The sequence below is a fragment of the Sphaeramia orbicularis genome, chromosome 11 (genome assembly GCF_902148855.1).
Source record: "Sphaeramia orbicularis chromosome 11, fSphaOr1.1, whole genome shotgun sequence".
Taxonomy (NCBI): Eukaryota; Metazoa; Chordata; class Actinopteri; order Kurtiformes; family Apogonidae; genus Sphaeramia; species Sphaeramia orbicularis.
The window spans coordinates 36,640,439-36,712,527 of NC_043967.1; the positions used below are offsets into that span (position 1 = coordinate 36,640,439).

The following is a 72,089-nucleotide window of genomic DNA, read 5'->3' on the forward strand; positions in this document are numbered from 1 at the left end:
ATATGTAGATCCACTGTGATCTGTAAGTTGTGTGTGTCAATGAGAGGCCAAGGCAAAATATTATCAATAAACAATAAAAATCCAATAACTGGGAGTAATAATCAGATCTGATGCATTTATATGCACTTCAGAAAAGCCCTGGTTTACATCAGTCATTACTGGATTTCTTACAGAGAACTTATGTAATGATGGTAGATTCAGAAATCCAGTTTTTGTCTTTCACTCATGTTGTGACTACATAACTTCTGTTTTCAATGGTTTTTTTCCCAACATGCACATATAGAATAGAATAGAATAGAATAGAATAGAATGCTTTTATTGTCATTATACACATGTACAATGAAATTAAGGATAGGAAATATGGAAAAGAATTTACAAAAAATGGATAGTGATCAGATTTTTAGAATTCGTGTTAATGGGCTCATTGAAGTGAAACTAAATTAATATGGAACCAGTACTAAATAATGTTCTGGTCAGAATTTATTGAAGAAAACCAAACCAATGTGTAATGATGTGTATGATATATGTACTCCTAATCTACTCTCATCTCATCTAACTTTAAGTTTAACCAGATCTGGCTTTAGGACAACAGTGGGTTTCCACTTGTTAATGTCTACAGAACTGTTTGACTCCTGCCTGGATCAAGGTTATTATCGTTAACGAAAACTGACGAAATGACCAAAACTAGAATTGAAAAAACATTTTCGTTAACTGAAATAAATAAAAACTATAATAAAAAAAAAAAAACTGAAACTGTATTGTGTGCTTACAAAACTAACTAAAACATATAGAAATTATGGATAAAATTCCCTTCGTTTTCATTTTTGTCAATGTCAGATTGATGTGAAATCGATTTATTTCACTCTAGCAATTTTAGCTAGTAGCACCATACGACACTTCCCCGTCCATCACTTCTCATTATTTGTCATTTAGAGTTGGCCTCTCATCCCCACTCTACCTGACAACATAGAGACTAAAGTTAGGAGAAAGCAGATTTATTTGAATACGACGGCGAAGAAAATAAAAGATATGAAAAAACTAAAGCTAACACTAAAACTAAGCATTTAGAAAAAAATGAAAACTAATAAAAACTAGCAAACCTGCTCTAAAAACGAATTAAAACTAACTGAATTAGAGAAAAAAAAAGTCAAAACTAAATAAAACTAAACTATAATGAAAAATCCAAAACTATTAGAACCTTAGCCTGGATACACTGGCTCATATTTAGTTGACTGTTTTCCCTTTCTTCTCCACAGATGAATCAGTTGATGCTCAAACCGTCCTCAGGGAAATGACACAGGCGTGTTACTCCTCCTACAACTTCCACTCTGTGACCATTCAGATGGAGAGGCAGGCCGACCTAAAGCCTGGATGTACCCTCTGTGAGGACCCCCAGATGTAGAAGCCTTCCTGTTTACCTGCTTGAGTTCTTCTAGTGAACCCAGTGGAATAAGACCGGACTGTTTTCCCTTCAGTAACCTGTGAGAAGAACTGTTTTTAGATGCTTTGCACTACTTATTGTTCTCTTGTTGATGCCTTTATGTATGTTTTATTGTTACATTAGTGCCAAAGTCGTGCGCCTTAAGTGCCTTGATGTTATTATTCGCAAAGAATTTTTATCGGAAGTGTGCTTGAATGAAACCCAGACAAGCTGAGGATTGCAATTTTCAAAGAGAGATCTGGAGAAAAACAGTTATGGATTAAAAAAAAAAAAACAAAAAAAAAAAACTAATGTAAACTCATCTAAAATGGTTTTCAAAAATTTGCTTTGCTTTTTAGGTGTATTCATGATGTAGAAATCTGTGCAATGTTAGTAGCTGTAAAAATCTTCTGTTTATGCTATATGTTATATGATTATTGAATAGTTTACTTGATCATTTAATTTATATCGAGAGTGCTGAAATACCCCTCACATGAGCATTAACTTGCATTATCAGCCTCACACACACTAGATAATCAGTCTGGTGTATGTAAATAAAGACCAGTGTCATTTCTGAACTACAGTACTGTATGAGGACAGCTTTAGGAGTGTTTTAACCCTTTCATGCATGAATTATGAGAACCTTAGTCGAGATTTTTTTTCTTAAGTGTTTTTATTCCTCTTTAGGCATGACAAAAACAATGCGATTGAAAAATTTTTTATGAACCTATTTTTCATGGTGTTACAAAAATGTCCACTCAGCTGGACACCATGCATTTTAATTTTTGAAGCAAAGAAACATGTATTTAACCCTTTCATGCATGAATTATGAGAACCTTAATCAAGATTTTTTTTCCTGAGTGTTTTTATTCCTCTTTAGGCATGAAAAAAAAAATGTGATTGAATTTTTTTTTTAAATCAACCTGTTTTTCATGGAGTTACAAAAATGTCCACTCAGCTACACCATGAATTTTATTCTTGAAGCAAAGAAACATGTATTTAAAACCCAATATCATAAAGTGATATGAAAACAGTGAAATGAAACCATGTTTAATGCAGCTAATCTGATGTTTTCTCACATTTTAACTTATTCTAATACTAGTTATTACTCACTTCATGGAGATAATATGCAAAAAAAAAATATATTAACAATTGATTTCCACTCAAGAACCAACCAAGAACAGCAAAGTTAAAATAATGGTATGAATTGTAGTTCATGAGATGATGCATAAGTGTCCACTGTGTTGGTCGATATGGAACTAAAACAACAAAACTCATGAATATACAAGAGAACAGCTGGAGAAGAACTGTCCACTGTAGTGACCACTATGTATGAAAGGGTTAAAACCCATCATCAGAAAGTGATAAACTGTGTGAAAACTATGAAATAAAACCATTTTTCATGTACCTAATCTGATGTTTTCTCACATTGTAACATACTCTAATACTAGTTATTACTCACTTTATGAAGATAATGTGCAAAAAAAAAAAAAAAAAAAAACTTTTAGAGTAAGAAAACTGTTAATTACTGTCTAATAACAATTACCAACTGATTTACACTAAAACATAGCTGTCAAACACGAGGCTCGGGGGCCAAATCCGGCCTGCCAAAGGGTCCAGTCTGGCCCTTACGATGAATTTGTCAAATGCAAAAATAGATATTAAGAAATTAACAATCATTTTTGTTCAGGTTCCACATGCAGACCAATTCAATCTCCAGTGGGTCAGACCAGTAAATTTCTATCATAATAATCTATAAATACTCACAACTCCAAATTTTTCTCTTTGTAAATATAAATATTTTCATGTATTTACACTAAAACAGTATAATTTCAAAAAAAATGTGAATAACCTGAACAAACCTGAACAACTGGAAATGTCTTAAGTAAGAACAATTTTAACAACATGCTGCCCAATTCTAAATGTTTTGTGTATTTGTAGATCCACTGTGATCTGTAAGTTATAATGTGCATGTGTAAATGATAAACTGAGGCAGAATATTGTTAAAATTGCACTTATTTTTTCAGTTTGTTCATGTTATTCACATTGTTTGAAAGGATAGTTTGTAGATGTGAACATTTTCATTGTTTAATTTTATTTTTTTCGCTGTAAAATAGAAAAGTTTGGAGATGATATTTGTATATTATTATGTTATTATTTTACTGGTTCGGCCCACTGCAGATGAAATGTAGCTGAATGTGGCCCCTGAACTAAAATGAGTTTGACACCCCTGCACTAAAACATGTTACTGCAGATCAGGTTTTATCAAGAACAGCAAAGTTGCAGTAATTGTATGAATTACAGTGTATAGGATGATGCACATGCCTCCACTGTGTTGGCTGATATGCAAATAAAACAACAAAACCCGTGAATGTACAAGAGAACAGCTGTAGAATAATTGTCAACTGTTGTGACCACTATGCGTGAAAGGGTTAATAATACATGACCCAAACACCTGTCCCCTGCCTTTTACAAGGTACAGACTAAGATAAATGAAATAAAAATATTCTTTTTCAATTCTCTGCCTTCAAAGTGCAAAAGCATCCTTTGTGAACAACAGCTCTTCTGTTGCCGGGCAACAAACCTACAAATAGATCTGTTGTCTTACGGGGCACATTGATCCCTGTTAACGGTGTCCGCACCTCCTTGACCCTGAGCTGGTTTACGTGATCGTTGGCGTACCCGAGTGGCCGTTTTGAGGTGACGAGGCCGAAGAAATGTCACCGAAGCTCAAGTATTTACAGTTTGAGTTCAACCTTCTCTGAACTGTAGTGAGGTCCACCGGTGTCCTGAGCCACAGAGGCAAAGACAAAGGACACTTCAATAACTTCAGTCCTGCTGTTGTCCACTAAATATCTCCACTTTAAGCAGGGCTCTCAAACTCATGTTCTTTCAGGGGCCACATTCAGTCTGATTTGATCTCAAATGGGCCGGACCAGTAAAAATAATAACAGAATAACCTATAAATAATGACAACTCAAAATTTTCGTCTTTGTTTTAGTGTAAAAAAACGCCATTAAATGATGAAAATACTTACTTTTATAAACTATCCAAATAAAAAAGATGTGAATAACCTGAAAAAAACTGACATTTCTTAAGAAAAATAAGTGCAATTTTAACAATATTACGCTTTCAACTTATCATTTATACATGTGCATTATGGATTGGATCTATAAAGACACTAAACATTAACAGGCAGAAAATAGTTAAAATTGTGCTTAATTTTCTTTAGACATTTCAGGTTGTTCATATTTGTTCAGGTTATTCACATTTTATTGTTACAGGATAGTTTGTAAATGTAAATATTTTTGTGATTTCATGTTATTTTTTGCACTAAAACAGATAAAAATTTGAAGTTGTCATTATTTAACTATAGGCATAGTGTAATTTTTTTTTTTTTCACATCAAACCATGAAGAAAATATGGAATCATTCTTTGTCGGTTATTCTGCTGTTAGTAGTTGACTGTAGATCATATTGGTCTGTATGTGGAACCTGAACTAAAATGAATTCAACAGCCTTGACTGTGGAATTTTAACACTTTGTAAATTCATCCCATGGGCCGCATTGGAACCTTTGATGGGCCACATTTGGCCCCAGGGCCGCATGTTTGAGACCCCTGACTTAAAGCATATGTTTACAATGTCAGGTTGGATTATAAAGTGTTTATTATTTTTTTTATTATTTACGTAACCCCCTAGTATCCCATCCAGCAAGGCCCTCACTAAGCACCAAGTGTGCCTTTTTGGCACACTTGTGGAATAATGTCAAAAAAAATTTCATACAGTTTGTTTTTAATTCTTTTACACTTTTTTTCTATTTGATCAACTTGAGCCGTAAATAAAAACACCAAATACTCAATAACTGTCACATTTTTTAACCCTTTAAATGCCATGTTTGTAATGTAAACAAACCATTTTTTTGCGGGGGGGTGCAAAAAACACACAAAAAATATTTTTTTCAATATACTACATAAAAAGTGGATCAAATATTTGATTTTTGCATCCTGGCAACTCCAACATCAATTCATTTGCATTATTATTTTTGGCGCTAGGTCAGATGTTCAAAAATACTAGCATCTGTCACCAAGTGTGCCAAAAATGCACACCTATAAATCAAACTATTAAATTTTGTGTATTGATTCATTTTTCTGCTCTAATTTGATTTTAGTTTTGTAAATCCAGGTCAGCCCTAATCATACATATCAAATGGAAGAAATAGTGCGTTTTAGGCACACTTGGCAGACAGATGCGAGTCTTGTAATTTTCTTTTGTTTACAATGTGCACATTTTAGTTGGTGGTCAGAAGTTTAAAGATCATGCAAAAATGAACAACTTTTGAATTCTAACCTTATTTAAATTGTGAAAAATAATATGAGGTTTTTTAAAATTAAGTACAAAGTGAACCTAAAAGGCGCACCCAGATACCGGAGGGTTAACATTTAAATTTTGACTCTTATAGCATGAATCATAACTGAAACTGTAGAAGTTATCCATCTCGTTCCCTGATTTTCTCATTTTCATTTTCATCGCATTCAACCCTTGTATAAACATCCTCTAAATGTAAATATGTACAATAACAAAGAGCCATATATTGTACATTTTTATCAGTTCTGACTTTTTGTTTTGAGCCACCTAATACTTCTACTTCACTACATTTCAGAGATTAATACTGTACCTGTTGCTCCACTACATTTATTACATGTGACTTAAGTTACTCAAATCAGATCAAAATTAAAGTTACTCAGATCAAAATGTTTATGCCTCTAAGTTTTTCTTGTTTTCTGAGTACATATACTGTATGTCCCAATCCAAAGACCGCATACTGCGAACCTGTATTTCAAGATTCAAGAATGGTTATTGTCAATATGTATTGTGCACATAACGGAAATTTTCTTAGAGGTAGTTAGTAAGAAGGTAGCTAGATGGAAATAAAGAGAAGATATAAAAACACATTTAAAAATATGTACATCAGTATAAAAACACTAAAGAATTAGTGGATCAGACTATGTACAATATATGTAGAAAGAAATGTAAAATACAGTTCAGTGCAGTAGCAGTGCAAAACAGTATGTGCTGTTAAGATGCAATTTTATGTACAATAAGATAGTAATGTGCAAATGAATCACAGTCCTATAGAAGTTGTAAAGTGAAAAAAAAAAAACACACAAAAAAAGAGACAGCAAGCAGAAACCATACCTGTGCACTGCCATCTTAGAGAATTTGAACATTTCTCTGACAGTTTTGTTCCATTTTTAGTTTCTATTTGCATATTCATATTACTAATATACAAAAAAAATCTGAATATCAATCAACAAATTGAAATGGATTATTGTACATTAAGTATACACAATTAAATATTGATGTCAAAACATAATGCATGCATAAATACAATGCAGTAATACACATTATAAAATAAGTCTGTCTGTGCTATTACTTTTCTATATTACAAAGTTTTACTTGTATTTGACTGTGGATGCAGGACTTTTTATGTATAACAGATTATTTTTACACAGATCTATTGTTACTTTTACTCAAGTAGATCTGAATACTTCCCCTAACACTGAATTTTTATTTGTTAGCAGGTCATTATTGTAAATGAGAATCAGTTCTCAACTAACTTACCTGGTTATACAAAGGTTAAATAAATAAATAATTTTTAATATATTTTTTAAATAAAATACTCTTCTGGATGAGTATAGTAGAAATACTGTGCCGTGTGTTTATAGAGAAAGCATAAAGTTTTAGTACTATTGTTTATACTTAAAACAAATACATTTATATGGTATATTAACCCTTTAATGCATGAATTATGAGAACCTTTATCAAGATATTTTTTTTCCTGAGTGATTTTATTTGTCTTTAAGCATGAAAAAAAAAGCAATGTGATTATAAATTTTCTTATGAATGTATTTTTTATGGAGTTCCAAAAATGTCCACTCAGCTGGACACTATACATTTAATTTTTGAAGCAAAAAAAACCAACAACATGTATTTACTGATACATTGTGTGAAACCTATGAAATAAAAAAAAATTTCATGCAGCTAATCTGATGTTTTCTCACATTTTAACATATTCCAATACTAGTCACTACTCCATGGAGATAATATGCAAAAAAACCCAAAAACTTTTGTTTAAAATAATAATAATAATAATAATAATAATAATAATAATAATAATAATAATAATAATAATAATAATGACAAGCAATTGATTTACTCTCAAACATATTACTGCAGATCAGGTTTATCAAGAACAGCAAAATTACAGTAATGGTATGAATTACAGTGTATATGATGGTGCATAAGCGTCCACTGTGTTGGAACTAAAACAACAACAAAAAAAAAAACAAAACTCATGAATATACAAGAGAACAGCTGGAGAATAGCTGTCCACTGTGGTGACCACTATGCATGAAAGGGTTAAGGAACTAAGCAAAACTTTATTAATATTTCATTTAGTAAATCATCAAGTGTTGCACACAAATAAAATAAGCATATAACAGCATAAACAAACATACCAGGCAAAGATTACACTACATATAACCCACCCCCAATATGATTACACTCATATATCCCTCAATAATATCTTGTATTTTGTGCTGCTAATCCCTGCCTTTGTCCAGAGCCTTAGGAAGTGAAATTTGCTGTGAGCAGCTGAAGTCGACTTTCCATCCTCGTGCCCTCAGAGCAGACCATTATATTCCCCTCTCTCTCCTTCTGAACTTAGCCCTGAAGGGACCAGATCAGTGTGTATTTAATTAAAGCATGAGTAATGCACTAGGTGGCTAGATAATCCGTTTTAGTCCTGATACCCCCTTAGCCAATAATTACTACATAGTTTATGTTTCCTCACAAGGGATGCTCTGTCTCTCTTTCTCTCTCTGTCAGATTTTTGTTACTGTTTGCTCTGGTTTTATCCTTTCTGCTTCTCTTCTTTCCTCTGTGCTTCTCAGAATAGTTGTCCCTATAGGCCAAGCTTAGGTGCTCTGTTAAACATTTATTTCTAGACTGACTCTAAACATTTTAGCATAATGTTGTTTTTATGATGATGATTTTTGCTGCTGGTATCTCATGTATTTATGATTATACAGGACAATCTTTGTACAACTTTGATGGATTTTGTCTAATTTTGCTCTAGTTGTATTATTTTTTTATTTTTTATTTTATTGTCATTATAATTGGGCCTGTCTTTGATTTTATTGCCATTTTGTTTATTCATATTCATGTATTTCCTTTATTTCCTTTGCCATAAGGGTTTTGTTGAATATATTGTTGTTATTCAGTTGCATTCTTTTGCTACAATACAATTTATCCTTCCTTTAAAAACATACAGTGTTTTATTTATTTTTCTATCTCCCACTTTCTGTATAAAAAACCCCCTTAATTGTAGAATATTTTGTCTTATATGGTATGGTAACTTCTTCTTTTGTACAGACAAGGTTAATTTGTGGAATGCATCTAGTGGGACATCACAATAAAAGTAGGTAATGTATCAATTTCATAACAGGAAATATGTGATGTGACCTAAAATTAGTTTTGGGTAAAAACACCTGTATATATCGGTTGATATCGGAATCAGAAACTAAGTGTTTGGACAATATCGGCATATCGGATATCAGCAAAAAGTCAATATCGAACATCCCTAGTATTATTGTCATTTTAAATTTTATTATTTCAATCTGACCTGACATTTTATCAACATTTTACTCACGATTAGATTAGATTACATTACATTAGTTTAGGTTAGATTAGATTAGATTAGGTTGGATTACATTAGATTAGGCTACATTATATTATATTAGGTTAAATTAGATTAGGTTAGGTTGGATTACATTATATTAGGCTACATTAGATTATATTAGGTTAAATTAGATTAGGTTAGGTTGGATTACATTAGATTAGGCTACATTAGATTATATTAGATTAGATTAGATTAGATTAGGTTAGATTAGATTAGATTAGACTATATTAGGTTATATTATGTTAGATTATATTAGATTAGATTAGGTTAGATTATATTATATTATATTATATTAGATTAGATTAGATTAGATTAGACTACATTAGATTATATTAGGTTAGATTATGTTAGATTAGATTATGTTAGATTAGATTAGATTAGATTACACTTTACTGATCCCATAACAGAACAGAATACAGTTCCAGAAAAAGTGTGCATGCATTAAGATAATAATAGTAATCCAAACTATATCCATATTTGCAACAGAGTGGAGCTGTAAAATGTCTGACAGTACAGATGAGGCACATACAGGACACACTGGAGGAGCTGCTTAGAGTCTCCACAGTTTGATGTAGTGGGTGAGACGTGCTGTCCATGATGGATGTCAGCTTGGCTACCATCCTCCTCTCCCCCACCTGCTCCACAGTGTCCAGCAGGCAGCCCAGGACAGAGCTGGCCCTCCTAACCTGCTGCCTGTTCCCCAGCAGACCACAGCCTAGTGGACAGCAGAGGCTACCACAGAGCCATAAAAAGTCCATAGTAGAAGCCTGTGTACTCCAAAGGACCTCCGTCTCTTCTAAAGGTGAAGATGACGTTGGCCCTTTGTGTACAAGATATCTGTATTATGTGTCCAGTCCAGTTTATTGTTGTATTTTATCAGCAGAAATCAGGTATTTTCCTGTATTTAATTCCTTGATCATGAAGATGTTCATAAAAGCTCAGATTAAAGTTGAGGGTTATTATATCAGAAACAGAGAAAACTGAAGAAAAAGTGACTTTTTCAGTCAAATTTATCAGCAGTTACATTTTCAGTGATTTCATAACCTTCAAAGACTTAAAAAGCCACCGACGACCCAAAGTATCCACTGATCTAAAATGTTTAATAGGTTTTCAACCACGAATTCAGTCAATACGTCAATAATTCGGGTAAAATGCAGTTCCTCAGCAGCATCACAAGTGTCTTTTCTGGATATTCAGAGTAGTGAATATGGAAACATGCATCTTCTACATTGATTCACCAGTAAAACCCATGGAGTTTGACAAATGACAGTGGATGAAGGTGCCAGAAAAGTAATTTTTCTTCAGTTTTCTCTGCTTTGATTTAACCCATAAGGACCCAGTGTTACTTTTGTGTCAGTTCCCAAATGAATTTTCTTTATATTTAACTTTCCTTAAGTGATTTATCACCATTTATTGTATTTTTACCTCCGCCAAGGAGGTTATGTTTTTGCCAGGGTTTGTTTGTTTGTTTGTCTGTCCGTTAGTGTGCAACATAACTCAAAAAGTTATGGACAGATTTGGATGAAATTTTCAGGGTTTGTTGGAAATGGGATAAGGAAGAAATGATTAAATTTTGGTGGTGATCGGGGGTGGGGGGGCCCACGGGGGGGGGGGGGGGGGGGCACTGATCAGCCTTGGCGGAGGTCTGCGCTCTCCGAGTGCTTCTAGTTATCTTCTGTATTTGGTGCTTTTTCAGTAACAATGAGGTGTTTTCCTACATTTAATTTAAGGATCATGTAGATGTTTATCTACAGAATCTCTACAAATCTCTCAGATTAAAGTTGAGGGTTACTATATCAGAAACAGAGAAAACTGAAGAAAAAGTGACTTTTCTGTCAAATCTATCATTAACTGAACATAAACCAAGTGTCTCCATCCACTGTCACTGATCCAACTCCATGGATTTTACTGGCGAATCAATGTTGTCGAAGATGACGGTGTTTCCATGGTAACTACGGAGCCTCTGAACGTCCAAATGGGTCATATCTGATGACCATGAAAAGACGACAAACTGTATTTAACACCAGTTATTTACATGTATTGATAGGATTAGTGGATCAACAGGTATTTAACAGTTTAGATCAGTAGATGGTTTTGGTTGGTGGTGGATGTTTAAGTCTTTTTGGGTTAAGGTGAACACCCAAGTATCTAAAACTGTCCACCAGCTCAATGTACAAACTCTTGATGTTCACCGGTGCAGTGAGTAGTGGTCTTCTATGGAAGTCTATCAGCATTTCCTTTGTCCTGCTGGTGTTTAACCTCCTAAGACCCAGGAAATGTCAGCAAAGATCAAGCTTTTTTTTGTTTTTTTATTAAATAAGTGCCTATATTGGAAACATCATGATGCAACAGTTTTTTCAGATGTACTTTTTAAAATTTTTATGGAATGTCCTTTGTGGTGGACAGTTATATTTTCTTTCTTTTTTTTTTTTTGTATAAAGTTGTGAAACTCTTGTTCACAAATGTGGACAAAAAACTCATAGCTGGGTCTGAGGAGGTTAAGCACAGGTGGTCACGCTCACACCAATCCACAAAGTCCCTGATGACTGCCTTATACTCCAGCTATTGTATATTTTCTTCAGTTCTTTCACCATTTTGATGTTTATTTTTTTGTCTTCCTTTGTATTTCTTTCAACGAAGGACTCTGACCTTGCTTAGGAAACATGCTGAAGTCTGATTCATTTTCATTTCATACCAAAAAGGTAATTTTTTTTTTTTTTAATTTTATTGCTATTGACATTGACTTTTGCCAACATATTTAACACTTTGTAACCCTGATTTGTGCAATATGATAATCAAAATAATATGAATACTGTGGTACTCTTATTCTGTCTTCTCCACCTTTCATTTCATTTGATTCCCATGTTTCAAGTTCAAGGTTTGTGTAGTGATGATTAAGATGCTACAATGCCATGAACATTCAGTCTGTTCTGATGTAATCAAAGTTGCATGATGTTATTTATTCCACTGGGCTCAAATATTATGTGCCACAGCATATGATGTACAGTTAGAATTCCGCATGAGACACACTGGTGTAATGAGATGCTGCACTGCTTATTCATTTAATATTTTATTCAAATCCTATTCCCACAGCTCTCCAGTTACCAGTTTGTGCCTGTGATAATCATACAAAGCTGATGAGATTGCCTTGTGATGAATGATGGGGCTGTAATATTAACATGAATGTTTTGTGTCTGGGTGACTCTGTTAAATGTAGGATTTGGAATCAATGCATTTCTCATCTGCTTGCTTTGATGTAATCAATACATTCTGTTGTTTCTCTATTTACTTTGATCAGTGATGATAAATGGCCTCTCAAGTCACTCTGTGCCTGCACACAGCTGCCTTCTGAGCTCTGCTACCATGATAAACACATGATAAACACACCCAGACTACATGGGCCTGCACATGCACACACTCACACACTCCATTTACATTTTCTAACCTTTTCTATGACTATGATGAGTTTGATCACAATTGGAAAACACATTCATCGCTCATCTTACTACCAATACCTTCACCTCCAGCTTCTCGCCATCACTTCCCCCTTGTCCCATTTAAACACACCAAAAAGACAAGCAGGATGATTATGGAGAAACTCATTTCCAAATGGCATGCCTCAGTTATTCTGGTGGGATAGCAGATGGGGACTGTAAGAGTAATCATTCAGTCTGGCAAGCTAACCAGCACTTCTTCTGCAATTAAGAAGTTGTGGGCAGCCAAGTGAACTTGACAGTGTTTTCCATATCAGTAGTAGTGGTGAAGATAGGATTTTTTTTTAGCGAATAAGAATCAGTGAAAAGAAATGACTTCAGGTTATTATTACACAAAATGTGTTCCAGATAAAAGGAAATTGAAATCCAGCCTGTAACCCAAAATTTGAATGAATAATGTAAATTAAGTAATAGGCATCCTAATCTAGTTTTTCAGCCCCACTCGAGCCTGAGGGCAAAGCCTTTCCCTTTTTTCAATAAATCTTTTATTTCCAGTCTTTGTGAGTCGGAGCAGTAACTCTGCATGGCAGAGCATATGCTGAAGAAGCAGCCTTGTATAGCATACTGTCTACTTCTGACATCTCGTGTATTTTAAACTAATTTGAATTTAGATAGCTCACAAAATAATCCAAGCACAGCTGTATAGTAATGGCTGGATGGATACATTGAATGATTTAATTCAAGCCAAAAGGAATAGGCTACATATCCATTTGAGGGAAGAATATGAAATATGCTTACTAAAAAACTTATAATGACCCATGAGAAGCAATCATGTGGCATAAATTGGCTTGAGGGCTGATGAAGTCAGCTGTGTGTGAGTTGTTATATAAGAACAGACCAGCATATGGCGCTATTACCCTGAGGAGCCTCAACACATTTGCACTGCGCCTCTTTACTGTAATATGGTCATTGAAAAGAAAGTTTTTTGGACGGATAAAAATAATTCAAGACAACAATATAATACTCATTCAAGCTGGTGTGATATTTTCTTCCATTATGTATTTTTATTATATTTGCACACACTGTAATATCTCCCAAAGTCAATTAAAAACGACACAAACACTTTTCCTGCGGCGTTTCTATTCTGTTATTTACCACCATCATCGCGAGATTATGATGAAATCTCGCGATAGTTTAAGCAGCTGAGACATAAGGAGCGGAGCCGAGACTTGACATGTCAACAAAACAGATAAATTATCAGCACACAGGTAACATTACAAGCTGTCTAACGTGGTATTAAATACATATGAACACTCACTGCAAAGTTACGATGTACTTTGGAGCGAGACAGTGAAACGACATAAAAGAAAAGACCGAGGAAAAGCAGAAGTGGCTTGTGCTTTGACTGTCCACTTAGCTTCGGTGACAGTCACTACACTTGTCCATGTTAGCTAATGAAACCGTTATTCCATGGATTTGTTTTGGGTGTGGCATTCAACTATATCAGACTATTTATACGCATGTAAAAGTGTATAAACACCTGGTTTACAGCAAACGTGAGATGCTATGACGTTAGCATGGCGATTTTTTAATCTATATTGAATGTATTTACTGAACTCAGGTCTCCTTTAGTTTTGACACACCTAGATAATATTAGATTATTTTACTGTGTCTCGTGTATAACGGCTAAAATTTGCTTAGAGGTCTTATTTATGTCTTTGTTCATAAGAAATCAATATAAGTAAATCCCCAAAGGAACTTTGTGTTGGTAAATGCAAGCTCTGCAAATTGACAGGATTTCAGTTCTGTTGCAACATGTTGATGGTCATATGAACTATGTTTTCAGCTCAAAAATGTCCAATTTCATCACAGTTAATGCTATATTTTCATGTCACAGATGGCCAAGTTATATTTGAACTGAATTTACCTGAAAAACTAATATTCTACTCTTCTAGATTCCCCAATTTTTCTTACAAGATTATGTACTACATATCACATCGATGACCAAAAAACAAAACCTCCTATCTGCAAATTTTTAGATTTTGAGTTTTCACATTAAATGGACTGCACTTTGGGGGGCATAAATACGTAGTATGTATTGTTAACACATAATATAGAGAGTCTGAGAACAGTAGAATATGCTTGGATATCTTCAACAAAGACCATACTATAATAAAACTAAACGTTTTTTTTTTTTGTTTCCTGAAAAAAGTGATTTTTTCAGATAGGAGGTTTTGTTTTTTGGCCATCGACATGTTTTATTTTTACAGGTTGCAATATGGAGTATGGTGCTGATCCATCCTGCTTATGTTACGCCAATACATACATTAAGAATGTCACACGTCACTTTTTAAATCAACGGTTTTCTAATAATAAGCGTTTTTGTAAAGAAATAACAATTCTATATTGTTATTTACTCTTTAGTATGATGATAAACTATACAATAAATAACTCTGATACTAGTTTTTGCACAGGGATCATTAGTGTAAACGGTGACATGGCTGCCGAACATCAGTATGATGGGATCTGTAACAACCATGTCACATCCGTCCACTGCCACATTTTGTGTTTTTGTGTCAGCTGTTATTGTTTTAGATCCACAATAATAACATTTATGAATAAGAGAATAATTAGCAATAGTAAGTATATAAGTTTATTACTAATAAAGTACTGGTACTGACCAGATCATCATGGGTAATGTCACATCCATCCACCAGCAAAAGTTTTCACATACACGTGCTATTCAAAATCCAATATTTCTAAAAATATAGCTTCCACTGTCAAATAATATCAGTAGTCTGTGCACAAATGGATTAGCATTATTTCAACACAGTTCTATGCATTTCTTACAACTTTTTTTTTTTTTGCCAAAAAAAAGGATTTTGTGCTGTTATTACTGCACTAACCTCAGTATACATCATTGTGACTCTGTCCGTTTTGATTTTCATCCCAGAAGTTAACATTCATCTCACATAAACTAATATCTTGGTGCTATTTCTGTCCCATTCATCTCGATTTGTCTCTCTTCTACCATTTTGTGCCATCCCTTCAAGGTATGTAAGGAGAATATCCTGACAGGTAATCTCACCTGCCTCTCCACTTCACTGTCATCCTGACCTGCTGTCTCCATGACAACCCCTCCATTGGTGTCACCCTTTGGGGGGCAGCCGCCTCCACCTCAGCAGCAACAGCAGCCACAAGCTCAAGCAGCTCGAGACGTCAACACAGCGTCCCTATGTCGCATCGGCCAGGAGACAGTCCAAGACATTGTCCTCAGGACCATGGAGATCTTCCAGCTCCTCAGGAACATGCAGGTCAGAGGGGAAAGAAGGATTCAGATCAGTTACTGCTGTAAAAGTACAATGTTTGGATTTCAAAACCTACTTATTGCACGAGAGCAAGTAACAGTAGACACTATGCAGTAAAATTATTCCTGTCATTGTTTTTTTGTTTTTTTTTACTGTTGTATCAATATGCATATTACATTTTAGTGCTGTAGGTGTTAAAAGGAGTACCTATTACCTAGTTTAGATTCTGTTGTTGATATTGTGTTTGGTGATATGTTGTCAGAGTTTCCACAGGATCTTAAAAAGTCTTAAAAATCTTGAATTTGCAAATCTGTATTTAATACTTTAAAAAAAGTCTTTAAAAAGATATTAAATTTGATATAGTAGGTCTTAAGTTATGTTTGCCATGAACTTCTTTGCTGGATTGTGTTTAAATGTGTCTGGGAAATGTCCAAGCTGCAAAGAATGCAACCGTCTACTTAGTTCCACTCGTTCCAGCCTGACAATTTATATTGAAATTAAGAACTAATTATCACTAACGTTGCAGCCCCCGGTGAGAAATGATCTCAGAAGTGAAAAGTAAGCATGGAGAAGTGCAAATGTAATGATGCCAGGTTAGAGAAAAGATCATTCTCGACCTGATTAACACAGGTTTTCCTAAATTCTAGGAGTCATGAATTTTTGCCAGTATGGTCATGAAATAGGCTGTGAAATGAGCACTAAATTCTGTTTTAAGTAGTCTTTAAAAGGTCTTACGGAGACTTAAATTTAACTTGTAGAAACCTGTAGGAAACCTGGTTGTGTACTTAAGTCATATATTGGTATATATGTTACTGTTATTGGGTTAAAAACTGTTTACTCTTTTGTAACTGTGGACCTACACTTATTTCAGTATTTAGAATAAAACTCAAAAAAGTCTGCCTGCATTGACAAAGTCACCACATAATTCCAGTTTTGTACAAAAAAAAAAAAACATAGGCTCACATTGTCGACTCAAGTGGATGTTCCCTCTCCAGTGTGCTAAAGAAATCTCAGTGGAGTTTTACAACTTCTTCAGCTTAGTTTTTTCACTGTCTTGTGACTGCCATGTTTCTCTAAACCAGGAAACAGCAGGAAACAGGTGTCAAACTCATTTTAGTTCATGGGCCGGACCAGAAATGTAATAATATAATAATGACATAATAATGAATGTAAATAATGACAACTCCAAATTTCTGTTTGTTTCAGTGGAAAAAAAAGCTAAAATTATTATTATTTTTATTTATTTAGTTGTCTGTTACTATTTTACTGGTCGGACCCACTTGAGATCCCATTGGGCTGTGTGTGGCCCCTGAAGTAAAATGAGTTTGACACCCTTGACTGTTGCAAATTCATCCCGTGGGCTGGATTGGAACTTTTGGTGGGCCGGTTTTTCATTTGGAGATCTGTGGTTTGGAAGGACATAAATGATAAACTGCCGCTGTTCGTGTCAGTCAAATGTAATGGAGTCGAAACCACAGTAGTTGCTTTTCCAATGCAGTGATGTAGAAGTAAAAAGTTGCATAAAATTGATACAATCATGTGAATTCTAATTCTGTCAAATTTGCTGTTCATTATATACTTGTGATGATTTGTTTCTTGTCAGTTGTTCAGGAAGGAAGGGCTTTGGGTTTTGCATATACATTGGCACTGCTCATATCCTGTAAATGAAGAAATTGTTATAATCTACAAATGTTTCCTGTTGACTGGTATATCACCTTCTTTTATTGCAGATATGTTATTCTTTTTCCCTGATTGAAAAGGTATTTAAATGATAAAATTCTGTGTACAAAATGTGCAGACACCCTGTTAACTTGTGCCCAGAGACTCTGAGGTGTTTTTACAAAAATATTCGCTGAAACATGTTGATATCTAAGAGAACAGAGGTGACCACACAGGTTGTCACTATGTACTGTATTGAATTCTGAAGGTTACTCTCTCAACAGGCTGCTCTTAGACCTATTTACACCTACATTTTCAACCGTAGGTGAAAGAATAGAGGCTAATCGTGCAAGGTCTTCCTCCTTTCATAGCAGTTACATTGACAGGAAACCTTAAATGTAAATGTGCATATTATTACTCTTGTGGTCGGCTAAGCCCCACAGTCAATGCATAGCTCTTATGTGTCCTATTAATGTGTTAAAATGCATCTTATTGTCATATCAAGTATCAGGTTATTGCATTCAAGTGACAACGGATAGCTGTCATGGTTTAAACGCGTGAAATTCTTGATGTATTTTGTATAGCTTATTCGTTTTCCATCTGTTTTCTTTGCGGTTCACGCGTAGTTCAGGCCTGTCTGTGTCCTGAAGACCGGGGTCAGCGCCAGTTTATCATGGATGTCTGTCAGCTCTTCCGAAATGATCTTTCCTGCACCTTATTAAAATCATAGCCGGAGCGGGCCAAAACAACCACTCAGTCACAGAATGTACAAACAGCATTGTTCTGACTTGTTTTTTTGTTTTTTTTGAAGTCACAGGCTGTCTTTATACTCATAAAAATTCTTCATTTATCTTCTTGTCCCTGCTTCCTCCCCCCTCTTCCCTCCTCCTCCCCTGTATTTTGTTGTTTCGTCTGTGTATCCCTTTTTGCGTTGCTTGCCCTGAAGGCAGGCTTGTTTTACGTTATGTAGGATGTTTATAATCAGACAGCGTTGCCCCAGAGGCTTGTTGATCCTCTCAATAAAAACATGTCTTCTTACTCTTTTACACCCATTGTAGTTAAAAGCCAGTGATGACAGCTCGTATGAAAGTGTAAGAAAACATGAGGAGTGAAACAACTGAACTATTTGGTCTTGTTGAGTTGTTTTTTGTTTGATTTACAACTCCTACAATAGTACGATTGTAGTAAGTTTGAATCTAATAAACATACTCTTATTCACTTTGTATATGTAATTATAAGACCAAACTCACATAATCCAATAGAGTTAATTTCATATGAATATAATACTTGATATGAACTGCTCAAAATTAAAATATATTTACTTATATTTCATTATTCTATTCCTGTGATTTAGAACCTTTCTGAAAATTTGCAGTCAAGCTCGTAACAAAATATACACATGTGTGTTAAAGGTTTGTTTTGAGCTCTTAACCATATTTGTAGCTCTCATCTCAAACACTGTCAGCTATAGTTGTAAACAAAATGACTGTATGGATGAAGTGTGCCTACTGCTGTTCTGTTTGACATGACTCTTGTGTAGGTGGTGAAAGAGGTTTGTGCTGTTTGAGTCTGTTATGACGACTGGCATTCAGCCTTATTTCATCAAGCTCAAGCTGTGTCCGTGAGAAGAAGTCGACCTTCATTTTAGATAAGAGCTCCTTGTATCTTGGATAGATGGAGTCCTTTCTGTGTCCAGAATTCCTCTTTTTTGTGTCGCATTCCCTGTCCTGTATGTTTGTTCGAGTTGCTTTGATGCAAATTTCCTGCATGTGTGGAATATTGCAAAACATCATCCAAATGATAAAACTAATGATGTGAACAATGTGCTTTGCAAGACAACAGAATAATCCATAAATCATATTGAGATATGTTAAATGTTTTTCTATTCTCACATAATATATAGGACTGTGCAAAAGTTTTAGGTCATATGTAGGTTTGTTGTTTTTTTCATGGTGGGGATGAGCATCATTTTTCAGTATTTTTATTTAAATACAGCAAAGAAATTGAGAGAAATATTGTGTACAGCATTGAGAAGTCAAAAAATATAAACTACACTAGCGCATTGACCTGTGAGGATCCATGGGTTCTAGATTTGGTAGTTTTTATGCTGTTGTGTACTCGTGCATGCTGTACCATATTTGTCCAGCAGTCACCGCCAAAGTATTCTGAGTATAGCAACATGATTGTAAGGTTATTGCTTTCCAAAATTATTAATATCTGCCAAAATGTTGGTCCTATGAACTTGCCGTTTTTGCTAGTTTGTTCCTTGACTAAAAATACATAAATATGCCAAACTGCAGCAGTCAGCTCTTTCTGGATTTTGTCTGAATCCCCAGACACACACACATACATGCATGCATGCACACAGAGGCCACTTGGCTTTTATATAAAGACGGCTTCCACAGGAAACAGTCAGTAGTTAGTGGGATCTTTATTCCCATGACAAAAAATAGCCCGAACAATAAGAAACATTGGACGTGTGTGGAATGAAACCTTGTGTAAAACACTGGAAGATGAGTTCAGTAAATCTTGTAATGTCAGTGCAGAAGAGTTCAAGTACAAAGGAATGTCACACTAAATAATAAATACTTCACTACATTTTTTTCTGAAACTCCTTTTTTAATGCTGTTTTGTAATTCAGTTTATATTATTATACATGATCATGATACTCTTGCTAAATTAGCAAACCTACTTTGGGTTCAAAACTTTTGCACAGCACTCTATATCGTCATCATCATCATCATCATCATCACATAGTCCTAAGTCATTTTGAAAACAAACAGTCCTAATAGCGTAGTCGTAGGGTGCTGTTTTTTGTTAATGCTAGCTATACTGTAAAGTTGTACTTTGTTGAACACTGTCTGTGCTCTTTGCTGCTTCTCAGTTGCCCAATGGAGTCACCTACCATCCCAACACCCATCAGGACCGGCTTGGAAAACTTCAGGAGCATCTACGCATGCTTTCCGTGCTCTTCCGCAAACTGCGCCTTGTGTACGACAAATGCAACGAAAACTGTGCTGGGCTGGATCCCATACCTCCAGAGGTGAGACGTGACAAATAGGAGGTTTGTTATACTGATGTGACATGTTTCAGATGAAATTCGGCATCCTTTATTGTCCTCACAGGGCTTGGGCAGTGGTGCTACACACAGCTGCAATAACGTATATAGTTTAAATGTAAATATAATATAGACTAAAGCAACAACACAGAGACACAATAATACATGCAAACACCAGCAATAGATTAAATATGCTTTGTGAGAGAAAAATATATATAATAATAAAAATGAGAAATGATCATTAATCCCAGAGGTCTAATACATTACTCTAGGAAGGCTTGAGCTGTTTGTTTGTTGTGTGGAATAATATACGTAGGAAAAAAAAAGAAAGTGTTGTTTTTGTATTTGCTGGTTCTGTTTATCTGAAGGTAATAATTCTTATTCTGTGTGAGTGTAGAATGTGTAGGGGTCCTTCAGAGTTTTGTGTGCACGTCTGACAGTTTCCTCTTAGATAGTGTGAAAAGATAAATGTTTTTTTTTACTGTCACATTTACAGTACACGTGTGTGTGTATCGTTCTAAAGAAAGTTTTGGCCTAGTTTGCATACAAGGGATCATTTTCATCAAGTTCTAGCTCAAGATTTAACAAATGTACTCTCTTAGTTCGTGTGTTGCAATACTTTGTGTGGACTAAAGTGGTGTCTCCTCCTTTTAGTAATAACTTACAATTGTTTCTATTAACCTCTTTCTTCTAATATGGGTAAGACCAGGTTCAGTGTGGCGTGAAATAGGTTTAAAGTTGCAGTGATAATGTCTTGAAGAAGTCTCGAAATGTCTTAAATTGAACTTGTTAAAAGCCGGCAAAAACCCTGAAATAAGAATGATCAAAAACTCTGACTCAGGAGAATTTAAAACTTGTGTTACAATTAAAATATAGTGCACCTATTCCATTAAGCAGCTGGAAATATGACTCATTCTTGCTATTAAGCACAAATATTACGATGGTATTTTATTTTATCTGGCAGTGAAATAATGTCCAGCAGTTTTTGTCCAATGTCAAACCATATTGAGCACAGGTGTCAAACATGTGACCCGGGGGCCAAATCTGGCCCGCCGGAGGTTCCATTCCGGCCCGCGGGATGAAAGTGCAAAAATTAAACTGAACAGTCCAGGTTGTCCACATCATTTTGGTTTAGGTTCCACATACAGACCAATGTGATCTATAGTAAAAATAACAACACAGTAACGCATAAATAATGACAACTATACATTTTCTTTGTGAAAAATTTGAGTGAAAAAAATAAGATTACACTGTGAAAATATTTACATTTACAGAGCTATTTTTTCACAATAAAATACAAATAAATACATAAATATAAACAAAGATTAACAACCCGAAATGAGAAATGTTAACAATATTCTGACTGTTCCTAAATGTTTGGTGCATTTATGGATCCACTGTGATCTGTAGTTGTGTTAATAATAAGAGATGGAATATTGTAGAAACTGTTCAAATTCCAAACCCCAAAATTTTAACAATATTCTGCCTGTTACCAAATGTTTATGTAACATTGTGTGTAATGTACATGTATAAATAATAAGTCGAGGCATAATATTGTTAAAATTGCACAAATTTTTCAAATGAAATTTCTGTTTTTTCAGGTTATTCACATCTTTTTTGTAAAATGTAAATATTTTCAGAATTTAATTGGGTTTTTTTAATGTACTAAAACAAAATGAAAAACTTGGATTTGTCAGTATTTATAGGTTATTAAGTCATTATTTTACTGGTCTGGCCCGCTCGAGATCATATTGGGCTGAATATGGCCCCTGAACCAAAATGAGTTTGACACCCCTGATATAGAGCTTTATTACATCACCAAACTTGGAGCTACTTTGTCCTACATTACGCTATTCATGCATAAACTGTTCTTCAGCAGTTAGATCTTCCAGGATGCGTTTGAGACCACTGGGCTGTTGGAACTACACTTTTAATTTGATAAGCAATGAGTCCAACCAGGTGCAAACACAAACTGTGTGAACCTGTCACGATTTTGTGGTTTCAGCCATTGTCACATAGTGTTCAGCCCAGTTGTCACTGGATTGCCGACTAAATTAGGAAAGAGAGCTGTTAGTTCAAAAGAACTAGGTCATTTTATATTACCACACCCTGCACTCCCCTCCAATTGGTCATGAGCACACACACAAACACACATCTTTGCCCTGGGGGACTGTTATCTTACCTGCTCCCTCTAGGTCTGTCTTTTCTCAGCTCACAGCAGATTCATTGGTCGCTTTAGGTGAGTCTCCAGAGTCTCTTTACTGCTGGTTACAGTCACCGACATCTACCTACAGGAACAACAGCCCACATCCACAATCCATCCCTGCTTTCCTACAGAGACACAGAAATACACATGAATGTTTTTAAATGTTCGCTATCAATAGACATATTCATGCTGTACACCCATATTGGGTAATAACGCAATAGTTTAAGTAGGTGGTACTAAGAATACAATTACATTCTTAAAATCAGTGGCTTACTAAAAGACATTACCTTTTAGAGTCAGCATGAAAGCTAGACTAATTCCCTATAAGCTTCTGTTGTTAAAAGTAAATCTGCATTATCTGCGCCACATTAGGATATACTTGCACCACATTGCATGTTTGATTGGACAGCAAATTTATTGCTATTAGTATCTTTTTTTGGTCAGAGAAAACTACCTTTCTAATGCCATTTTATTTAAAGAATTATTTACAAGGCAATAAATGCACATTTGACAGTGAAAGCACGTTCTACTATCAGTCTGTAAATACATGTAGTCTATTTTTATCCTTGTTTATTGGTTTTCTCTCGTTCTTGAGGATATGGAAAATAAACAGGTTGGTGGTAACTAAAAGGTTTGCAAACACAACATTTCAAGAATAATGCAGCTCTGACCTTGTATTGAAAATGAAGAGCACTTTTGCTGTTTTGGCAATATTTTGTATTCAGAAAATGGAGAAATTGAGTGTTTTACAACTGGGTGCTTCTGTTAAACTGGTTCCTAAAAACAGGACATGGGGGCTGACAATTCAAACCAAATGTAGACTAATGTTATGAAGCAAGTTTGGAAGCACTTTGGGTCTATTTTAAAAACAGTTATTTATTGAGATAAAAAAGAAACTATTTTTCAGATAAAACACATTTTTATATTATTTTTATTCAAGAATCTGCATGTAACATGGTAAAAAGTACACAAAAATTTTGCACTACTATTTTAAAAAATTCTCTCATAGGTACATTTTGGGAATCGAACCAGTTGTGCAAGGCAGTGTTTCACAAAAGTGACCGCTGTTGCAAACTCACTTGCGATTTGTATGTGTTTAAATGGGCAGGTTCTGCATGTAATGTGAGTGGACACGATGGGTTACACGGCAAACGTGGAATGAGACTGCCGTTTCATGAAAAACCTGCATGTTTGGATTAGAAAAAATACAAGGATCCTCAAATTTAACACAGTGTCTTTATTTATAGCAGTACATAAGACCATTTCAAGCGATGTTCTCAAGATAACACCTAGGTAGCTTTTCCTGTCCTCATTTTGGTCCTATTTTTGGCCAAATATTTTATCAAAAATTCATTAATTTTTGGATGGCTCAGAGCAAGAGTATTTTTTTTTTTTTGTATTTATCTGAGGTCATCATTAGGTACATCCTGGGGGAAATATGTCCAAATTTCTCTTTTATTATTGGGTCTAAAAAGCTGGCAAAGTGCCACATACCAAAATGAACCCAGTTTCATAGAAGCACCCAACTGCTTTATAAAATGTGTGTAATATCATCATTGCAGTATTGGACAGTGTTATAGTACATTATATATTTTCATTATTTTCCTTGTGCAGACCCAATCTAAGTCTCTGAAAGGGTTCGTACACCTTCAGACTGACTTCTGGGGCTGGTATTACAGTGCAGCACCGATAGGTTAACAGCTTAACTTTTGGTTCAGCCCTGGGTTTTCAGTATCTCACAGGTACTTTTAGGTTAAATCGCCATGGTAACTTACCCTGCTCTGGAGCAGATCAGGTTTATTTACTAATCAATTCTCCTTGAAGATCTTGAGGACCTCATGCTGGATATATAAAAGAATAAAAATAAACCCCCAGTGATACCAATAGGATCTTTGAAGAACATGAAAGTTACAGAGACTATCTAAACCCTTTCATTTTCTATTATTTAGTGATATAAAAAATAGTCTTGAATCAGACTTTAGGTATTTAAGTCTTAAACTTGCTAACCTTAGAGTATCTGACAGAAAACCTGCTATCCCTGTACTTATGTTTCCTCTTTACTTAGTACAGTCTACTCTCGTTAAACCGCCCGCCGTTATACCGCCATTTCCGCCTATCGCCATCCGCCAGCCCAGTTCCATGCACAAACAACACTTATACCATTGATTTCCCGACCGTTATACCGCCAGCGTGATTGCCATCGAGTACACATAAATTTTAACAATGCACTGAAACAAACGCGCCAGACGCTGATCGCGACAAGCTACGAGTAGGTCTACGGAACGGCCACCCTTCTTTTGTCGCAGAACACTCAGTAGGTCAGGATGTCGGGAAGAGGACGTGGGATTAAGCCAAAGCCTCAAGATGATGGGGTGTCATTTCCCGACACGGTATAATAATGCTTAAAATGTTTCCCCACTTTAAATGATCCCTTACAACATAACAGAATCAAGATTTATTTAGAAACGCAATTAGAACGGGTTAACGGAGGCAGCATAGACATCATATAGTAAAGACATGCACATTATGGACGCAACCCGTTGTAACGCCATTTTCGCTATACCGCCAATTTGGCCGTGAACGGAAGTTGGCGGTATAACGAGAGTAGACTGTACCAGACTATTTAGCAGCGCCAGGTTTGAAAGAATAAGACTAAAACTATCTTACATGCCATAAACATACATACAGTATAAGCATGGCATTAATGTAACAGAATAAACAGATCAAATTACAGTTAGAACCATTTGCACCTTAATAATGTGATACCGTTAAGAATATTAACTCACACATTCATGCAGTGAGCAGTGTCTCTCATATTTGTGTGATTATGTTTGAATCTTGTAGGAATTTTACAGCTGATCTAAACTTATCCATGTTTGTGATTGGTCACCTTTAAGATATTGGTCACCATTATGATATCATGACGAATATCAGACAAGTAACAGATCCCGGGTGTGTTGAATTTGTGTCTTTGTGATATAAGCTCTGGTTTTAGACAGAAAATAGCCACAGTAAAACCACAAATCACCTCAGTTTTCTGCATGGTTTGTGTTGTCAGTAGCTGCACTAAAGATCTGTTTGGAATCATCCCAAGATCAAAACTGTCACAATTTAGTCTATACCATGGATCAACAAATAGAGAACCTAACAAATATAATAACACAGTAATGAAGATCTGGAGTTGGTACCCGTGTGCCTTCAATGGCAGCTCACTGTTCCTAATGTGTGCTATGTGCTAATGCTAATTGCTAATGCTGGGTTCTGTGTATATTTTGGGATGGGTAAATCAAATTCCTTCATGAAGAGGGTAAACCAAGTTCACTTTTAACCTTTAATCTTTTACATCACATAATGACTTTATACCTTTATGAGCCTCATAATCAAACTCACCCGTGTAGAAGAAACACTGATTTCATCATCAAACTCCATTCTTTTCATTTAGAGCTGTGCCCAGTGGAGAAAACAGCAGTGCTTTTAGGTTTTATTACTTTGTCAGTTTCATTGCCTCTGAAAATTATTTGTCATCGCTTTTTAGTCCAACAGCCCGAAGGTCCAAAAACAGTTGAAGATATTAATATAATTACTATTGGCAATAGATAGGATGTCACATATGGGCTTTAATTTGGTGCCATGACCTTTGACCTTCAGTAACCTTGAAAGGTCAAAGGAATATCAATTAATGTCTTTAAATATGCTGTTGGACTACAGGACATTTGGCCCTATTTTTCTGAGTTTTCCTCACCGGCAGAGTGACTCACTACTCCCTCTAGTGGTCACATAAATCCCCCAAACTGTTGTAAATAGATTAATTTCATATGTCTAAAATCCAGTATATTTGTGTCTTCAGAACTCTTCATTCTAAACACTCTAATGATATTTTTAGGTCATTGTGTAAATTATAAATTATATTGGAAAGTAGAAGTACTACATATAGCCCCTTTCAAAGTAAATATGCTGATACTGCATGCACATAAACATTCATGTTGTGCTCTGTATCATGTCAGCATAAAAGCATGTTCCCAAGAAACACACATACTGTACATAGACACTGACTGGGCCTGCACAGTGTGAGGCTCCATGCAGGGCTACAGCGAGGCTATCCACCACTGTTTGATTGGATTTATGACTGCGGCAGTCCCTTCCCAATTTCTACAGATTGGCTCGGAGCTAATCTCTCTCACCAGACTCCTACTGAGGATAAAGAAGGATGTGGGAGGAGACCATTCTTAAATTGGAACAAATTTGTGATGGCTGCCACCGTGTACATATTCTGGACTGAATAATACAGTCGGTCAGAGGCATTTCGAATGATATATCCGAAATGACTCATCTGCTGTTTCACCCCAATTTCAAAGTCTGTGAGCTGACATTTTCCTTTCAGTTACAATGTAAAGTTTCATTTAGTCGGTACACCACTACTTTCTCCTTAATTAAATGCTTATTATTTTCCCCTTGAGACCGAGACCTGGTCCAGCGCTGACCAGCCAATAGCTCAGCCCAGCCATGTTTGTCTGGGAATGAGGGTCGTTGATTTTGGCCCCGGTGTGCATGCCATTTATCATCCTGGAGAATTCAGGTGCCTGCCTGACAGCCGCTCACTATTGGCTGCCCGAAACAGGAAGTGGAATCAATGACTCGGACAGCGTGACCTCATAGCAGCCTAATTAGCAACAGAGCCGTTTAATGAACAGCTGGACCAAATGCACACGTCAGCGCTTTCCTCTTTTTTTTTTTTCCAGCTGTCGTTGCAAATCCTTTGCTTTCTCCTCCTCTGTTTTTTTTTCCTCGATCGTTTGCAAGTTTTCTCCCCCTTTTTGTATGTATTTGTCATTCTGTTCTTTCAGTCCCTCTCTTGTTATTGCTTGTGTCCTTTTTCATCCCCTTCGATCTCTCAGTTAATTTTTATGTTCACATTGTTTTCTCCTGTTTCTCTTGAGCTTTTCTGTTTTCTGTTTCCCTTTCTGTGTCTGGTGGTGTATTCAGAATCACATATAGCACCTGCTGTATTCATATTATGTGTATATAGTTTAATACATGTTCCATCCTGCAGAATATGAGCAGTAATCTGCATATGTAAAGTAACTTAGTGTATTATAATGATTTTCACCAGAGGACTTGAATAGCTCTATTTGGAAATAATTAATCCTTCTACAACACTTGGTGATATTGCAAGTGAGTGCACGGGCATAGAAAATAAAAATAAAATAGACTTTTTTCTGTGAAGTCTTTTTATGTGAGAACCAAAAAAAAAACAGCTAAAAACCAAGAGGAGGTCTATGGCCACTCTGATTTTGATGTGAAATAAGGTTTAATAAGCTGGTTGACCCACCATTAAGCTGCTGTAGACAACGTACCTGCTTTTAACTAATTTTATCTTTTATGTAGCGGAAATAGTGACAGCTGAGCAATGTATCAGACTAAGTTTCAGCTTCTTTGAAAATTGTGGAAAATGGATAGAATGTAAAAATAACCTGCTACATCAGGGGTGTCAAACTCATTTTAGTTCAGGGGCCACATACAGCCTAATACAATCTCAAGTGGGCCGGACCAGTGAAATAATAACAGTGAAAAAAGTCAAATTACATTTTGAAAACATTTACATCAACAAAGTTTCCTTACAAAGCTGAATAACATGAACAATCTGAAATGTCTTAAGAAAAATACGTGCAACTTTAACAATATTCTGCCTCAGTTTATCATTTACACATGTGCATTACAATTTACATTACAATTACAAATACACAAAACATTTAGTAACGAGCAGAATGTTGTTAAAATGACATTTGCTTCTCTAAAGACATTTCAGGTTGTTCATATTTGTTTGGGTTTTTCCCATTTTTTGTAGAAGGATACTTTGTAAATCTAAACATTTTCCTGTAATTTTACTTTTTTTACACTAAAAAAATACATTTATAGGTTATTGTAAGACTATTTTACTGGTTCTGACCCACTTTAGACTGAATTGGTCTGTATGTGGAACCTGAATTAAAACTATGTTGACTCCACTGATTTTCAATATCTTCAGTGTAATTTTTGTATTCCACAAATTCATCCCACGGGCCAGATTGGACCCTTTGGCGGCCCAGATTTGGCTCCCAGGCCACATGTTTGACACCTGTGTACTACATAGTCACATGACCACCAGGCTCATCATCATGGAAGCAATTAGCATGTTTGCAGAAATCTATGCTATATTCTAACAGAAATCTCCCATTGTTTTATATGAATGAGACTGTTCGCATCGGTTGCCCGTGTGTGGTACATAATTTATTTGCTCATTTCAGCATTTCAAAAGGCAAGAGCATGCATGTTTTTCCTCCAAATCTACATTAAAAAACACCAGTGCATCCATCCATTTTCCAGACCGCCTTATCCTCCAGAGGGTGGTGGCAATGCTGGAGCCTATCCCAGCTTCCAGTGAGCGAAGGCGGGGCATTTTGATGCAGTTTTCTGAATTTACTTGTCGTTGCTGGACTAACTTGTATATGACCATCTTGATCTGTACAAGCCATTTAAAAATAAAAGATGAAGTATCTCAAGCAGCAAATGTATTGTCAAATTTAGCCTGTATAATATTCGTCCATGTATCTTTGGTAAGCTGCAAGTTTATAGCATATGTAACGCATACTACTTGAGGACTGAATCAGTATGCCAGTAGCACATCGCGGGCCATTTTGGACAGAGCCCAAGTCCTCCTCCCCTTTGTCATTTCCTGCCATGAACAGCCATGGCATTTCATTTCCCTCTCCCTTACATGTTCACCTTGTAATTTTCATTTTCTTGTGTTATTTTTTTGCTTTATTTTTCTCCACCCTTTCTTTGTGTCTCAGTGAGAAAACCTGGAGAACTTCATTAGCCCATTCTTCTCTGTCAGGCAGGAAACCACATCCATCTTTCTGTGGAAGAGGCAGGGGTTATGACTCACACAGCCGCACTCACACACAAGTGCTGCATGGGTATACGCACATATACAACGACATGTGCAACCCACTCACACACATACACACAATACACTCTCCATCCATCTTTCCCGCCCTACTCAGCACATTTCATTTTTCCCCCACAAGCTGCCAAAATCAGCTCACTACCTTTAAAATTCGATATGTCATTGGCTCGGGTCTGAAATTATCTAATGAAAAAAACTTTCCTCTTTTCCTCAAGCTTTTCTTGAGCCAGAGACAAGCTCATAGTTTGTCTGATATAATATCCTGCACATGTCCTTGCTGTCTTTTCTTCCTCCAAGAGTCAGAGCGTACAGTTTGGCAAAAAGCTTGGCCTGGAAACTGACAGAAACACAGACCGCCATCCAGATCTCAGCCTCTCTCAGCCTCTTGGTCTCCATGTCTTCCTGTCACTTTTTCGCCTCTATATTTTTTTTTGTCTTATTGTTCTTTCTTTTCACATTTTTGTGTCTTGTTCTCCCCACCTCTGCCCTCTTCTTTCCCTCGTAGACTATCTGACTTTTCCTCTCCATCTGTTTGTCTGCATTTTTTTTTTTTGTTACATTTCTTTTGTGTTAGTCTTGACACTGCCTGGCTCCAGACATACTCATACACCAGTCAGCCATTCCATCCAGACGAAGCAGCTCTCTCCAGTCATTGTCTACTGTCCCCAGGGCCTCTACTCCAGCTGCACAACCCCAGGTCTAAAGCACTTTATGTGATTTAGATTAGCGTTGTTCCAAGTCTTCATTGGACCAAGGTGTGTTTTCCTACAGTATGGTCGTTTTTGTTGGCTTGTAGTTGTTTAAAGAAACTCCTGCCAAATCTTGTGATCTTGTCTGGTATGGTGTTTTTTGTTTTGGCAAGAAAGCTTCGGAGACTTTACATTACTTGTTCTCAATGGAAAGATTTACAGTTTTAATTAAAATGGGGTATTGTTTGCCTGAAAAATGTGCAAACTAAGCTTGATATGTATATTTATATCCTGGCCCCCGAAGGGGTGGCAAGGGGTGTTGTTTTTGGTTTGGTTTGTTTGTTTGCTAACACTCAAACAGCAAAACTATTTCTTCAATTCATACCAAATTGGGTTTATAGATTGCCAGTGACCCAGTATAGATGTCATTACATTTCGGGAAAAGTAGGTCAAAGTTCACATTTTTTATGAATTTTAAAAAATCTTTTTTCTTCTCCCATTTGCTTATAATGGGCGAAATGTCAAATGTCTATAAATACATACGTTTTGTTTCAATTTACTTCAAACTTGGCACATATATAGAGGCAATTGATATGCTGATATCACCACACACAGACATGATGACATCAGCTGGATCGATGCCAAAATTAGCTGCAATACGTTCGAGGGGCGGTGTTTGTTGTGCCTGGTACCACTTGTTAGTATATGAAAGTGAAAGACATATCACCATCATTGATGTAGCCTGCAAATGACATGACATTGAACTAGAGCTGAAGAATTAATAGAAATGTTGAAATCACAATGATCAAGTACAGTATCCATTTTTAAAAAAAAATAAAATTAAAATGTCTTCCAACATACCATTAAAAATGAAGTATTATTGTGTGATTGGGCATCCCAAGCTACAAATCAGATTCTCCACGTCTAAGGGAACATGCTGTTTTGGTACAGAAACCAACAAAAATCACATCATGACAGCACTTGCCTTAGATTTGTTTAGGGCTGTGATAGCTTCGTTTGATTGTTATTCAACTAGAAGCAATAGAGTTTTGCATAATTTTTGACTTGTGTTTTCACAACCTTCAGAAAATAGCTCAAAGAAACACAAAACACATCTGCTCACTGGAGAAGTCAGGGCACAATTTCAGTTTATCAAATTATAGATGAGCTCTTCTCCACGTTAAAAAAGCTTATTTCCAGAAAACAATACACATTGTCTGTTTGGGCTAATATGGTATCTTTTCTCCCCAGAGTGGTAGAGAAATCACTGCAGAGCATTTGTGTTTCTTAAGCTCAGACGCTGCAAAATGTCTCATATAGTAGTGGATTGTTCCAATATTTTTTTCACAGAAAATCAAATACAAAAATTACAATTTCCAATTAATTAGCATTATCTGTCAAAGCAAATTTTTTGCACATCATTGAGCTCTGCACTGAAGTACATTTACACTGTACGTACATTTTAGAGTTTCATGCAATAGATCCACAAAGGTCATCACACATATCATCAGTCACACATTCTAAGTATAGGATGCTTTATGCCCTTGCTTTGTGTTGCATGAAGAACCATTTGTTCTCAGACCTTCCTCATTACTTGGAGGTGTCTCTGAAGCTGGTGTCCTGCTCTGCTCCTCATGCTTGAGGTGACCACTAGGTGGCAATATGACGTAAAGCAGTAGGTGACGATCCTGTCGGCTCTCAGGCATGCCGCTTCGCCTGAAGACTCTTGCACATCAGCTTCACTGTAGTGTCAAGCAGACAAGGTCAAGCACACAGAGCGTTTAAAAATGAATTAATCTCCCACTTGCTTTCTCTTCCACTCTGCCAGTACAGTCTTTCTATGTTCAAGAGAGATGGGTGAGGCTCAGCCTGTGTTGGAGAGCTTTACACAGAATCCCCATTTTCACCACTTCATGGGAACAAGATTATGAGACGGCGGAGATATCTGGAGTAAAGCCACTCATTGGATGAGGTTACCCATACGCACATGATTCAGACCTATATCTGCGCTCAGCAAGTAGTAAAATGAGAATATGTAATCCTTTTACAATATAAAGACTCAGGAATGAAAGGGATATATATATATATATATATATATATATATATATATATATATATATATATATATATATATATATATATATAAGTACATCATTTTCTTAAATACTGCTCCTTAAATATGAGAGGAAAACAAAATAGTACCCAGTGTTTGAACCACTCCATGGCTTTCTGTGGAGTTCACTTATGTAGTCAGAAATGACTGATAAAACATCTATTAAGCACTTCATTTGGCTTTTATTTGAATTATTCCTATTAATAACAATGTGACGAATCAGAAAAAATGATGAAAAGTAGCTGCTGCTGCGAGCGTCATTCAGCACTGTGGACGTTAGGAGGGAGAGAGAGACGGAGGGAGACAATGGTTATTTCAGTAATAATAGTCACACAATTCATTGGTGATGGAAAATATGTTCAGTGGAAAATATTTTATTTCCTCTTTGGGCGAGAAAGAAAATCAAATCTGCTGTAAACGTTATGTGTTCTATTTCTGACCAGAAAAATGAGAAATGTCTGTGTGTGGATGTTTGAAAGGAAAATCAAATCACTATTCTGCACACTTGCACTGTTCTTTTCCCTCTATTTTGTTTGAAGATGGATGGCATCAGAAAGTTTGTTCTTTTGTTCTGATCTTTGAGTTGAAGTATGTGAAATTTATGATATTGTGCCGCCACGCTTCAGTGGTGATTGTAAGAGCAGCATGTATGCCGACAACTTTATTAAAGTGAATAGTAAGGTATCACCCTCATGCATGAATCATGCATCAAGAATAGTCTTTTATGTTGATTCATGTCTAGTTTTGTTAATGCATTGACTTTATATTATACCTTTTTGTCCTCTTATTTACTTCACTATTTAAACTTTGAAAAGCTCCTCTAGCTGTAAATATGCATCAGATAACTGGGTTCTGTTTATCTATCTATACTATCTATTAGGGCTGGGCGATAAAACGATAATGATATATATCGCAAAATAACTTTTCCTCAGTAGAAATATGAGACATGCTTGATAGAATTTTGATAGAATTTATTCGTCCATGTTTTGACAGACATAAGAACAGCCAATCATAATTAAGTAGCACCGCACCGCACCAATCACGCTAGAGCCACGACAAGTTAGGTTAACACACACAGCACAGGCATAAGAGCAGCTGCAGCACACACGCTAATATTTGGGATAATGAGTGTACCCTCAGGAGAAAATGTGATCGAGAACTTGGGCGACCAGGTTAGTGAGAAGTAGGATGTGAACCGTTGCAGTTCAGGGCCTTCAATACAATACGGAGGTGTACCGAACGAATACATGTAGCCTGTGAGAAGAACGCAAGTGCGCACCTTTCCTTAAGTTTCACTTTCGGTTTTTACGCCAGTTACGGCAGTTAAGGAATGTGCCCCCACGTATATACACTAGGGCTGGGTATCATGGCCAATTTCCTTAATTGATTCGATTTCGATTCATAAGGTTCTGAATCGATTAATTGCGACTCGATTTGATTCGATTTAGTATTAATTGATTGATTCAGATACATGTAGTGATACCAAAGTACAATTTTGAATTGCAACTTGATTATTTGAATACTGCAGCCATTGCAAAACAGAATCAATATTGATATTAGAAAGGCAATAAATCTGACATTTCATCAGTAAACAGATGAATCAGCTCTGAAATAATGAACAGGACACAAACTTGTCCATGTTTCTCCAGTGGATCAGAACGGACTTCTTCGTCATCTTTATTCTGTTTTATGGCTGGTGCTTCCAGCCTTAAGGCACATTACTGTCACCCTGGGGCACTGACACCAGTGTGGCCCCCCTGAAACAGACTCATGTTGGGCCCTTGGGACAAGAAACTCACTGTAGGAGGAGGGTGGGTGGAGCTTTGTGATTTCCGCTTTACTATTCCTCTAATTCCGCACTCAACCACAGGTGATCCAAGTTAATAGTTCTAGAACGATCGGCTTCCGCGACCCGCACCGCCAGCCAGTTCCTCCGCACTGCGAGTTCGAGTTTGAGGCTGGGGGGATCTCCCACAGAGGGGTTTTCCCCACCCTTCCTCCTTGTTCCTCCTATGCCAGAACCGTCGCAAGCATGACCAAGACGCCCGAGACGGAGCCGGCCGCGCTTCTCGTCGGCGGTTTCTGAGTCATTTACTCGCGGTCCTGCTCTGAAAAATCGATCTCATCCACCATTAATCGATTACGCAAAATTGAAAAGAAATCGATCCAAAATCGATTAAATCGATTTTTTTACCCAGCCCTAATATACACCCATTATTGTTTTGTGAAGGTGGTCTTTTTTGTTTGTGTTCTCTTTTAAAATTTGACAGCTTTTGCCTGCTGGTCCGACTTTTCCTTTAGTTTTAAATATATGTACCTGTTTTATTTATCTGAAACAGTTGTATAATGTTCTTCAGCACATCTGTCATGTTCAACCTCTGACAAAAATAAATCATACTTAAATCAAAAATAACCTTCTGATGTCTTCACAACTAACTTATGAGTAACGGAAAATTTAAGCTTGACAAAAATAGTGATTTGATTTATATCATGATAAATATCGATGTCGTCTGATGTGAAAAAAGCAATCTTGATATGATTTTTTTCCATATCGCCCAGCCCTACTGTCTATATGTTTGGCTGTAGATAAAGAAAAATAAAAACTTCTGACAAAATATGCAAAAATTTCACATATATTTTCAGGACAGCTCATGTCGCAGTGAGAAGAGCCAAGTTTCTTCTCTGTAGTTCACACCCGCATTACACTTGTGTAGGTGACTGTAACTCGCCACAGACAGATTATAGTATTAAATTTTGTATCTAACTGTAAATGATAAACTTAATACATTGCACTTTATTGAATATGTCAGTGCTTTGGATGGGATCCTCTTACAGTCGTTTTGCTAACAGTAAATAATATAGCCAGATTTTTGTTTGCTGTCCCTTCCAGCAACTGATACCCTTTGTGGAGGATGACAGCTCTAAACTCGAAGATCGCTCAGCCAGCCAGAGCCGCCCTGCCACCGAGGAGAGGCGAGAAATCCTGGAGGTCAACAAGGTATTGTGTTTGTTAGCTTTATGGCGTCACACTGTCAGGGTAGCGGGTTACCTGTAGTCATATCACTTAACATAAAAAACATAAATCACACATAAACCACCAAGTCCACTCTTGATTCTGAAAGGGGTGGTGTAATCAGTACGAACAATCCAATCTTAAAATAGAAAACAATAATTAGAAAGGACATGATAACTGGAGTCTAAATTCATTATAGATTAGGTTTGTATTATTGTTTTTATCTTTAACCTGTGGCCTTAATAGCTGATTTTCAATTATTTGGTTTGCATCTATCGAGGCTGTAAAAATGTGGTTTGTACAAAACAAAATTACAAGGCTACACTTGATAAATTTTATTGCTGATGGAGTTTGTGTGTTTACAAGCAAGCAATATACTGCTGTTGGGAAATGCTCTCGACAAGTGCTGCATTCGAAAACATTTTTGTACAGACTAAATTTGTGCAGTTGATTATTTTAACCCTCAAGTACAACACTTTATAATAAAGCGTAGTGTGAGCCTTTGTAGGACTAAATATCTAACTGTGTTTTGTAACCTAGGATCACTTTGACAAATTTCTGAACCGTAGCAGGGTGCAGAGTTTGATGACTCATGGAAAACATTGTCCCTGCATGTGATAGTGGTCAGTATGTGGGAGTAGACTGCTCCCATCAGATTTGTGTTAACATTAGTGCTGCACGATTAGTCTAATCACAATGGCAATGTCAGTATTTGTGATCGTAAAGGGTAAGATTTAATTAAATAAAAAATGTGGTCCCGTGAACGTGACAACCTATTCTATTTGTTGGCAATCTGCTCATTACCTAGAGCCATAATAAAGAGATGACCAATCAGCCTCTGTTTAGGCAGTGAAGCGTGTGCATTGTATGGTCACATGGCTATCTGGTGTGCAGAAATAGATACAGAGCAGATTGTTCGGAATTTGTGGTGGAAAAACATACAACCTCTGTTGAAAGAGAAAGGGAGAGAAGTGTTCAAAACATGCAAAAGTAATATTTCTACATCTGTCAGGAACGGTCCGTGTTTGTGTCAGCACCTCAGAAAATTAAAAAGCACAGAAAAAAGCACGGCTGTGTGACAGTAGGAGAGAGACAGGTGAAAGCCAGCGTGTAAGCCAAATAAATCACAACAGTGTTTCCCATTAATTTTATAGACCATGGCAGCCCGCTATGTATATCTTGTTCTGCCACAGTCTCGTAACAGACTGAATATACCGGGCCTGGCAGAGTCTCACTCTCAGTAAGGTGACAACTTACATGTAGGTCGCATAGAGCCTTAACTTTGAACAGCAAGCAGAGATTCTCTTTATTCTTACGCTATCTGTCCTCACATAGGGTTATCTCTATCACTGTACTACAGATCAGCATCTTCATGTGGAGTCACTGCTTCACTTGAAGTCATGATAAACTTTCAGACCTTTCAGGCTCAGTTTATCATGATCATTACTGTTCATGATAAACTGAACAGTAAACATGGCAGACCAGAATGTGTAAGAACTTAAAGATAGGGTAGGAGATGTTTTCCGGGAGCATTTTTTACTATATTACTTAAAATACTCTCCACACCCCGATTGCAACCAATTAATTAAATGGTCTAATACAAAAATATATATTTTAGTCACCTGTGGAATGGACAGGACTGAAAAAACACCATCCAATCATTTTAACCAGACCGTCAAAATGATTGAATGGTGATATGTCTATCAAACTCAACTGCCATTTGTCACTCCCCCCTCTGCGGGTGCATGAATCACCCATTCTCAGAGGCTTGGAGCACTTGGACAGGAAACAGAACCACAGCCAGAGCTTGGCTATATCAGCTATATTAGGATAGAAGGTTCACAGGAAAGCCGTTTTGTCACTAACATAAATCACTAGGGAATGTAACGTTTGCCAGTTAGGTATGAATTGGAGCTGTTCTGCCGACAAACATAGTGGTGAAATGCACAGGATTACAGCATTCATAGCAAACTTTAGTGGGCTGGTAGCCTGACATCAGTCTTACTGCAATCAGCTGTTCTTACTAGCCCGAGATTACTTAGAACACGCATCAAAACAACAAGTGAAAAGTCCAATTTCTGATCTAATATACTGATATACAGACCTGAATTCAGAGGGACGCACAGATCCACAGAGGGGGGGTGAATCATAAGAGCGGGGGGTGTTGGAGGAGAATGAATGAAGTATGCATGGATCCGCATACTGGGGGGGGCAAATTAATGCTGTGTAGCGCTCGTGAACCCTATGGAACAAGCATTGAGCGTTCCGGTACTCTGGAGGCGTGATTTCGGGGGGAAGTCTGAAGAAAGGGATTGGACTTGTGAATTGTGTACCTTCAAAATGTAGCTTGCTCTAATCGCTTTTCCAGGATCTTCTACCCCATCTTTAACGAAGGGGAATCAAGCATTTACAGTTTAGCTAATGACCTTAATAACTTAGTGATGTAAAAAATGGAAGTTGACGAACAGTGCTAATTGGAACAGCAGCTGAATGCTTTCTGAACCTGTTTTGTGTCACCACTTTTAAGGTAATGCGTGATACACATCTACAGGTTAATGTGGACTCATTGAAAAGTTTTAGTGCTGACAAACATTTAAAAAAATCATTTAAACATACTTAAATAAACTTCCTTGTCTAGTAACATTAACACTATAAACCATCTATCATCCAACCCATTACCTCTTACATGGACAGTTCTGGTTGTATTATCTCACAGAACTGTGAAGGGTTACTTTAGGACAGTGCACTTACCTCATCCTCGAAAATATTTGTTCTACTTTTTGTCTTGGCAATGCCTGGGTGTTATGTGAAACCACTGCATGTGTTTTGTAGATATTGTAACGAAATATGACGTGAAATTGCAAGTTATCAGTAAAATAACATTAACCCCACCAAAACCCATGATAATATGACCCCTCAATTACAACCACAGGACCTAACCCCCCTCAGAAATTCTTGGGAAAACCCACTTTGTTTGAGAAACTGATAACACTAGTAATGGATTAATATAAGCCATCTGTTGAGTTAGGAGAGAAGTTGGTTGGGTCATTTCCATCTCAAGGGTAGCCAAAAAGTTCAGCCAGCTCTGGAGTGGATTTCATTTGGCTGTTCTGCTTGACATGCCTTTTTCAATATCACATAGATGTGGGCACAATAACTGTGGATTGGCTGACAGGAGTAATGGTTCTGCTTTTTAAAATAGAAGCCCACAGGAAGTGCTTCCTCCGTGAAGGAATCACCTTTGTTACAAACCCTCTGCCAGCGTGCTATATACTCAGAACATTGTGTCCATATGTTTGCTTTAGTCAGAGTTGGAGTTTTGCCAATGTTCCACCTTTTTATATCTGGAATTCATGGACATGTTTCTGTCTATCAGTAGATAGTATATGATTTCACATCCTCGGGATCTATATGTTTTGCTGATGATGTACAGCGTTTCTTTTGACTTCTATAGCCCTTGACCTTTGCAATGCTCAGGTCAGGTTTAACGCTGAGTTTAAGTCCAATGGGATGAGAGTCAGCAAACAACATACTCTTCTCGAAAAGTGTGCAATACCACATCAGGTTGCAAATGTTTTGCAGCTCCAAGTAACGCTCAGATATGGGTGAGCGTAAGATGAACTATGAGATTGACACATTGGTGTGGTGTTTGGATTCATGGGTTTCACATTTACAGTGGAATGGAGCTAAGCCTAAAGGTAAAGCTCACAGCGTATCAGTTTTTCTTGTTGCAGCACTCACCAGCGGGCATAAACTGTTGTACTTTATGTGTGGTTTCAGCTGCTGAGCATAGATTCTAAAATGTGAGGGATGAGTAGCTTTTGATGTCATTGTTTAAATGAAATAATGGGCTACCTGAAGCTGTAACCGTATCAAAAAAAGAAGACCTGATCATTGGGTACAAAGTCCTGATATAGCTACTGAAGGTTTTGTTTTTTTAAATATAGAAAGAGATTTCTTGATGGTGTCTCCACTTCTGAAAAGCGTCTGACTTCAAACACACGTAAAAGCCTCTTCAAATGTTTTCACTGTCAGATATGTATTTGCCAAGCTCTGATAGAAAGGCTGCTTTATGACACTTAAAAGTGCAGAATATAGAGCTTTTCTTAAAACTAATACACCATCCTGTCAGTCAAGTGTGAAAGTTTATATCAGACAAATTTAATCCTGACTCATGATTTATTCAACAGACAACTATAGCAGATTTGTGTATAGACTTGCCTAAAGTAATGGTCTGTCAGATATTAATTAAACATAATCCCAATAATAGAAAACAAGTGGCGACCTTACTGTGGATGTGAGGAGTAATCAGTTTAAAGTTGTTCTAAAAGTGCCACCCTGGTAGGTCACCTCATAGTGTGCACCCCATGTAACTACAGTACAGCAGGTTGGAATCTGACCCTGTCCTTTGCTGCATGTTCTCTCCTCCCTAATGTTTGTCTTTCCTGTAAGGTTATTAGTGTTAACAAAAACTCATGAAGTGTTGAAAATTAGATGTCAAAAAATATTGTTGATTAAAATAAAAATGAAAGCAAGGCCCTACACAAAGAAGCTAACCTACTGAGACTATATTGCTTGTTTGTCATTTTATTTCATACGTCAGTCTAGTGTTTTGGGTGGATGTAAATCTATCTGTCAGTTTTTTCAGCAGGTCCTCAGCTTTCAAATGACATTGATTTCTAGTCATACTCACCAATGACATAATTACAAAATGAACAGATACAAATGCTGCTACATTACTGTTGCTTTTAAGCTGTGATATTGTGATGGCTGTGGTTAGTCAAATTTAGGCACAAAAACAACTTCAGGTTTGGAAAGATAGTTGGGGAAGGAGTAGAGGAAGAATTCATAATGGCCGCTATAAAAATAAACAATACTTTTGGAGATTGGATTCTGCGATCATGTTTTTAACTTTGCAAAGACTGTGGTTCCTCCATATCCATCTCCGACCACCCCCTCTACAGGATTGTCCTTATTTAATGTTGTGACCTGCCCCCATAAGGTATGCAAAAATGGTTTGTTTCAGTTCCCAACACTTATCAACCCGTATGTCTGTGTAAATTCTCATTTGCAGAGGTCATTGTTCATCTTTAGTTGTTCTCGAAGATCAACTAGTTTTGTTTTTGAGAACATTTTGTCTCTTGTCCAAGAGACTTCATCAGTTCAGAACTCAACCAGTCCAGCTGAACTTCAACTTCAACTCAAGGCATATGGTCATTTTTATGTGGAGATCAGCCTGTTTTGTTTTTCTCTGCCAATATCAACGGGCAGCACTGCACATGTTCGCTAGTCCATCCATGCCTGTCATCATGCCGGCAAAAGTTGGAGTTAGAGTCTCATTTTGTATTTTTTTAAGTATTGCACATCCACTAACACATCTAATAACAAAAAAACAAATAGTACAACTAATAAAAAGTCATCTCTCTATTTTCAAACACTAAAAACTAAACTAACAATTTTGCTTTCAAACTAACTGCAACAAAACCCAAAAATGAAACACAAATTTAAAGTAGAAAAGCACTCGGAGAGCATAGACATCCGCCAAGGCAGATCAGTGCCATAACTTTTTGAGTCATCTTGCACACGAACAGACAGACAGACAGACAAACCAACACCGGCAAAAACGTAACCTCCTCGGCAGAGGTAAAAATATATATTCCAATATTGCCTTCCAGTCACTGTTTATTAGCATAAAAAGAAGACTCAAACTGCCCCAAAATGTGTGAAAAATACAAGATGAACAGTTACTTACAATCTGCCTGTCAATGTCACCCCGTAAAAGACCTGATATATAAATGACATGCTGATTAATGGCATGCAAGAATAAACCAGTTGATTTTTTGTGAACATGCTGTGTAGCATAACCATAATGACCACCTAGACTTGGCACTGGTCCTCTTGACACTGGAGAACCTGCTACTTCATGTCCTGCTACTTGGCGTCAAATTATTTCTAAGTCTGGATAATCTCTCCCTGAGAAACAGTCCCAGCAAGTTGACATGAAGACAGAATGTGCAAATATCAGTTCTGGGAGTTGTTTAAAACTCAATCCCCCACAGATGCAGGTGAGGTAAACATCCAGAAGCCGCACAGTAGCTATTTCCATTTCTTACCTGAATATTGTAGTTATGGACAGGCGAACATGGCAAAGACTCAGATAAAACACATCATGCATTATTTAGGAGGCTGTTTTAGTTTGCTTCATCTGTTATGAATTTGTTTTGTTTGTGTATATTGAGTGACAGAGTCAGAGAGTGCTTTTGTTCTTTCTTCAGAGTGAAAACATTGTGTTTGCACTTTTCTTTCCACATGCTTTCAGAGTGAGCGTGTGCTGGATGAAGCCCTTCTCTGTTTCTTCTCTTTGTATGTGCATTGTGCTGGCTCTGTACAGATTGTGCATGCCAAGCCGTCTGAGTGTGCTGCAATGATAATGGTCCAAGGTCAGGAGTGTCAGCTGCAGAGATGAGAATTGGTTATTTTTAAGAGCTCAGCACAGCTCCCCTGGCTGCTTTTAAATGTTAACACTACAGTGAAACATTGCAGTGAACCCTGCGCTCAACTGCACTCAGCTCCATCCAAAACAAACAGCATCTCCTTTTCACACAGAGCCTCCATACCAGCAAAGAGCATGGTGAAAGCCTGCTGATATTATGCTAGATAAATAACCCAGTGCTTACTTCAATGCTTTGAAAGAAATTTGTTTTTAATAATCTGGCCAAAACCCATCTTTTGTCAGGTTTCTTTGTGAGCTTCAGTGACAGAACATAAAGTAAGGGCTTTTAGAATGAGTGTAATTTTGTCCTATTAGAGACCTGCGTATGTTAGTGATAAATAACCTTGTTTGTGGTCTGACCTTCCCCCTATGCAAAGCATTAGCATGCAAATTGAGTTCTGTCAAATGATGCAAGTATATAGAGATCGAAGAGACAGGCCACCGTAACACGCTCAAGGCAGCTTTTCCTCGCATTCTGCAATCTTTAATACACAGATAGACCTTATTATGCAATATATATACACCCAGCCCATTATAATGTACAGTTTATACAGTAGATAGGAATATTCTTTTAAGTGTACAGTGAACATATGGAATTCCTTGATAAGAAAGCATTTCTTGATATTGATTTGCGGTTGTATCTCAATTTTCTCCGTGAATAAATATCTCTGTTTCCAACTAGGCCTCTTCTCTTCTCTTCTCTTCTCTTCTCTTCTCTTCTCTTCTCTTCTCTTCTCTTCTCTTCTCTTCTCTTCTCTTCTCTTCTCTTCTCTTCTCTTCTCTTCTCTTCTCTTCTCTTCTCCTCTCCTCTCCTCTCTCTCCTCCTCTCCTCTTCTCCTCTCCTCTCCTCTCCTCTCCTCTCCTCTCCTCTCCTCTCCTCTCCTCTTCTCTTCTCTTCTCTTCTCCTCTCCTCTTCTCTTCTCTTCTCCTCTTCTCTTCGAGATTACACTTGATTTACTGTTACAAGATGGGGTTATTGAGGCATAATTACTTTTACCTAAATCATTAAACAACTGCACAGGAGGACACGATGCACTAATGCAAGGAGGATCGAGTGCTTTAATTTAATTTATTCAGAGTCCCCACAGATTCTTAAAAAGCCTTAAAACTTAAAATAGTTTTTAGTTTTTGATATTCAGACTCTAAAAAAAATGTCTGGAATTGTAGGATGGGAGGCTTTAAAGTTGATCTAGGGGGAATGATATAAAAGTGTGTTTCTTGTTCAGTTTTTATGTCATATTTTACTGGTATTGTGTGCCCTACAACAGTGACCGTTTTTATAATATCCAATGTCTTTGTGTTTGTGTGTTAAATACTTAGTGTTTACTCTGTTTGGAAGGTGTTGTGTGGATTTAAGGGATGCAGTGGGAAAAAAACAAACATACTGTGAGCAAGCATGGTGAATTCAGTGTGATATAATAATGAGTTATTATCATAAAACATAAGTCCTACTGGGAGTATGGATGCGTGTACTGTAGATGTAAGTGCTTTTTTTTTTTTGTTTGAAGACATGTAAATATCATATCTCGATTCTAGAAAGATAAGACCATATCCTGGTTACTCTGAGAGAAACCAGAATACTGCTGCATGTCTACATCTTAACCTGGTTTCTCTCTAATTGCTTCAGAGTGGATTCAGTCAGGTGAGGTAACAGAAACACAAACAATGGCAGCAATGAAAGTGACTCACTTCTGGAGCTTCTGAACTTCTTAGGAGACAGTTTTGTCTCCTGGCAATAAAAGAATTGCTGACCTCCCTAGTTGGGGTCACTGGACTATGTCAAAATGACTCTCACTCACCAGTCACAGCTGTGTTGTCCTATTGTAGGGTTAGCGATTGGCTGCCACCTGTCAAAGTTCTGGACTTGTAAAACTTGTTTTTCTCATTGCTTTTGTTTCACATTACTGATGGATAGGCCAAATCTGCCAAGTGATGATGGTGTTTAACCCTTTCGTGCATACTGGTCACTACAGTGGACATTTATTCAAAGTTGTTCTCTTGTATATTCATGGATTTTGTTGTTTTAGTTCCATATCAGCCAACACAGTGGACGCTTAAATGCTTCATCTCATACACTGGCATTCATACCATTGCTGTAACTTTGCTGTTCTTGATAAACTTGATCTGCAGGAACATGTTTGAGTGTAAATCAGTTCCTTGTTATTGTTATGAGATGGTAATTAACAGGGTTTTTTTTTTTTTTTTTTAAACAAAAAGGGTTTTATTTATTTATTTTTTTACATATTATCTCCATAAAGTGAGTAATAACTAATATTAGAGTATGTTAAAATGTGACAAAACATCAGATTAGCAGCATTTTAAAACATTTTTTTCATAGTTTTCACAAAGAATGTCAGTAAAATACATGTTTCTTTGCTTCAAAAATTAAACGCATGGTGTCCAGCTGAGTGGATATTTTTGCAATTCCATGAAAAATTGGTTCATAAAAAAAAAAATCCATCGCAGTGTTTTTTTCATGCCTTAGGAGGAATAAAAACACAAATAAATTCTCAATTTAAGCGTGAAAGGGTTAATACTGGCATACATTATAAACAAGTAGCATTATTTTCATGCAGTAACATTTGGAGCAATGTAAGATAAAAGTTTTGATAGGGATATGATAGAGTACAGCCCGAAAAATTTATATTTTTATTCGTTGTCTTATTTTTATTGTGTGTTAATGTTTAGGCCTAATCTAAACATTTTTTTTCTGTCTACATGAAGATGTTATCTTAATATATCAGAACAAACAGGGATTTATTATGTATCTAGGCCTTTTTCACAATGATTAAGAAGCTAATATTCGATTAATCTCATTAATTTGACAGTGCCCTGCCCTAGTGTTCCTTATAAACATCACAGATGATTTTGCAGGTGCAGTATGTGGTAATCAAACACTAGGATCCCCATTTTTATCATTTATATGTGGATATTAATAACCAGATTTTGTTGTATGATTTCCAAATACGATACTATTGCACCTGTCTACTTTAAACTAGGGATGCAAATTATCGCGTGATCCATTAATCATTAGTTGGTTGACCTTATCGATCGATTAACGATTAATTGGTAAGCGTCAATTTTCCTGAGAACCTGAATTTCTCTTTCAATAGGGTCTATAAGAATAAAAGCTCAATATTGTTTATATACTTCATGAAAAAAAAACATGTCATATTCCTTAATGATTGATTTATTGTACCAGTGGATGCAGTACAGGCAATGACATGTATGGAGTATAAGAGCACATAAATTCTGCAGAGAAATTCAATAAAATAAATGGATCTAAAGAGGGGCAGTTTAGAAGAAATGGGCATTTCTGACTTTGCATCACTGACATGATGGTGCTAGATTTCAGCGGAGATGTGTATTTGTGTGCCATAATGTGCAGAGACCCTGTTAGTTTTAATTTTGTTCTATTCACTTGACATGCATAGGGTTAAAATGTGTCTGGCTGTCAGATTTCCATTGCATGCCTCATGTGTTTTGCAACATATTATGCTGTGATTTAGCCCAGCTGCAAATTAAGGCAGCAGTAAGGACAGCAAGCTTTAGGGAGTTAAAGTGGTTAGTCTGATCAGCAGAGTAGAGCTACAGCGGGACAAGGCAAACAGATGTTTGTGGCCAGGCTACATCTGCTGCAGTCACTCCAGCCAGATAGGATAGTTCTGGATGAGAGAGGGTGATTGGTAGGAGGGCGAGATAGCAGGAAAGAGAGGGAGAGATAAAGAATTGGGGAGGAAAGTGCTGGAAGAGCGCTAAAAGGTAGAAAGAGTTTATGTAGTAATAGATGAAAGAGTTGCGATACAGTGGGAAAAGAAGGCAGAGCTGGAAAGACAACATTCTGTTGGCTAAAAGGGGAGAGAAATTGACTGTTCAGGTCGGGAAAGTGTTGGGAGATGGATGGATGACCAGACAGATAGCTGTGTTGTCATGAAGGGGAGATGTGTGAAGTGAAGGGTAAAGGATGAAGAAACTCTGAGTAAAAAAAAAAAAAAAAATTCAACAGAAGCAGGTTAGCAAAAGGTGTGTAGAAAAACAGATTCAGGTTGTGTTTTTGAAATGAATAAAAATGTGTAGAGCTGCAGCGGAAAATCAGTGGCCTTTTCATGTGAGGAAGAGACAGGTAAAAGATTGATGAAAGAACGGATTGATAGATGTGTAGACAGCTGTGGATTGTCAGCGTAAAGCCGTTTCCATTCAGATAGGGTCTTCAAAAGGAATAACAGAAGACTGATGGAATTCTACCGCTGCAGGGAAAATAGGTTGCCTTCTTCTGTAACAGGATGCTGAGAGAGAGAGAAAGAGAGAGAGAGAGAAGATTGATGCATAAGTGAAAAGATAAGACCAAGCAAACTGCAAGTTCTCTAGCTGATATGTCACACTGGTTTAGGATTGGTATCCTTATATTTCCCCCTAGAAAAGTCAAAAGTAGATTTTTTGAAAAGATGACTTATATCAAAATTTAAATTCACTGGCGGCTGTAAATAATGAACAATGATATAATGCATCATCATGGAAATGGAATGATAGGAGGGGTGATAGGATAGCAGTTTACAGGACTGTAAATCCGTCAGTAGAGGGTTTTGTTCATCCCACTTTGTGAGAAATAACCTTGAAACCGACACCGCATAAGTGTGCTTTATGCTCACAAGGGGGGATAATGATAAAACAGGAGTTTTGGCCCAGCCCTATATGTTGAAGCCCTCCAATCTCTACTTAATCCCTGTCAACTGCCTCATCCCAAACCCTGCCTCTGCCAGATAGCAGGAAAATATTGACAAAGCATTTGCGTCATCCACGATTTGAAGCTGAAATTGGACTCTGTGCTTTCCACCTTCTTTGTCAGCTACCAGCCCTAACTTTGTCAAATGAAAACTTAAAACATTGTATTTCACACCAACAGTAAATGTTGTATACTGTAAGGAAGGTAATTTCATATAATAATAATAATAATAATAATAATAATAATAATAATAATAATAATAATAATAATAATAATAATAATAATAATGATTTCTTCTTATGAAGTTTATATTTGACAAATATAAGGTACTTCTCATAGGTGATGGTTTTTCTCCTTCTATTTAGAGCCTGTGTGCAAATTTGTAAAAATTAACCACATCACAAAATATTCATAAATGAAATATAAAAATATAATTTATGCATGTGCGCTGTATGTATGTAAACTATAGTTACAAACAAAATAATTAAAAGCCTAGAGTGTTAGACTTTTCATACTGATACAATGTCCATGCAACTGAAGTGGCTGGTTTAAGTGTGAGTTCCTTGTTTTATTTCAATGCTTGGCGGCCCTCCTATTTCTAAGTAGAGGCCGGCTGATATATCAGGCCAATATATTGATTATTTTCAATATCGTCATCAACCTTAATTTTTTTTTTTGAAAGCTGATATTTGATCAGGAGTAAAAATTTGATAAGACATTTGATTGGATACCTGTGTGGACAGTACTTGAAGTTCAATAAATGTTAAAAGAGTACTATGTGTATGTGTATTAATAACTTAAATTATTTTGCTGCATAAAAATCTTAATTATCTGAGTGTTTCAATTATATTTTACGGTCAATGTGCCTTAAAAAAAAATCAGCCTTAAATATCGACCTCAAAAATTGGCTGTAGATATCAGCCATCAGCTGACCAAATTTTTTAAAATCAGCATCGGCCTTAGAAAAACCCATATCAGTCGACCTTTATTTCTAAGTACTTGATTTTGTGTCACATTTCCTCTATCATATTTGTTTGTTTGGCCAGTCCTGATGGAGCCGATCTGAGCCGGTCCTGGGTGAAGGTGGCGTACATCCTGGACAGGTTGCCATTTGTTGCAAGGCTGACCTATAGATCCAGACAACTTTTCACACTCACATTCACACCTTAGAGGGCAATTTGGGATAAAAAATTTACCTCTTTGCCTGTCATTTTACCATGTACCCAGAAAAAACCCAACAGAGAACATCCAAATACAGAGAAGCCCCAGTCGCTGCCAAGTTGAGATCTATAACCATGTTGCTATGAGGTGACAGTTGTAACCACTGCACCACCGTGCCATCAAAATGATGAAAAAAAATGCACAGTGTAATTTGTAACAGTGAGGTAAATATTGCAGTATGAATATGACTAATATATAATTAATAAACGAAGAAATGTTAGCATGTTATCGAGAGTTTTACACTTAAAACCTAGAAAATCTGCTTTATCTGGAGTGAGTGGGTTTTAACAGATTGTCAGCCATTTCATTTTTGTTTTTGGATTTTTTTTTTTTTTTTTCTTACACCTTTATTGATATCTCCCAGCAGAAAGGACAGAAGAAACAAGGACGAAGAGATGGTTAGAGAGAGAGGACATGACCTGCAATAAAGGTCACTGGAACCATTAATCAAACAAGGGATGCTACATTGTGGTCGATGTCCTTAACCTTATGGATACTGGCTGGCCTTGTCATCCATTTCTAATCCAAATGCTGTAACCTTCTGATTGTATTACAGAAGAACAGTACATGATACTTTATCACCTTTAGCAGACTGAGCCCTGCACTCTACAAACCAGGAGAACAGGCACATGGGAGTAAAATTGTTTGTAGGCAGTCAAAATCAGAGCCAAAAATACACTTGTTTTGCTAATTCAGGCATATTGTCAGACCTCGCATCTGTTGAAGTTGAAGCCCACCCCCCGTGTCAACAGTAGGTTACAGGTAGTAGAAGTAAAGATCAGGGTGGGGTGGAGTGGTGGTGGAAGGGGGGGTGTTGCTAGAGGAGAGGCAGATAAATGACTTCTCCATGGTAATGTCTGGCTGCTTTATGGAGCGTCCTGGCTGTGAGTGATAGCCTTGCTCTCGTTATCTGTCGATTGGGGTAATTGCTGTTTGTCGGAGTCTGGCTGACGGATGGTGATGCAATCTGCCGAGAGTTGGAGGAAGAGGAGGGGAGAGGCATCACTCTCATCACTCTCCACAAGTGTCTTACCGGCTAAGAAGCATGCAATGTGCGGTGTTACATATTTGAGTCTTAACTGTGTGTTTATTCCCTTTGTGCTTGTGTGTTTTTTTTTGTATACCGCAGCCTTGTAATCATCTTCATACTATGTGTTTTAATGCCTATACTTACGCCTGCGGGTGAGTCACAGTGTCTTCAGGCGAGTGTGTGGATGAAGAGGTAAAGTTTATTTGAGCATGTGTGAAAGTCAGCTGCATGTTTCCATAAATGTTTAAGATGCATTAGCCATAATTCATTGGTGCCTAATGGGTTGCGATTGCTCAATCTCTGTGCTGCAGACCTCTGGTGCTGTAGAATGTGATTGTGCATATCAATTCAGAGTCCCTAGTCATCCACAATGTTTCTGCTCCAATAAAAAAGACCCGAATTCTGCAGTAACCAAGTGACCACAAATTACAGCCCTAATGAATATCCTACATTACTGGTCACACTCCAATTAATGAAGGAAAACAAAGAATATGACAAATAAATTCGCCAACTGAATTTTTCACTGAGTGCTAATTTGGAAGCTTTGTGTTTTGAGCAGCTTCCACTTCTTCTTTTCTCTGGCTGTTTTGTAGCAAGTGTTGTCGAAGCCAGTTGAAATCCTTTCTGCCTGCCTGCCTGACTGACTGATTGGCTCACTGATTGACTGACCTCAGTATTACATGTTTTCACTTTTTGTTTTATGATTTCCACATTCAAGTCTTCCTTCAGGTCTTGGTTCAGCTTTCACCTTAGCAATTATATACAAAAAAAAGAGGAAATATGGCCCTAATGCTTTCCACTAACATGAATTCTATGTGATGAGTGTTATCAGGAACATTTCCAGTTACTGCAAAGCTATGATTTCAAATCAGAGTTTTTCCACTGAAGTCTTCTAAGTTAAACATCAGTATTGAGAGCAAGGGACTAGGACCTTGGCTCAAAAATGAGGCTGTTGTAGAAGTATCTGAAAGTTTTAATACAGCTTACAGCTGCTGGGATTGGCTCCAAAAAGCCCTGCTTCCCATACATTTACACTAAACTTCAATCTAAAATTACTAAATCACTTTTTCTCCAGAAGTCATCTCAGTGTCATTTATCTTTTTTTGACCGTCTAAAAATGTTCCGTTGGTCCCATCTGTAAGTTATGGCTCCATTAATAACATCTCATGTTAAGTAGAAGTCTCTGATGTCCACCATGTTGAGCTTTGATTGACAGCTTGTTGGCCTTCTGATTCAGACTTTGGAGTTTCTTTTTATTGACTAAAGCTATGTTCAGACAGCAGGTCTTAAAGCACAATTTGGATTTTTGGGTGAAATCTGATTTTTTTTTTGTGTGCTCGTTCATATTACACTTTAAATGCGACTCTAACAGTTTTGAGTATGAACTGAATGCAACCCTGAAGTGACTCGCATGCACAAAAGAGGTCCTGATGTAATATGTGACCACGCAGGCACGCACCATGTTTACGAAAGTAACATTCCTGGGATGCAGAATTGTGTCATTTGTCGCATTCAATAATGGAAGTATCAGATAAATGGGACCTGGCCATTTCAGACATAAGTTGCATTGCAAATTAGAAAAGCACTTCGAGAAGGCAGACCTCCGCCAAGGCAGATCTGCCCCCCCCCGTTCACCACCGAAATTTAATCATTTTTCCTTGTGCCCAGTATCAACATTTCCTGAAAATTTCATGACACTCCGTCCATAACTTTTTGAGTTATCTTGCTAACTATCCAACAAACAAACCCCTGGCAAAAACATACCTCCTTGGCAGAGGTAAATATTAGATATGTATTGGATTTAGGACCACATATGATAGTGGCCTGGGTCGGATTTTCAAAAATTGGATCACTTATGGGTAAAAAAAAAATCAGATTTGGGCCACATTTGCTTACAATCTGACACGTAGCCTAAAACAAACACATTGTATCACTTCACAACTTTACTGGAGTTGTGATAATTTTACCAAGTGGTGGTTAGTGTTAGCATTAAACCAATGACCCCTTGCAGATGGTCTGAATCTTGTGCCCCCCAGCTCTGCCCTTTTCTTTCAAATAAAAAGTGACTATATTGTCAATGTAGTCACTTCTGTCTCGTCAAAGCCAACATGGTGCTGGCCATATTGCGCAGAGTAACAACTTCATACTGGCAGTTCAGAAACAACAGTGGCCTCACAATTCATACATCCATTAATTATAGAAAGTATGATTGTGAGGTTTAAAAATGAATAAGAAACAATGCTATCACTGATATAAAGGTTACTAGCCTACTAAATATCACAACTAGACACCAAATCATCATTCATTTTCAGTTTAAAAGTTGATGTTTGGGCGGGTGACAGTAGAAGAAACGAGACGAAAAGTATCATAAAAGATGCAACAGACAGAGACAATCTGCGGTCTATGATATCGTCAGTATTTATTTTTTGTCCCCATTTTCTTTATTTCCATTTAAGGCAGGCTTTCACAACATTACTCCTTAAGCTGTAATGGCCCTCGGGCATGCTCTTCATGTCACAGTAAATAAATAAGGTGGTGTACAGCTTCTGGTTTGAATGTCAAAACATTTTCAAACACCTCTGGTAAGATAAATTTCTTGAGGTTTGAAAGATGTAGACTATAAAGGCACTAGAACAGCAGCCTCGACCAAACACTTGTATCAAACCAGCAACAAACAAAACTATTAATACACACCTATGAAACCTCATAGTCCTCTGCCAAAAGATAAAACACTGATAAAACTGGTCCTATTAAACCAACAAAGGTCCAATAAATGTAGTTCCACATTAGTTCACATCAAGTATTATATCCATAAAATTTGGCACTTTTACCATTTAGCAGACTTTTGAAGATGGCTGAATATAGTCCATAGAAAACCTCTGTGTGCCATTTTTCTATAGTATTATTTTCAATGTGAAGTGGAACTAGGTAATGGCTTCATGCTGTGGTTCCATATTTTTTTTAAGTACATTCCTACAACCCTACATCCCTCTGCAGGCATTTTTTTCTCAAAGAAAACGGGTAAGGATCAAAACTTCTTTTTTCAGTGTGTTTCAAACTTTTATAGCTTAAATCCAGTACGACTGACAGTGATCCTGACTGTTGTGGCACAAAAAAAAAAAAAAAAAATCCAGAGCCTTAGCTTTGAAAAGAGGCCTAAACCATGCCTGTTCTCCACATGGCTCAACAACTCTCACTTTGTTGTAAGTATGACTTTTTTTTTTCTGTGTTACAGGAAAAAAAAATGGCTGGAATTTTAAGGTGCTGAATCCAAATTTTAGCTCGTTAACATTAACTTGCTCTTCTAAAGGACAAAACAATGAGACATTTTATGTTTTATTCAACAATACAAACAAACTAAATCCTTAACACAAAAATATTCTCTGGCTCATAATTTCAGAGTACACACAGGCCAGAAACAGTCAATATATTCTCTATTTTGGTAATTAAAACACAATATCACATTCAAATCATTATTTCACGGGAGATCATCATTTTGGCTATTTTAATTACTTTTTCCACACACTGAAGCTTTAATGAATATCCCACTTTACTATTCACATGCCAATTAATGAAGGGAAACAAAGACTATAGCCACATCACCATGAAGAGATTATTTTAAAATAGTTTGAAATTCTGCTGGAAATGGGAATATTGCAAATTTGCTTGAGTAACAGCTCGCCTGCTGTGACTTTAATCAGTAGTATTATGATAAAACATACAAAATTTTACTGTACAGCAGCTGGTAACAGAGACAACTAGAACAGAATTTCCTGTAATTCAGTATCCCTGTTGAATTTACAGCTGTAGTCAAGTGCAGCATCTTGTTTTCCTGCAGAAAGGAAGACCATGTGAAGGGTGCAACAAATTCAGAATGTAGCGGCACTGATAAAATCCAATCAACCGGTTGAATACAGCTTTTTGTCGGTACGCATTACAACACCAACCTTGGATTTCTAAACCAAAACATGGTCAGCAGCATTTCCAAAACTCTGTATTTGGGAGGTGAAAGTGCTGGATTTGTTTGAAAGGTGAGGTGTATGTCAGCTAAAATATACTTAGGGGGTCAAATGAGTGGCCATTTTTGTCAAAAAAAAAAAAAAAAGTTGTAGAAATGCATAGAACTGTGTTGAAATAATGCTAATACATTTGTGCACAGACTACTGATATTATTTAACAGTGGAAGCTATATTTTCAGAAATATTGGATTTTGAATAGCACGTGTATGTGAAAACTTTTGCTGTTGGACGGACGTGACATTACCCATGATGCTCTGGTCAGTACCAGTACTTTATTAGGAATAAACTTATATACTTACTATTGCTAATTCTCCTGTTATTCATAAATGTTAGTATTGTGGATCTAAAACAATAACAGCTGACACAAAACACAAAATTGTGGCAGTGGACGGATGTGACATGGTTGTTACAGATCCCATCATACTGATGCTCGGGCAGCCATGTCACTGTTTCCACAAATGATCCCTGTGCAAAAACTAGGATCAGAATTATTTATTGTATAGTTTATCATCATACTAAAGAGTAAATAACAATATAGACTGTTATTTCTTTATAAAAATGCTTATTATTAGAAAACTGTTGATTTAAAAAGTGACGTGTGACATTCTTAATGTATGTATTGGCGTAACATAAGCAGGAATGGATCAGCACCATACTCCATATTGGAACCTGTAAAAATAAAACGTGATATGTAGTATATAATCTTGTAAGAAAAACTGGGGAATCTAAAAGAATAGAATATTTGTTTTTCAGGTCACTTCAGTTCAAATATAACTTGGCCATTTGTGACATGAAAATACAGCATTAATTGTGATGAAATTGGACATTTTTGAGCTGAAAACATAGTTCATATGTCCATCAGCATGTTGCAAACAGAACTGAAATCCTGTCAATTTGCAGAACTTGCATTTACCAACACAAGTTCCTTTGGGGATTCACTTAGATTGATTTCTGATGCACAAAGGACATAAGTAAGACCTCTTGGCAAATTTGGCCGAAATGTAAAGTATAATGGTGTGGCCCTGTGACAAAATAAATTCTCCGCTGGAATATTTGACGGCGCACCTCATTTGGAAGCTATGTCTTTTGAGCACTTCATTTCTTTCTCTGGCTGATACTGTCTGTTGCAAATGCTGTCCAAGTCGGTTGAATCCTTTCTGCCTGCCTGACTAACTGATTGGCTGACTGATTGACTGACCGGCTGGCTGTCTGGCTGAGTGACGGTGCATTTTGCAGAATGGAGGAAGGATGATTCATAGCGGCTCTCTGGACTACTTGATAATCATTCCATCTGGGGCGTGGGAAGCTGTCTTGTCATTGCACATCACTCATCGTTTGTTCTCTCCGTACATCTCTCCATTCCGCTTTCTCTCCGAGAGCCTTGGAGATGACCCTCTATCCCAGAGGGGTTGTAATGCCGGACCCTGACGACATGGCGGACCCCTTGCTGTTTTCACTCCTCTGCACCTGCCCCCCCTGTCCACCCCTCTGGTGGAGCCTGCACTGCAACTCGCCTCGCGTTGATTTAATACCAGCCTAAGTGTGAATAAATTTCCTGTCACAGTCCCATTAAGGAGGCCTTGGAGAGATCTGGCCTGTTATTAATTCTCCACAGCTCCTCTCTCTTTATCTTCCCTCTTTTAGTTACTATCTCTCTCTCTCTGCTGCCGCTGCTGCTGCTGCTGCTGCTTCACCCCCTACCTCCTCCTATTGTCCCTCCTTCATTGCACACTGCCTTTGCTTTTTTTAATACCCTGTTAATTACCGCGTCTGTCTCTTTATTCAAATGAGAAAGGAGAAATTAAAAGCAGGGGGATGTTTGTAATTTCAAATAGAGCAGCTATCCAGTGTCTGGCTTGCTCTCTTCTGCTCTTAAGACCTGTGCGAGCTAGCTGCAGGCTTAGTGTATAATGAATTCCAGTGGCACTAACGGTTAGTTTTATCTGAAGAGCAGGAAGGGAGTCTGCCGAGGCCCGATGATAAACAAACGCAACCCAACTGTAATAAGACTGGGAGAGAGGGATGCAGTGGTTGGTAGACGGTCTCTCACTCCTCTCTCTGCATTTTTCCATTTTTTTCCAATCCCTGATTCCTCTTTCAGGTTTTTTCTCTTTCCAGCCCCACAGGCCTTACCTCCCACTGTGCTCCATTCCCTCTTCCTTTCTATATCTTCCTCCCATCTTTTCCATTCCTACTGTTTCCTACCCATCCTCCACCTCTGTGTTCAGGCTCCAGAATTAGTAAGCTGCACAGCAGGTGCCCGTACCTCTGTCTTATTAGCAGCCTCATATGTGGCCCATTAGAGCCTCTTTGTATGCCAAGGGCTTTTAATTGTTTTGCCGGGGTCAGAGGGGCAGTGTCGCGCAAAGCTTGTGCGTAGGAGGAATCAGAGCTTTTCTTTTCTTTCTTTTTTTTTTTTTTTTTTTTCTGAGAGTACTGTTTTCCCAGCATTCTCTTGCATTTAGTGTCAAGTGCAACCCCAATTATTCCTTTGTGTTACACTGTTTAAGGGCTATGTAAGCAATTAGAGGTGTTCAGAGTTTTTCTAAGCTGCTGTTATGCTGCTTGGGGCTATTGTTTACATGGAAAATGGCAAGATATAAGCTAAAGAGCTGCTCCTGCTCAAAGCATTTTCCACATGTGGTTTAGGTAGGTCACTTGTGTAACATACATGAAAGACACAATGACACAAAGCTTTATTCATGCAGCTGACATTATACCAAGAGTGCTAAGCTGTCCTTCATAGAGAGCTTTATAAAATATAAGAAACAGAAGAGCCTATCTACATAAATGATTGTTTTAATTTACTTTCAAAGGAGGGTGAGGCTAGCAACACTGAAAAAGCTATTGCATTTTGATTGTTTTAGCTTCTACTTGTCTTCAATTAGGATCACCTTTAGAGTGTAAAGTTCACCTTCATTGTCCCGGTAGGGAAATTAATTTTCTACATTTAACCCATTGGTCTGCCCTAGAGAGAGCAGTGGGCTAACTCTAGATTGAAACCACTACCTTTGTCAAGGGCACTGATAGGTTTAACTAACTTACATGTTTTTATCATGAGGAAACTGGTAGAACCTGGAGCAAACCTGGGACACAAGGAGTGACAGGTAACTCTCTCAACCATGGATGTAACCCAGGGCCTTTTTTCCGAGGCAACAGGGCCTACCGCCGTGCTGCCCTTGGTAGGTTTAAATCAGTGTTCAAAACATGCTGTGGGTAGATAAAAAAAAGATTGAGCGGGTTATACTCCTTCCTTCCAGACCTGCACCTCATTGAAAACCTTTGGAATTCTGTTCAAGAGGAAGATGGACGGTCGTTATACATCAAACAAAGCTGAGCCGCTTGCATTCTGTGCCAGAAGTGGCATAAAATACAGCAGCGGCTCTGTGGAGAGAATGCCAAGATGCACAGAGCCTGTGATTGAAAATCAGGGTTCGTTTCACCAAATATTTGAATCCTGAGGTCTTAAATTAAAACACTAGCATTGTGTTGTTTCAAAAATGGAATGCTAATAGTTGGCATTTTTGCAAATAAATGCTTCCGAATTGGAAATTGGCAGAAACGTGTTGCAGTAGCTTCGATGCACCGTCACATCAGCGCTGTCTTCTTCTTTCTGTTCTCTGATGCTCAACTATTAAATTGCGTACATGACAGATATCAGTTAAAACATAAAATATAAGTGTTTGTAATGTTTGTGTGAAGATTAGATGTGATGCAGTGGATAAAGCACAGGGAGGATTGTGGTTAGATTTCTCAACAAATTTCCTTCCTCTCACTTCCAAACACAATCTGGAGTCCAAGTCTCTGTGGAGCAGGTCAGGGTCTATGGCTTAGCTCCAGTCTTATCCAGAGATGTCCACCTCACTGGTGCAGAGTTAAGCATAGCACCGCCATGTTTATCTGCAGTGGAAACCAGCCAAAGAATGGTCTCATTTAAAGGCACCCTGTCAAGCTTCAATCTGAGCACTTTTGTTTAAGTCATTTTTTTTTAGTACACAATTATCTTTATTTCATCCATTGAAGGAAATCACCAGTGATAAATGGTTTTGTGTTATATTGATGTCGTCACTTCTTGTCGTATTTGTTCTCACCTTAACGTCTACATACTGCTGACAAAACCATAAAGTAGAGAAGAGGGAGCCTAAATATATTCACAACTCAAGAATTTGTTTGCATATGTGTGAGCATTTTTCAAACCTGTATTTAAAAAGCTAAAATTCGGGCTTTTCAAACTGGCACGTCAGGCCTAATTTTACACTGCTGTACATTTTGCATATATGTACTATGTTAACTTATTCTTCCACATAACTAACAAGTTTCTTTTCTGCTGTTTTTTTAAACTTCTTGAGGTGTCCTAGAGTCGTCGTCTTCTTCCTCTCCTCCTCTTTCCTCCTCCACAAGATTGTTTTGTGGCTCCAGATAATTCAGATAACTTTTTTTGCTAGGTTTCCAACCTCTTACCTAAACCTTGTCAAGGTCTCACTTCTGACATATAGTCTAACTATTTCCACACATTTCATCATAAAATGAGCAAATTTTTACACTTTTCATAAAATAAACCTTGTGCTTTATGGTGCTGCTGACTGTGATCTTAGCACTTTTGTCAGTGTTTTGTGGGTTTGTTTCATCTGCAATGCAATGCTCTCGCTGTAAAATATCATAATTTGAGTCTACTGGGCTTTATATTGCAAATTAGTGGAATAGGACACTTTTGACAGTATTCTTCTTTCTTTCTTCTTCTTTCTTTCTTTCTTTTCTTCCTTGCTGTGCTTTCTTTCTTCTTATCTTTCTTTCTTTTCTTGCGTTCTTGCTTTCTTTCTATTAAGCTCTCCTTGATGTCCAGTTCTAAGATTTACCTGTCTTGCAGAAAGTTGTGAGATTCCGTCAGTTTTTACTTGTTAAGGTATTTGATTCAAGTCATACATGCTTTAAATTGATCATTCAGCAAAATATAGTGCATGAACTTTGGGTTTGCAGCATAAGGGATGTTAGCGGTCAGATGTATTTTTCTCAGATTTAGCTGTCAGAGTTTGTTGGCAGGAGCTGATTGATGATCTGTACTGTAACTGGCAAGGGGCATTTTTCCTTACCTGAAAGGTCTCTGTGTTTTGTTTTGTTGTTTTTTTTTTTTTTTGCTTTAAGCCCTGTCATCACTTTTCATTCTATTTTTTATTTAGTGGAAGTAAAGCTGCTTACACGTGTACTTACAAAGATGTTTACGTTTGGACTTGTGCAAGTTCTTAATGTGTATGTGAAGAGTCTATTAGAGTTTTGACTGTTGTAAAGAACACACTTGTTCTCTTTTCAACTTCAAGTCTTACTTCTACTTAATAAACATCTTCTGAGACTACATTGGAGGCTTTAGATTGGAATTACCTCTTTTATCTTTTCAGTAATCTGCCTGCCCATCTCTTTCTTCTCTCCCCCCATCGCTGCCTTCCCTCTTACAACGATAGAGGTAATTAGAACCAATATTACTTTGTTGGAGTGGTGCCATAGGGGAGCTGGTTTTAAGTGCATCTGAGTGACTGTACCAATTTAACACATCACTGAGTCACAAGATGCTTTGACATCTGAAGAACTGTTGTTGGCACCTGAAGAATGCTACATTAAAATCAAAGTTTTTTTTTTTTTTAACCTAGTAGGACCCATCCGCTGCCCATTAAAAAAATTTCCAAGTATCATGTTTACGTAGAACGTGAGCGGAGGTGTTCATCTTGGCCTCAGATGATATAAGCTTCTGACAGACATCTGAGAGAGATGAAAGCGAGACACCCTGTCTGCTCTGAGATTGAGGCGGCGCGGTATCTCTGACTTCAAGGCACGTTACCACTATGCATGTTCACATACACAACCAGAAGTGTACCTATCATACCTACAGTACATGCAAGGGTAAACACAAACTGTACATGCACGCTCATTATCTGCTATCTTCTACAAAACACTACTCTGAACAAGGTTTCCAGCAGCAGCCACTTCACTCCAAACTCTACTTTTCTCTTTAGTTCTCATTATAAACTTATTCTGTTGCTTCCAAAAAAACATTTTCTTTTTGGGCTCCTCAGTATGTGGGGCTTTTCCAAAAAAAAAAGTAATCCTATCACAGAGTAGGGTTGTGCATTATAACTAAAGTCTTGCATCCTGAAATAGGTCATTTCTTATCCAGATGCTTATAAATATTTTCCTCCTTTATTCAAAACCTTAATGCAAATTTCTAATCAAGCATTGAACAAAATATGCAAATGTCTGAGTCTGAGGTTTGTTGTGTGCACTTGACTGTACTTTGGTGGCTCTCATCTGTAGACTCTCTGCTCTGTTTGACATAATTTCTTGCGTAGGTGGTAAAAGAGGTTACTGCTGTTTGAGTGTTGTAGAAATGTTTGTTTCTTTATGTCACTCAATTGCTTGTTTGTTTATGCAACGTAGTAAAATTACTGATATTGATAAAACTTCATTTTTGCCTTGTAGTGGAAGTGGAGATTTTAACAAATGATGCTAATGTGCTTGCAGAGTGAGCAGCTGGGAAAGAAGACATTCTCCGTGATTGATTATGTTAAACTGCAATGTAACTGAACACACAGCACATGTTAACAGATTAAAATGTGAAAAAAATGCGGTTAAAATGTCAACATGCCTAATGTCGATCTACAAACGGATTGTCAGGTCATATACTGTAGTTTCAGATTTCTTGTGTTATTTTCTGACACCATATTTATTTGTGCATTAAGTCAAGGCTTTGACGGTTACTTTGTCCATGCTTCAGGGGATCATGCATATGCAGTCACCATATTTCCAAAGCGAGAATGTTGTGATTTAAATTTAATTCTGCTTATCGGTTTAAGCTGCTGTTGCTAATCTGACACTGTATTCAGATAAATCCATGTGCTACCCTGAACTAAGTATGAGCTTGGATACGTACTCAGGTACATGGGTTTAGGAGCTAAGGTCTGCAGGAAAGCTAATTAACATGGGACTTGGTCAATTAAATGGACATTTTCTGGGTTTAACATTTCACTTAGCCTCTGCTCAGTAAACATAGTTGTATTCTTTGGATTTTGCTCAGATGTGCAATTTTGCTGATGGTTAGGTTGTTTGCATGGCTGCCCGTCATTGGTTTTAAAGCAAAAGCACTTCAACCACTTGCCCCTCATTTATTATCACTGGGAACCAAATCACAAAGGAAAGCCCAATCGATGGGGCTACCTGGCAAGGGCTCAAGTGCTTAGGAGAGAGCGAGGGGGCGCCTAGCCTCACATACTTCTAAAAGGCTAAATCGATTGCAACCGTTCTGCAACAGTCGGCTGACACTGCAGGCTTTCCACCTCAATGCTGAGGACGTATTGAAAGAAGCCCGTTGGTAGGTGTATGCAAGGATGACAACATTGCTATTGTATTTCTGCCACCCCTGGAAAAGAAGGCTTTTATCTGCCTTCAAAATCCCTTTAAAGGTCTTCATTCCCCTGGGAAAGCCCATGCCAAACACGGAGCACGCTGGCACTTAAAGCTTTCCGTTGAGAAAAAGCTGTAAAGTTTATAAAGTCAATTAAGGCTTTTTTAACTGATGGCAGGCAAATTAAAGCTGCTTGGCTTGGATCCCTGTGGGTATACTGTCAGATGGTAAACCAGGGCCCACTTAACGTCACAGGGTTCCCCAGGCAGGGCACAAAGCAGTAAGCAGCTTACTTACCCCCAACTCACTTATGCTTTTTACAGGATGCCTTTTTTTCCCCAGACTTAGCAATGTGCTTTCATTTGAATGGCAGTTTCCTTAAAAGTTAACATTTTAATATTCTTGTACCTGCTTCACACTTATGTATTAAAAATTGTTGACTAAGTGATGTGTTTCTGTACTAAACCTGCTGTATTTCCTGTAAAATAATGTCTAAAAATATTAAAAAGTACAAAAAATTTATAAATGAGTATAATCTAAGTGTATATGATAAAACTTTGGGAATATGTAGCTGCAATAGACAATAAGAAAATTATTCACTAGCTACATTTAAATGCATGAAATACAAACTGGCGTGAATGCACATAACAAATACACAAAGTTGCAACAAACTAAGTGTGCTTCTCCTGCTCTTAAATACATAATCATGTCATTTGATAAGGAGCATACATGATTGACAGGTAAACAACCAAACAGTTAACCAGTGTTTACACCATCACTTTGTAATCTGATACTGAAAAATAAGACAAACCATTGATAAGTTAAACACTACTTGCAGCATATATAGACTTTATTGTGCTTATAGGATAAATCAGTCTCTGCATTTTACACATTGTGATACAAATATCGTACCTAGCATTAGCACATAGCATACATTAGGAGCAGTGAGCTGCCATTGACGGTGCTCAGGGATCGACTCCAGATCTATATCAGCACTGTGGTTAAAGACACTGACTGAAAATTAATCTATGTGTACCTGTTTTTACTAGCTGGGGAAACCAGTGTAAGAGAACAGGTAAACTCTACACAGAAAGGCTCTGGTCCAGTATGAGAGTACTACCCAGAACCTTCTTACTGTGAGGTGGAAGCGCTAACCACTACGCCCTTGCAGTATGCCATACTGACTATAAAATATCAGCAAGGCTTCATATGTTAAAGCTCAGAACAAGACTGTACACCAGAGAATCATTTTTTTGTTTTTTAGTGCTGTAACAGCGAATCAATAAAATAGATCTGAATCGATTCTTAAAAGAGTTTTCGGCAGTCCATTCGATGGGTCTTGAGCACATTAGTATTGAGGCATGCCCGCATGCTGTGTAGTATAACAGAGGAAAACACAGCAGCATGGCTTAGGCTTCAGATGCCACACCAGATTTTTAAAGCTAGGTTTACATTATGTTCCTGGTGGCCACGGCAGTCCCATTTGGCCGAAACATAGTGCGCCGTTTACGTAACAAAACTTGAACATGAAGAAAAAAATGGCCTAAGATCTAAAACTTTTTCTATGTACACAAAAGGCCTATTTCTCTCAAATATTGTTCATAAATTTGTCTAAATCTGTGTTAGTGAGCACTTCTCCTTTGTCCTTTGCTGAGATAATCCATCCACCTCACAGGTGTGGCATATCAAGATGCTGATTAGACAGCAGGATTATTGCACAGGTGTGACTTAGGCTGGCCACAATAAAAGGCCACTCTAAAATGTGCAGTTTTACTGTATTGGGTGGTCCAGGGGGGTCAGAAAACCAGTCAGTATTTGGTGTGACCACCATTTTCCTCGCACAGTCTTCTTCATGAATTCTCTGAAACAGCTTTGGAGATGGCCTATGGTAGAGAAATGAACATTCAATTCACAGGCAAAGCTCTGGTGGAGATTCCTGAAGTCAGCATGCCATTGCATATTCCCTCAAAACTTGTGACATCTGTGGTATTGTGCTGTGTGATAAAACTGCACATTTTGGAGTGGCCTTTTATTGTGGCCAGCCCAAGGCACACCTGTGCAAAAATCATGCTGTCTAATCAGCATCTTGATATGCCACACCTGTGAGGTGGATGGATTATCTCAGCAAAGAAGAAGTGTTCGCTAACACAAATTTAGACAGATTTGTGAACAATATTTGAGAGAAAAACCTTGTGTGTACACAGAAAAAGTTTTAGATCTTTGAGTTCAGCTCATGAAAAATGGGAGCAAAAACAAAAGTGGTGCGTTTATATTTTTGTTCAGTGTATCTTTTACATTAAGGGAGACAACAGCGAACACAGGTAAATAATGATTTCAGCCTTTTTTTTTTTCTTCTTTGGTCTTTTTTTAAAAAAATAGAACAACTAAATTATCAGATTAAATACAGTATTATATTGTGATACATTTTCCCAGCTATATAGCAAAATTATTACTATTTGTAAGTTGATTGATTCATTCAGCATTTCAGTCTTTCCAATGTGTAAAGAAAACACAAAACCAGGTCAAATAATAGACGAGTGAGCATAGAAGCTACACGGATGAGAACTAATATATCAGTTTTACTTTGTTGCATGCGGATTCTTTTAGCGGCATTATAAACGGGCGCCTCCCCTCCAGCTTTGGTTTATCCTAATTCTTTTGCCTAATGGGGAGTTACATTTCCTTGAAGACAGTTGTGATTGTTGCATAATGTAGGGGATTGTGAAAAGCACCTTTTCGCACAGCAGGAGCTCTATTCCAAGTTTTTGACATGCTTATTATACACCATTGAGAGTAATTAAATTTGACTTGCATTTCTGCCAAGGCTCTCTGTCACACTGTCTTAGGAGTGCATCAGATGTGTCTCAGCCGATGTCGTGAGATGGAGGTTCAAGCCTGCATACAGCAGATGCAGGAGGTGTGATATAGACAGTGACATCTCCTCTCCTCTGTTTCCTTTCCTTTTTCTACTCCCTTCCTCCTCACCTCACCTCCATCTCCCTAATCCCTTCTCCTCACTCACAGACACTTACACTTGTAATTCCCAGCCAGATCCGTCGGAGTCAAAGCTGCGATTTGAGTAGCCAGCGACAGGGCGGATTAGCAGAGGAATCCTGAGTGAAGGCATTTTGCTCCACTTGCTACATTCCCCGTCTCTCTCTGCTTGTGCGAATAAGCGTTGTGTGTGTGTGTGTGTATATTTTAATCGATGTCATTTCTTTCCAGCTATTATCTCAAAGCCCCTCATCAAAAAGCAGCTCTAAGGTTCTTAATGTGCTCAGAGAGCGTGCTGGTCATGTTTTTAATCGCAGATGAAACGGGTTAAATGGCTAAATAGCAGATGAATACCTCATCTTATTCATATTTAATATAATTACAAGATTAGCTTGATTTTTCTATACTGTCTAATGGATCAGAACCCCCCCCCAGTCGGATTTAATGTGGAGATAATGCAACAGAATTAATATAGAGATGCCAATTATCTAGTTTGATAAGCCTGGAGATGCTGTTTTGTTTGATGGCCTACTTTAGTCAAATTGTGTGTTACAGATAATATTGTCGTGCAGAGTTGTTGCATCTGATGTGTCTCCGTGACTGTTAAGCAGTGACTTATTGAAGTTGCAGAAATTTGAAATAAGCCTCCAAAGAGCTGATCGTATATAAAGAATGGATTTCATATCAGTGAGTCTGGCGCAGTGGCCTGAGCTGGTTGGTATCTGTATAAACAATACATGCACAGATAGAGTAGTTAGAGCGTCTTTTTTTTTTTTTTTTGGCCGCGCTTTGGTGCAGCAGAATTTTAATAAAGTGATCTCAATGAAAAATTCAACTTTTTCCTGTCTTTCGCCCTGCTGCTGAGGACAGCTTCTTTGATCTGATGTGGACAAGATGGGGAGAAAGTGAGCATGATGAAGAGAAATGTGAGCTCGACAGACATGGAAGAGCAGACCAGGAGAGAGCGCAGAAGACAAAGTTAAAATCCTTCATGTCAGCCGTCCTGGTAGCAAACATATCTGTCCCTTTTGATTTTATCTTAAGGGCGTCAGTTAATGATCACCATCTACATGTGCGTCTCATTTGATCATCAGATGCATGAATTCATCATCACATAATGTTTGATTATTTTATCACTGAGATTCCAAACCGATGGTGCTGTTATAAATTCAACGGCCAACAAAGCATCAGACAGAGACTGAGTTTTACTGTGATATATTCTCTTCTGACTCCGCTGTCTCTGAGGGTTGTTTAGGGTTGTTTTCTTTTTACTGCGGCAATGCTTGCAGTGTCCCCATTGGAAAAAAGACAGTTAAAGTATGATCCAAAATTGGGCAGAGTAATCCACAATGGGATGAAATAAATCCCCAAACAATAATATTTTTCTTTAACTAGATTTCTTTTACTGAATATTTAAAATCCCAGCGCAGTGAATTATTGAAAGCTCCTTTAAATATACAGCAGCCACAAACCGTTGCTATTTTTGAGTATTTTTGTAATAAAAAATGAGTCAAATGGACACATCTTAGGATCTAAAAGTAAAATGTAATGTCTCCTATTCCAAATCCCTACCCACTCATTCAGAATAATCTTATTGAACGCAACAAAAGCCCATTTTACATTTGACCAGCAGCCTACACATGAATCCCCATCTGCTTCAGAGGACAGAGAACTCAGTCCTCAGGTTTCTAGATAGAATTCTAAACAGAGCGTTGCTGAAAAATAAGCCTCTGGGTTCAGTATCCCAAGATAAAAACAATAAAATAAAGTAAGTCAGCTAATTTCAACAGGATATACTTAGGTGATGTAGTTTAAATATGTTTGTACAGAACTTTTAAATATAGTCCCACTGTAAATTAGAGGTAAATTGCAGAAAAAGACGGTTACTTTGACATGTCTATCATGCTTAGCCGAAGTTACACAGACTGGAATCGGATTTATTTTGACTCCCCTTGCTGCCAAAATGTTTAATCTCTTGAGATGACAGGTTGCCAAAATTCTGTCCAAAAAAACAAACTGCTTACAAGTCCATGTGACTTTAGTTTACAAGGCCTGGTTTGCTTGCCACTAGACTGTCTGTTTAATGAACAAATCTCACTCTGGTCTGTCCTCCGTCCAGTCATGACGTTAAAGCGCCTCAAATCTGTGTTTTTGGAAATGACCAGATTCCAACCTATACACAAATATTAGGTATCCACTAGAGCTGCATGGTTCTGGCAAAAATGGGAATCACAATTTTTTTGCTTAGAATTGAGATCACGAGTTTTTTTCACAAAATGTTTATTGCACCGCTGTCTAGGAAAATGGGTTCTGTTACCTCTGATTCACGTCTTTCATATCACTCCGCAAGTAGTCCGGTCACTTATAGTCCCGGTTGCTAAGTGACATCAGCTAATCTGTGAAAGTTTGCAGAGTTTGCAAGGAAACTTCCCAGCAGCACAATGGAATTATTTTAATATAAAAATTTTGGAAAGGGTGAGACTTTTGATTCTTGGTTAAAGGTGGGGTGTGAGATCTTGGAAAAACGGTTCAAGCAGCTACATTTTGAAAATACTCAATTCAAAAGTCCAAACCCCTTTCTTCCTCCACTGTCATTCACTCTTTCTCACTCAACTGCAGCCGACAGCAGCAGGTCACATGTTGTCAAGACGCTTTCCCATTGGTTGAGGGAGGAGGCGGATCCTTGTTTGTGGGTGTGTCACACTTCGACCTGAAGTGAGGTAGGTTGCCGAAAGGCTGCCTGGAAAAAGTCCAATTTGGTCTTAAAACTAAAGCAAAAACAACAAGACAAAGTCCATTTGATTAAAAAAAAAAAGGTGAAGAGCTTTATTGCCCCTAAGTGCATCCAAGGAAATAAGATAACAATAATAATAACAACAAAAAGTAACACAGGTCTGCACAGCCCTTCTCTAACTGCCCTAAGCAATGTCAGACCCCCTCCTTTTAAAGGCTAGGCCCCTCCCACTGGACCATACCATTTGTAATTGGCACTAATTTAAACATTTCATCACACTACATATGTTATTTTCCATAGTTAAATCACAAAACAGTTTATGTGTTTTAAACTCACATCAAAAGAGTCATCTTATTACTTATAGCATTTACACACTCTCTTTAATACTCAGAAAAACCTGGTATGGTGCAGTGTGACAGGCTGAGCCTGTTTTCCTCGTTAAACTCAGGCACTGTAAAAGGCAGCCTGATGCTCCCCTCGGGTCCTTTTCCACTGCCCAGAACCAGGAAGCACTATGGTAAGTAAAGAAAAACACAAAAACACAAAATTTCACAATCTAGAACCTAACATAATTAAAGACCTAATTCAAACTTATTTGTATTTGTGTGTTTTTGTACGATTTCATGGAAAAAACATGATTGTGAAACATGATTAGTGGCAGGGGTGACTGCCACAGGGTGTTTGTAATGCAGCCTGTGAAACAAAAAGCTTAAGAATCGTCTGTGTTTAGAAATGAGATCGCGTACATGTGTGAATCGAGATTGCAACCTCTTACCGATTAATCGTGCAGTCCTAGTATCCACAGTATTAATAAAGTCATTCTATCAAAGGTGGAAACTAGGGATGAATTGCAGATACAGATTAAGATGATTATGAATATTGTGATAATTTTTGTGGGACCAATTAAGATCAGTGTTTTATAGGTAATGCCAAGTGAGTAATAGATGTTTTTGCATCACTTCTTAACCCTAAGTGAAGGACTTCACACATCAAATTTAGACTCCTGAAAATTTTATAATAAAATTTATAAACAGCCCCGAGCTGCTGCAGAATCAATGCTGCTCCCTGGCCTTTGTTTGTCCACACTGCAGATAAGCAAAAAGGCTCCACTGAAAGTATTGACGTGCTGCTGCGTCTCTTCACCGAACTGCCTCTACTGTGAATTATTTCTCTCACAAACATACAAAAAATAAACAAGATCAGCAGAACAACCTGTCTTCATAACATTTCAGTTACTTAAAGTGTGTGATTGATGAGATGATTTTTTTTTTACATGATACAAAAGATGTTCTGTTAAACTCTATAGAATAAAACCCAGACAGTATTATCTAATGGGTGGGGAGTGTGGGATTGGGAAATCTGGGATCTCTCCTTCAGAAAGTTGCCAGGTATTTAACTATAACACTCTGTTTTCCCACAGTTTTGGGTTGATATTATAGCAGTATTCACAATTAGTCAGAAAAAAAGCCAAACAAATGCGGTTTTCCTAAATTTGCTTGAGGTGGCATCAGTAAAACGAGGCTTACGAGCAACAAACTGATTCCTCTGAGAATGAACAGTTTGCGTCGTTTGTTACAGTTGACATTTTTAACTGACTGACAGAGTTTGTGTGCATTTCTGTGGATGATCTGAACTTTTCTGTTGACATAACTGTTTTTTTTACCAGTACCAAAACACATTAAACAAACGTCTGCAGGTTGGAGTAGATTATCCAAACACTCAAATGATAACTGACCCTACGGGTGTTCAGGGTGACTGACGTGTGATTGACGCTTGTAGCAATATACACACGCTATACTTCCACGTAACTAGAAGAACTCAGTCCAACAAAACAAATTTTCAGAAAACAGAACACAACTTGAACAACAGTCACTTAAACGGGCAAATATCTTGGTCCTGCTCAAGGTTTTCTGGTTTCTGGAATAATTTTTTTTAAGATTATGTCTACAGTTCTAGACACTGACAGAACACCTTGCCCACTTATTGCCATCTTTGGAGTTCACCACACAGAAACTAAATGGGTTAGCATTTGCTTCTTTGATTGCCTGTAGATGTATCCTCCTTCTTTGGAAGTCACCTAAACCTCCGGCAGAATACGCCTGGATAACAGACGTAATGTTGTTCTTGAAAATGGAAAAGATCAAATTTTCTCTCAGAGGATCAATCGAAAACTTTTACATTACATGGAAGCCTTTCCTCTCTTCCTTTGATAAAACATTTATAGAAAACATAACAGAATAGAATAGCAATAACACTTGTAATTAAATGAATGTGCATCAATTTGGGTGCACATTCACCCAGTTTTTGTTTGTTGTTAGTTGGTTTTTTGGAAAATTGGACATGCTTATACCTGTGCTGAGAGGATATGTATACTGAAAATGTGTCCTAATAAAATATTTTACTATCTATCTATCTCTATCTATCTATCTATCTATCTCTATCTATCTATCTATCTATCTATCTATCTATCTATCTATCTATCTATATCTATCTATCTATCTATCTATCTATCTATCTATCTATCTCTCTCTCTCTCTCTCTCTCTCTCTAAAAAAAACACCACGATATGTCATGAATATTTTCATAAAACAAAAGGCCGATACAACAAACACTATGCAGATCCAACAGTACAAGTATTATTTCTGTACCACTAAAACTCACAAAGAAGTGTGAAATTGAAGGTTACATTGTGCTGTTTTCTGATCATAACTTTTTTGTCCGTTTTTTATTCGTTCGTTCGGTTTTATACATATGAAGCTTCTGCTATCGGCTGATCCATTGTTTTTTCACATTGAAATGATGCCAGCTGGAGACAAATGGCCCAGGGTTTAGCAAGTTACTCCCCTGTATGTGGACCAAAATCACCACATGGTTCCAATTTAATGGTTTGTTGGTGGTGGCAACTAGCTGGTGAATGTTTCTCTCACAGTAATATGCACTAATTCAGAACACAGAAGCTTCTTTCCGTATTTACTTTAGTGCTCTTGTCCTGAGAGGTATTTACCCAATAAGTGGAGTGAACGTTGTCACATGATTTGTAGACAGAAAGAATCATTGAACAGACTACAATTCACTCTTGCTTTGTAACATTAATGCTATAAACGGCCCATGATGCAATGCGCTTCATATTCGCACTGGTACTTGTCCCATTTAAAATGAATAATTGAATAATAAAAACAGTCGAATATAATATGTTTCTTTTTACAGCTCTACAGAAACATCAGCATAGTTTTTTGTTCAGTCTTGCGGCGGTAGGGAAAACCCAGCCTCTGCCATCATCCTCAATTACCTTGACAAGCTCTTTCTCACACTGACACGCTGACAAGAGCATAAAACTAACCCAGCTGCACTCTCTTATAGTCGAGGATTCAAGTAGTCTATACACATACATCTCTCCTTGCGAAAATCTCCATTTCTGTTCCATCTCGGGTCACTGTGCTTTTCAACTTTGTCCTCCACTGGTCCAAGCCTTTCCAGCAGGTAGGCATTCTGCAGGAGGCCTTCAGAGACCCGTGCTCAGACAGCACTGCCTTGTATACTTTCATGAGTTGTTGACTGGCCACCCTGCCATGGCTGATGCAGTGTCAGGGCGTGTCAGATGCTGCCTACTGTGGATTGAAAGGGCATCAAAACATTATTGTGGTTCCCTGCCGATGAATGGCAGTTCAAGAAATGAGGGAACATCTACAGGATTCTTGTAGACATATTTTTTTCCAGTGTGTTGGAGTCCTAAAATGCTGACAGAAAGCAGATGTTTTAAAGCTTCTTTCCTCTGACTTGTCCATTGCAGCATTTTTTTAATAAACATATTCTTGTAGGTGTGGAGGATTAGTTCCACTAATTACAAAGTGATGAATGGCGTTATATCTCACTGATGTTGCAAAATAATTTCTCTGATAAAAGCAGGTTTTTTTAATTCATTTATCAAGCAGCTAAAATTTGCTTAGAGGTCATATTTATGTCTTAGTGAATAAGAAATCAATATAAGTGAATCCCCAAAGGAACTTTGTGTTGGTAAATGCAAGTTATGCAAATTGACAGGATTTCAGTTCTGTTGCAACATGTTGATGGTCATATGAACTATGTTTTCAGCTCAAAATGTTCAATTTCATCACAATTAATGCTATATTTTCATGTCACAAATGGCCAAGTTATATTTGAACTGAATTGACCTGAAAAACAAATATTCTATTCTTTTAGATTCCCCAATTTTTCTTACAAGATTCGATCCTACATATCACGTTTTATTTTTACAGGTTGCAATATGGAGTATGGTGCTGATCCATCCTGCTTATGTTACACCAATACATTAAGAATGTCACATGTCACTTTTTAAATCAACAGTTTTCTAATAATAAGCATTTTTATAAAGAAATAACAATTCTATTTTGTTATTTACTCTTTAGTATGATGATAAACTATGCAATAAATAATTCTGATCCTAGTTTTTGCACAGGGATCATTAGTGTAAACGGTGACATGGCTGCCGAGCATCAGTATGATGGGATCTGTAACAACCATGTCACATCCGTCCACTGACACATTTTGTGTTTTGTGTCAGCTGTTATTGTTTTAGATCCACAATACTAACATTTATGAATAAGAGGAGAATTAGCAATAGTGAGTCTATAAGTTTATTCCTAATAAAGTACTGGTACTGACCAGAGCATCATGGGTAATGTCACGTCCGTCCACCAGCAAAAGTTTTCACATACACGTGCTATTCCAAAACCAATATTTACGAAAATAGAGCTTCCACTGTCAAATAATATCAGTAGTCTGTGCACAAATGTATTAGCATTATTTCAACACAGTTCTATGCATTTCTTACAACTTTTTTTTTTTTTTTTTTACAAAAATGGCCACTCATTTGACCCCCTAAGTAAATGTTAGCTGTAAGATATGCTAGAAAGGCCTTTTATTACAGAAGAACTGGGAGAGCTGGGCTTGATAAACATGGAATTTTATGTCTGTTTTTATAGAACGCTGATGCTAGATTTCTGCGGAAAATTGCAATTCAGAAGTAACAAATTTTGTCTGTGAAGCCAAAAGTACCCCTTTACCCTCGAAAAAGATGACGAAACATATATCTATGTGCGCAGCTCATTTTTAAAGCTTCATGTGAAAAAGAAAGAAAAAAAAAACACCCTGCTCTTTAAAAAGGACCAGTGTCTTCGTCTTTGTGGACGAAGTGTTTGAGTAGAATTACAAAGACTTGTGGTCATCTCATTAATACTGACTAAATGACCGAGTTATTTCAAGACTTGCTTGTCAGAGTAATGAGGCATATCTCATATAATACCCACACACTCATAACTCTGTCTTTCAGTGCTTGCGGGGACCCTCATTGACATAACTTAAACTTTAACCGTCACCACTAAAAGCACCATCTTAACCTTATTCTAACCCTAATCTTAAAACCGTTCTTTGAAGTACTTAGTAGTGGCTGGTCAGAGTCTTCGCAATGCAGAACATGCCCTCATTATACTACGGTTTAACACTGAAACTGGTCCCGTAAGTACAAAAAGACGTACCCCACGCACACACAAACACACTGGCACACTTTGAGAACCAAAGTGAAAGTCGGAAAGGGAGATAGCGAAGGATACAAAGATGAGAGAGCGCGAGCAAGTGAGCATCAGAAGCAGCGAGGGCCCTCCTGAGAGAAAGACTGGAAGGCTTCCAAATGTTCCACTCTGGAATATCTTCAAGGACAATCAGCTAAACAGTTGATATTAAGAGTGCCGTGTGAAATCGATTGCTCAAGGTGTATCTGCGCTGCAAAAATGGCTGGTAATTAGTCATGGCTAAAGGAGTGTTACAGAGAGAGTGAGATGGATTTAATCTTAATAGATTTCGCTGCAGTGCAGATACAGTAGCCCCTGAGTGAAGCTCTC

At 37.3% G+C, this 72,089-nt stretch overlaps 2 protein-coding genes across 2 annotated transcripts in view; both read left to right on the forward strand.

Moving 5' to 3' along the window:
- The window catches only part of slc30a8 (solute carrier family 30 member 8), a 37,394-nt gene extending 35,360 nt beyond the window's left edge, over positions 1 to 2,034 (forward strand). Inside the window, exon 9 of the mRNA XM_030146463.1 lies at positions 1,257 to 2,034. Within this exon, the coding sequence (XP_030002323.1) occupies positions 1,257 to 1,402 (146 nt within the window). The 3' untranslated portion in view covers positions 1,403 to 2,034. The remainder of the gene's footprint in view (positions 1 to 1,256) is intronic.
- An 11,749-nt stretch (positions 2,035 to 13,783) lies between these two features.
- Positions 13,784 to 55,468, forward strand: LOC115428470 (mediator of RNA polymerase II transcription subunit 30-like). Its single transcript, XM_030147530.1, has 6 exons — positions 13,784 to 13,864; positions 15,650 to 15,910; positions 20,448 to 20,606; positions 35,466 to 35,573; positions 46,397 to 46,411; positions 55,458 to 55,468. Exons 2-5 carry the CDS (start codon positions 15,725 to 15,727, stop codon positions 46,409 to 46,411), a joined length of 468 nt encoding a protein of 155 aa, XP_030003390.1. The 5' UTR covers positions 13,784 to 13,864; positions 15,650 to 15,724; the 3' UTR covers positions 55,458 to 55,468.
- Positions 55,469 to 72,089: the final 16,621 nt, after the last annotated feature.

What these genes read in the sequence shown, in the direction of transcription:
- LOC115428470 (XM_030147530.1), top strand. Translation starts at nt 15,725, where the DNA reads ATGACAACCCCTCCATTGGTGTCACCCTTTGGGGGGCAGCCGCCTCCA. An exon ending in AGCTCCTCAGGAACATGCAG is followed by an intron (nt 15,911 to 20,447) that starts GTCAGAGGGGAA and finishes GCTGCTTCTCAG; the next exon opens with TTGCCCAATGGAGTCACCTA. An exon ending in TGGATCCCATACCTCCAGAG is followed by an intron (nt 20,607 to 35,465) that starts GTGAGACGTGAC and finishes TGTCCCTTCCAG; the next exon opens with CAACTGATACCCTTTGTGGA.